At 52.1% G+C, this 67,895-nt stretch overlaps 4 protein-coding genes and 1 long non-coding RNA gene across 9 annotated transcripts; 2 read left to right on the forward strand and 3 right to left on the reverse strand.

Annotated features, from left to right (window-relative positions):
- Positions 1-568: 568 nt before the first annotated feature.
- ATG2A (autophagy related 2A) lies at positions 569-20,562 on the reverse strand. Of its 5 annotated transcripts, none has more exons than XM_049892418.1 (41): positions 20,276-20,562; positions 18,044-18,206; positions 17,784-17,936; positions 17,588-17,690; positions 17,108-17,243; positions 16,885-16,983; positions 16,513-16,609; positions 16,283-16,435; positions 16,057-16,197; positions 15,270-15,507; positions 15,040-15,187; positions 14,830-14,922; positions 14,219-14,374; positions 13,868-14,108; positions 13,483-13,579; positions 13,225-13,384; positions 12,448-12,590; positions 12,257-12,375; positions 12,007-12,167; positions 11,374-11,524; positions 11,060-11,259; positions 10,871-10,951; positions 10,514-10,620; positions 10,342-10,434; positions 8,863-8,933; positions 8,616-8,692; positions 7,921-8,085; positions 7,648-7,774; positions 7,370-7,566; positions 6,837-7,045; positions 6,465-6,600; positions 4,687-4,893; positions 4,380-4,481; positions 4,195-4,279; positions 3,953-4,088; positions 3,797-3,869; positions 3,518-3,600; positions 3,118-3,239; positions 2,830-2,984; positions 1,398-1,550; positions 570-1,316 (listed from the first exon to the last, which is right to left on the reverse strand). In XM_049892418.1, the coding sequence occupies exons 1-41, from the start codon at positions 20,444-20,446 to the stop codon at positions 1,080-1,082; spliced, it is 5,739 nt and encodes a 1,912-aa protein (XP_049748375.1). In that variant the 5' UTR covers positions 20,447-20,562; the 3' UTR covers positions 570-1,079. The 5 variants fall into 5 exon arrangements, with proteins under 5 accessions (XP_049748372.1, XP_049748375.1, XP_049748376.1 ...); XM_049892419.1 differs by having other exon boundaries at positions 7,370-7,518; positions 7,915-8,085; XM_049892417.1 differs by having other exon boundaries at positions 7,915-8,085.
- On the forward strand, positions 5,040-8,873 carry LOC126081018 (uncharacterized). Its single transcript, XR_007518276.1, has 3 exons — positions 5,040-5,088; positions 5,713-5,862; positions 8,443-8,873. It is a non-coding gene; the product is annotated as an uncharacterized LOC126081018 (long non-coding RNA).
- A 5,727-nt stretch (positions 20,563-26,289) lies between the features above and the next one.
- Positions 26,290-34,738, forward strand: PPP2R5B (protein phosphatase 2 regulatory subunit B'beta). The gene is made up of 14 exons (XM_049892420.1): positions 26,290-26,613; positions 27,065-27,535; positions 28,175-28,371; positions 28,975-29,076; positions 29,233-29,325; positions 29,454-29,584; positions 30,871-30,930; positions 31,028-31,136; positions 31,853-31,906; positions 31,978-32,028; positions 32,149-32,268; positions 33,097-33,224; positions 33,476-33,577; positions 33,956-34,738. The coding sequence occupies exons 2-14, from the start codon at positions 27,337-27,339 to the stop codon at positions 34,101-34,103; spliced, it is 1,494 nt and encodes a 497-aa protein (XP_049748377.1). The 5' UTR covers positions 26,290-26,613; positions 27,065-27,336; the 3' UTR covers positions 34,104-34,738.
- A 62-nt stretch (positions 34,739-34,800) lies between these two features.
- On the reverse strand, positions 34,801-37,414 carry GPHA2 (glycoprotein hormone subunit alpha 2). Its single transcript, XM_049891856.1, has 5 exons — positions 37,378-37,414; positions 36,152-36,228; positions 35,547-35,679; positions 35,216-35,400; positions 34,801-35,107 (listed from the first exon to the last, which is right to left on the reverse strand). The coding sequence occupies exons 1-5, from the start codon at positions 37,412-37,414 to the stop codon at positions 35,006-35,008; spliced, it is 534 nt and encodes a 177-aa protein (XP_049747813.1). The 3' UTR covers positions 34,801-35,005.
- A 967-nt stretch (positions 37,415-38,381) lies between these two features.
- Positions 38,382-58,439, reverse strand: MAJIN (membrane anchored junction protein). The gene is made up of 7 exons (XM_049892421.1): positions 57,850-58,439; positions 55,878-55,923; positions 45,408-45,499; positions 43,715-43,778; positions 39,939-40,011; positions 39,122-39,239; positions 38,382-38,500 (listed from the first exon to the last, which is right to left on the reverse strand). The coding sequence occupies exons 1-7, from the start codon at positions 57,984-57,986 to the stop codon at positions 38,455-38,457; spliced, it is 576 nt and encodes a 191-aa protein (XP_049748378.1). The 5' UTR covers positions 57,987-58,439; the 3' UTR covers positions 38,382-38,454.
- Positions 58,440-67,895: the final 9,456 nt, after the last annotated feature.

A 67,895-nucleotide genomic window follows, 5' to 3' on the forward strand; every position in this document is an offset into this window, starting at 1 on the left:
TTGTACATTTCTGTTCAAGCGCAGCTACCAGGTCCCCTTCTAGCCACAAGGACAGTGCTGTGCCCCTCCCACCTCCAATGGCCCAGTGCTGGCACCCCAGGGCAGAGTGGAAGCTGAGGGTCAGAGGCCCCAGCCACCCCAAAAGCCTTCTGCTAGAGACAGGGAGCAGCCTCTTAGGAGCTGCCTTGAGTGACCCTTGGGTCGCCAGTCAGCAGGGCCAGGCCACCAGGTGACCTGAGGCTCAGAGACCAGGCTCACATGGCCAGGGCCTGGGCCTCCCAGAAGTACCCCACAGACCAGCATTCCCTCAGTGCCCTGGGCAAGGCCAGACCCTGGGGGCTGACAGGAATGGGCCTTGGGCAAGGTGGGCTCCAAGGGCCAGTCCTCCTCCTGGGTTCACTTGGCTCCTGCCACATTGGAAGTAGGCCAGGGCGGCTGCACCCTGGGAGGGTGTGGAGAGCCCAGGGAAGCCACGGGAAAGGGTGCACCCTGCCCTGCCCTGCTGGGTGAACCGAGAGGGTGTGGTGCCCCCTGGTGGTAAGATGGGAGGTGCTGCGTGCAGATGTGGAGGCTGGGTGGGAGTCAGGCTGAAGCTGGGCAGAGGGGCCCACGCAGGTCCACAGGACAGGGTGCTGGCGGGGGGCACAGTTTATTCCACTTCATGCAGACACAGTGACCCATCCGCTCAAGGAGCTTAAAAATAATACACTGAATCACACTGCATCTGTCCCTCACCTCCCCCGAAGACACAGAAACACTTGGCTGCGTGCGGTCGAGTCTGAGTCCGAGGGTCTGAGAGCCTCTGTCTGGGAACAAGGCAGCAGTGTGGGCCTGTGGCGGTGAGGGACGTGTCCTTTCTCACCCAGAGGAAAGTGCAGAGACAGGGCCTGGGCCCCAGGGCGGGAGGCCCCGCCTCACAGCAATTGGCACCGGGCAGGCCGGGGAGAGGTGTCCTTCTGGCGGCCATCCCCTGAAGGGCCAGCCCGGCTGTGCCTCACTTCTCCGGAGGCACAGGAGCTGGTGGCACCCCATGGCTGGTGGGCGTGCTGGCCGGGGTTGGGGTGGTCAGCACCCCACGCTCAGTCTTGGGTCTCCTCGGAGCGCCACTTAAGAGCGTGGTCCTTGTGGGCGTCGGGGAGGATCTGGTTACGCATGCCCCCAAGCAGGTTAGATGTAGCCTCCGTGGCCAGGATGAGTGGCTTCACCACTGTGGGGGGCAGCTGGCGGATCACACCTCCCACGGCGCCTGTCAGCCCCTTCTGCTCGTGGCCCCGAGATGCCACATCGCAGATGGTCTGAGCTGTGTCCAGGATGCCCTGTGGGGGTCAGAGGTCAGCGTCTGAGTGAGGAGGTGGGGGAGAAGCTGGGGGTGGGAGTAGGCGCTGGGGCCTCGTTACCTCTCGAACCGTGTCGTAGGCCTTGGCCACACCCTCCCGGAGGTCAGCGGGCTGCTGGCCCCTGCGCAGCCTTCGTGCAGAGCGCTTGTCCTGCAGGGAGCGTGAGATGGGTGCAGCCGGGGACAGGATGTCGTACACTGTCTCGGCTGTGGCCTGGGGGGCACAGGGAGCGTCAGGTGAGGGGAGTCAGCTCCAGCAGTCACCTTGGCCTCTGGGCCCCACATCAGCCTCAGGGGACGGGGCCAGACCCTGGCCAGTCTCTCAGCCTCATCCAGAACCATCCAGAGCTGTGCTGTCCCTGGAGCCCCTACTCAGCCTCGCCCAAACCCCTCCCACTCGTCCTCCCCTTCAAGGCTCCGCCCCTCAGGTCAGAGATTTCAGAGGAAACAGGACTCCTGAGGAGACTGGTCAGAATAACGTACAAAGGAACATGGATTAGGAAAAAGGTTCAGAAAGCTCTAGAGGTTCAAGATCCCTGAATGTCTTCTCAGACCCAAGACTCCTCCTCCTGCTGAGTACCCCATCTATGTCCCCCCATGCAGATCCACATGGTGCCTCGTCGGGGCTGCAATGTAGCTTGCCTGAGCCCAACCACATGGCTGCCCCGAGCCGCTCCTCACCGGGCTCCAGGAGCAGCCCCAGCAGAGACCTGGGGTCCCCCTCACTCACCCCAGGGATCGTCAGCGAATCCATCACGTCTGCCCTTCCTTCTGGCCTATGCTCCTCTGTCTTCCCTGCCCACACACCACCCACCTAGCCTCCCCACGTGGCTGGGGCTGGCCAGGACCCTCCCACACCCCAGCTTTACACACTCGGGGGGCTCTCTGGTGCCTGCTCATCCTTCCACCTCTTCTCTGGTGACCCTGCACCGCACCTCCATGCTGAATTGCAGGTCCCATAATGCACTGTGCTGTCTCTTTGCTTGTCTGCACCCTCATCCCCCAGCTGCTGTGAGCACCCAGCAAACGCCATGTCCATTCTTCAGGACTTAGTGCAGGGTCCCCCCCCACGCCCCCCAGCACCATCTCTACACGGCACTCATCACCCAGCACTACAGCTGTTCTCATGACTGGGTCCGCAACAACACTCTGGGAACCCGTCTGGGCCTGAATGAACCAGGGTCAATCTCGGGGCCTCATTTTCTGTATCTGCAGCCGCCCACAAGCCTCGCCTGTGAGCAGGGAGCCACGTGGGCTCTAAAGGCCTGGAGGGAAGGAGCACCAACACTCACCCTCCCGCACCGGGGGCCACGCAGACCTCAGGAGCCTGGACCTTGCAGGCTCAGCCCTGGCCTGGCTCTGGGACCCACAAAGGCTGCCTGTTCTCTCCCCTCTATGTCAAATGAGGCCTGGACTGCCCACTCTCTGCAGAGCTTTGTGGACAGACTGGTGTACTGTGGAACAGGGGGTCCCAGGCCCTGGCACCCACTCACCTGGATTGCCTGCACCAGGCGGTTGCTAAGTTCCAGGGCAGCGGAGGCAGTGGACGAGCCGAAGGAGGCAGCCCCTCGCTGCAGCCCCCGAATGAGGCGCCCATCCTTCCGGTACTGCTCGATGGGCAGCCACAGCAGGTCCCGGAAGCCTTGGACTGGCAGGAAGAGGCCTGTCAGAGATGCCCTGCCCATCCACCCTGCCTCAGAATCCCCCACCGCCTCCCCACGGCAGTTTCTAGGCCACTGGAGAGCAGCGGCAGTTTCCAGAGCCCCCGATATGACACTCACAGAGCTGGACGACCGAGTGCATGGGTCCCACACCCCCCAGCAGGCCAGGCAGCTGGTTTTTGCGGATGTCCTGCAGCCATTCATGGAGGGCATAGCCCAGCACCTTGTCCACACCCAGGAGCCTAGAGGGAAGGGCAAAGGGGAGAGCCTCGCACAAGAGTCAGGGGCAGGAGGACTGACTACCCACTGTGTGGCCCTGGGGCATGTTCCATGGGCCCCATCCCCTGCAACTTACACGGCCCTACCTGGAGGGATGCTGGTGCTCAACTTACGGAGGACTGAGGCCCCATAACCCCACGAGGATGGTGACTTGGCCAAAGTCACACAGCCAGTCAGGAATAGCCAAGGGGGGGACTGGGGACCCTGAGGACAGGCTGGGGTGCTGAGGGTGGGGGCTCACCCGTGCCGGCAGCAGAGCCGCTTCAGCTTCAGCTCAGAGCAGTTGAGCTGGGCCAGGCCAATGAGGAGGCCAGCAAATGTGCCCTGGGGAAGGAGGGGCCAGGTTGGCGTGATGGGGGAACCATTGAAGGCAGGCTCAGTGGCCAGTGGTGCTTGGACGCAAGCCCTGGCCCCAAGTGCCCCTGCCATACTTGGACAGAACTGGCCCCACTCAGGGCCTTCCAGGGACCCCCAAGACGGCCTGGCCCACGCAGCCACCCTACCTGGTGGCCCCACTCACCACTTGGTCCACGGTGACGTGCTTGCCGTGGTAATCCAGCCAGATGGGCACCTCGGATGTGAAGCGGAACTCCCTGGTTGGGTGGTGAGGGAGAGGGGTCCCTGTCACCGACATAGCCCCCTGCCGCCTAGCACAGCCCCCAGCCCTCAGCCCTACCTGAAGTAGATGGGCTGCTGCTCCGACGAGGACGCCCTGTGGCTGCTGCCTGAGGTCTCCTGCAGACCAGGTGCCTCTGTGCCCTTGGGTTGCCCTTCCTGGGGGCTGCTGGGCTGGACGTGGGCTTCAGGGTGAGCTGGGGGGAGGTCACAGACCAGGGATGGGACCAGGATGGGTGGGGGGACCTGGCTGGGCGGGAGGTAGCAGGCCTGGGTTCCCCCGACCCTGGCCCGGCCTCTCACCCTCAGCCAAGGTTTCCGTTGGGATTATGGGGTTGATGCCGGCCGCCAGGCTGGTGAAAAAGTCCTTGAGGAAGAAGAGGGCATCCTGCAGGGGAGGGTGTGGCAACAGGTCAGGCTCAGGCCCCGAGACAGGGTCCCCTAAGGATGCCTGCACCAGCCCACTGAGCCCACCCTGACCCACTCACCTGGTCCACGTTGAGCCGCAGAGGCATCAGTGAGACACGGAGGCAGCACTCGGGGCCCCCCAGGCTGGTCGTGGGGGCCACATGCAGTGCTTTGATGGTGAGCTGGGGCAGAGGGCAAACTCTGGGTGTCTGCTGGCCTCCTGCGTCCCCTTCTGGCCCTGTTCTCCCAGTGTAGCCCACCCCGGCCGCCCTCCTCCCAGCTCAGGCCCAGGACGGCCAGTGCTGCCCAGCCAGGAGCAGCTTGGGTTCATGGACAACGCAACCGTTACCCCACCTGAGCCCTCAAGGACAGACCAGGCCACCATACCATGTTGGAGTGGGCGCGACGCGGCATGCGCTCGCTCGTGTGCAGGTACAGGAACTTGTTGATCTGGGAGGAGGCCAGGCGGTCGCGCACCTCCAGCTCCTGCACAATGAACACCTGGCGGGATAGTGGCTGCTCCTCCAGCTCCACGCCGGGGGCAATGGGGCCTGGGGGGTGCTCCACTGGATACACCTCGTGCTGGAAGCTCACCTGGGGGGATACGAAGGCCTGGGCCAGGGTGGCTGGGCCTGGTGGTGGGGGAAGAGGGGCCCTGGGGGCAGCCTGGGACCCCTTTCCTGTGCACATCCCCATCTGAGCCCCACCACTGCCTGAGTGCCCACAGCTGCATCCCCACAGGTATCTCAAATGTTGCCTGGCCCACAGAACTGGACCTCCTGCAGGCAGGTGAGCCTACTTGTCCCCATCCCTCACCTGCCCGACCACCTGCTATCCTGAGAACAAATCTTGTTTGCTCCCTCACCCTCCAACCACTCCAACCCATGTCCACCAGCTCTGCTTTCTCAAAATCTCTTTCAAACCCCTCCACGCTTCTTCCACCCCTCTCTCCCCAACTCGTCCCTGCCTATCCCTTCCAACCTGCTCCCCATACGCCAGAAGTGTGTCAAACATGAGCCCACCCACGGCACGCCCTGCTCACAGCCCCCAATGCTTCCTTGAGAATCAACACCAGGCCCCATGGCAGCCTCTCGGGGCCAGGCCTCTCCCTCTAGACACACGCTCTGCCCCTGGTTCCTGGCTTGGTGTCACATGGGCCCTCGAACAAGTGAAGCCTTTTCTCTTTCAGGCCTCTGCCCTGCAGCTCCCTCTCCTCGGGGCCAATTCCCTCTCCTCCTGCATGGCTGGCTCCTTCCTGAGTTTCTTCTCAGCTTGTGTGGCACCCAAAGAGCACAAGCCACAACTCCCAACAGCTATATTCTGTCACCTGCCACCCGAGCAGCAGGCAAACATGAGTCCAGCACAGGGCAGGGATCATGGCCAATAGGTGATCCCCATCTGCTCATTTCTCAGGTGGAAACCTCGGTGTCACCCTCGGCCGCTCTCCCCATTTCACACACAACTCTTCCCACCATCAGTCTCTCTAGAACCTGACCGTGTCCCCGCTGTGGCCACATCAGCCCTCGCCCCTGCAGCAGCCAGAGGGATCCTGTGAGAACCCAGGTCAGGTCATGTCTCACCTCTCACTTTCTCAAAACTCTGCGGGGCCCCCACCTCACTCAAGTCAAAGCCAAAATCATGTCTGTGGTCTGCAGGGCCCTGCCCAGCCTGGCCTGCCGCACCCCTCTCTCCCTCCAGGCCACCCCTTCCTCATTTAGCTCCGGCTCTGCAGGCTCCTGGCTGTTCCCGAGCCAGGAATGCTCCCAGCTCGCAGCCCCCAGCACACAGCCCACTGCGGGAAAACTCTCCCTGTCTCCCTTCCTCAGGTCCTTGCTCAAATGGCACCTTTTCCAGAGGTCTCCCCAGAACCTCCCCGGGCCGACTCTCCCCTTTTCTCTGCTTTCCTTCCCCTCACACGTTTGTCACTATTGGACATGTTAGATAGATCTCACTTATTTACGCTTTTATTCATCAGGCTTGCTCTACTAGACCATAAGCAACATGAAGGCAGGCCTTGGTACATTGAGGCCTGGCGCGTGGGGTACCAGAAGCTCCACAGACACGCGCTGACTTAGCGAGGGAACTCAAACATGCTGAGATGGGAGGAGAGCCCCGCGGCTTCCCTGTTCATGTGCCCACATGGGCTGGCCCCGACCCCCACTCACCTTGCTCAGCTGGATCTCCATGAGGACATGGTGCTGCCGCCCGCTGCCCCCCTGCGTGCGCCAGGAGCTCTGGGGCCGGCTGGGGCCGGAGCTGCGGGAAGGGGAGCCCCGGGGGCCAGAGAGGCCGACTTTTGCCCTGCGAAGGGAGACAGGGGACAAGCTGACAGAGGTGTATCCCTTCTGTCCTCCTTTTAGCCTGGGCAAGGGACTCAGCTCAGGCCTGGGAGGTGAGTGGGGCAAAGGTGGATGAAGAAACTCAGGCCACCAAGAGGTAGATCTGGGTCAGGTGTCCAGCTGCTGAAGGGCTGGGTTAGACCGAGCCCGGGCCCCATCTCTGCCACCGGTTGCCACCTGCACCCCCCTCCTCCTTACCTGTGGCCAGGGTGGGGGCCAAAGTCTCGGCCGCCATAGAGGTGCCAGACCAGGGAGACCTCACGAAGCACCACGCGGCTGCTGGGCACTGGGAAGTGGGCAGGTGCCCGCAGCAGGTCCGTATTGCCCAGAGGTCGGGAGAAGTGCCCGTCCCGTATGCTGATGGGGCCTGGATGCAGCTGCGTCACCACGGGCTCCCCATCTCGGGGCTGCAGTGGTGGGGGAGGGGCCTGAGTGAGCAGCTGTGGTGCAGACAGTCCCAAACCCAGGTCTGCCTTTCTTTCCTGCATTGTCACATCGTTCTCCCAGCTTCTGGCATGAGATGACCCTCTGGGCCACCATCCCCAGAGCCTGGGTCTGAATGGCTGTCTAGGAGGGCCTCCGTGTTCTTGTTCCTGCCCACCCTGGCTCCCTTGGACCTAGCTCTTGCTGGCAGGAGACAGAGTTCAGATGTTCCCCACTGGCACCTGGTGCCAGAGGTCAGCGCCCCTGCCCCTCCCCTGCCTCTGTCCCTACCCCCAGCCTCCACACACCGGGATGCCCAGGCCAGGGGCATCGAGGATGCAGAACTCATCACTGTCCAGGGTGTCTCCATCCACCTCCTCCTCCTTGTCCTCTGACCCGAAGCTGCCAGCGGGGGCCCCAGCAGATGGCGAAGGGGGCTGGGCTCCGCTCCGTTCACCTGGGAACAGATAGACTGACACAGGCGAGGGCTGAGGGAGGGGGCCGCCTGTGGGACAGAGATCACTGTTGGGGGAGGCTGGTCCGTTATCTGCCTGTGCCCTCTGGCCTCCAAGTCCCCGCCACCCACCTGATGGCTGGGCCAGCTCCCGCAGGCTGCGCCCTGTATCCAGGAGGGCATCGGCCAGGTCCCGCTGGTTGATGAGGGCTGTCTCCACAGGGAGGCAGGAGGGCAGGGAGGCAGGGCTCTCAGAGAGCTGGGCCAGGTTGGGAGGAGACTGCAGTGAGCGGCACGAGGCAAGGATAGCCCCAGGACTCCCCCAACCCCAGGCCCTGGGGGCTGTGGTAGGGGAGGGGGCCTGGCCAAGCTCTGGCAGCCCATGTGGCCAGGCCTCACCTGTACCTTCTGACCAGCGATCTCCGTGGGGCTGGGGGGCCGGGGTGGGGGGCGCAGATCGCCAGCGCTCACTGCGTACTGCAGCAGGTTGAGCAGCAGGGCGCAGGAGTCGGCACAGCTGTGCATATGTACCACGTTGCTGGAGCAGCGGAGCTCAAACAGCGGCTGGCTCTGTAGGGGCAGGGCAGGGTCAGCAAGGCAGGGGAACCATACTGCGAGTCTGCCCCCACTCTCCAGACTGGGCCTTTCCTGCAGGAGAGGTTGCTCAGATGCCCAGGAACCCCACTCAATAAGTGAGCAAATGGAGGCCGTTGAGTGAAGGGGACGTGGCCCAGGGCCACCTGAGGAAGCAGGAGCCACCCCCAGGGAAAGGGCTCCCCAGCAAGGCAGGGCCTGCTATCTTCCTGTCACAGACAAGGACACTGGGGACCCAGGGAGCGTTCTGACCCCCAAGACTTGCTTTTCCCTGGCTGCAGCTGCCCTCTGTGGTGGGGCCAAAATCCACCATTCATTTACTCATTCATTCAGCAAACACACAAGGACACCCTGGATGCACCAGGCTCTGCCCAGAAAAGGACAGGCATCTTCCTGATCGTAACCTGTGTCCAGGGCCAGGGAGCAGAAACAAGAAGGCACGTGGGGAAAGGGTGGCCCTGAAGCCTCCACCTGGCTCTGGGGACCTGAGGACAGGCTGTACTCACCAGTTTGCCCTCGGTGCTCCCCTTCCAGGTTTTGATCATGAGCTCCAGGAGGTCAACATCCAAGACACAGACATAATCTGGGGCAGAAGGCAGGAGAACGTTCGTGAGGCTTCCTCACACCTAGCCTCTGTCCACCACCAAAGGGAGAGCCCTGGGGCTTAGCTGGCCACAGCCCTCATGTGTGTGCCTGGCCGGCTGCTGAGTGAGGGCAGCTGGCTACTCTGGGTGTCACAGGGTTCCTGCCCACCTCGCCGGAGATCCAGGGCCTCCACCTCACACTTGTCGGACAGGTACAAGGCAGAGTTGTCGAGGATGAACCTGGTGGGGAACAGGGCTGAGAAGGACCTGGAGCCATGGTACGCTGGGGCTCCCAGAGGCAGCCAGGGCTGGCAAGGGACCCTTGGGGGTCCCAAGCCCACAAGAAACTGCAGTGGTCCTTCTCGGGCCTCGGTGAACGGGTTCAGTATCCCAAGACACAGGCCCATAAACAGTAGGTGCTCACTAAGTGCATGTGGGCTTGGCATGGGGCAGCACCTAGTAGTTCAAAAGTACTTCCAGCTCCGCCACCACGCTTGGGCGTCAAAACAGTCCGGGAGGCACATACTCTGTTTTTTCCTATGGTGTTCACTGTTCTTTTCAAATAAGGCTTTACTTCAACAGTTATATAATATGAGCTCCATTAAGATATTTTAGCAAAATAGTCTTATTAAAAAAAAAAAACCAAAATTATTCATAATCCCCAACCCCAAATCCTGAGGAAACCACTCTACACATCTCTTCCCAAACTTTTCTATGCAGCTACACACACAGATGTATAGGAACGCCGCCCCTCCCCACCCCGAAGCACGTTTTTTTTTAACACGTCATCTTGTAATTTTTTACTCAGCACGGCACTATGTGGCTTTCCCACATTTTTCGATGTTATCCTTCACTTGACTTTAACCGTATTCCAGTCATTGGGTGGCCTGTATGTATTTGCTCAGATTGCAATTTGGGGACATTTAGATAAACTGTTTACAAGAAGCCCTGGCAGTGCAGTGGTGAGGTGCTTGCCTGTTAACCGAAAGGTTGGCAGTTCAAACCCACCAGCTGCTTCACAGGAGAAAGATGTGGCAGTCTGCTTCCGTAAGAATTACAGCCTTGGAAGCCTCATGGGGCAGTTCTACTCTGACCTAAAGGGTCGCTATGAGACAGAATCGACTCAACATCAACGGGTCTGGGTTCAGGTTGTTTATAAGTTTTGGCTGTTTTAAATTATACCACCAATACCAGTTACCACCAAATGGACTTCAACTCATAGGGACACCATGTGTGTCAAAGTAGAACTGTGCTTGATTGGGTTTTCAACGGCTGGTTTTTTGGAAGTAGACTGCCAGGCCTTTCTTCTGAGGCACTTCTTAGCAGCTGAATGCATTAACCATGTGCACCACCCAAGGACACCAAATTATACTACAGAGGCATCGTAGTCCATCTCTCTTATCCTTGTATCCTTAGCACAGGCCCCAGAAGCGAGATACCAGGTCAGAGGGAGCAAATGCTTTTTCTGGCTCTGTTTCAAAGGGTCCAGTTGGCTTCCAGGAAGCTGGAACACATTTGTGTTCCTGGGGAGGGGCTATCACTTGGATGTACAGGAACACACAGCAGTGAGGCAGCAAGCCTGGGGCATTGGCTGCGGTAGCCTGGCTGGGGCCGGGCTAGGCCCAGAGCCTGGGGGCAGCCTGCCTACCTGAGCAGGAAGGTGGAGGTGTCCATGATGATATTGCTGGAGAGAGTGAAAGTCTCCGCGGTGATGAGGACACGCACAGGGAGGTAGAGAGGCCTGGGGGTCACACTCGGGCTGCAGCAGACTCCTTATATCTGAGAGCCTGCCCCTGGCCCCCAGCCCACCCCCCCGGTACCTGTAGTCCACAGCACAGGAGAACAGGTGTGTGTGCAGGACCGTGATGACCGTCGGGGGCAGGTAGCCAAGCACTGGGTCGTCCAGCACATCCAAGAACTCCAACAGCTTTGGGGGCCAGGGCAAGAGGGGCGTGAGGATAAGGCAGCCTCTTCCCCTTCTAACACCTGCCTGTCCCAGCCCAGCTGGGGCCCAACTGCCATGCAGCAACACAGCACAGCTGCCCACCACACCCCTGTCCAGGGCTCTAGACCAGCCCGTGCCCCTCCTGGCAGCCTCCTACCATCCAGGAGACCTGCCCCGCCATGCCAGGAGCCCAGGGCACCGGCTGGTGGCTCTCCATACCATCCATGCTCACCTGCGAGTACCAGCTCTGCTCGGGCGGGGCCATACAGTAGCGCAGGGTGGCTCTGTGCAATCGCAGTGTCACCAGGAACTCCTGGGTGGTGGGGGAAGGTATAGTCAGGGCAGTGGGGGCCCCCTGCCACACTCCAGGGAGGCAGTCACCCTTGCTGAGTGGGTGGGTGGTGAGTAGGGGCAGCTGTACCTTGACGTTCTTGTGGGGGTCCAGGTGGATGCGTACAGCGGTGGACAGCATATGGGGGGCCTGGCCATGGCCCTTGTGGCTGGAGGCGCCCCGCTCAACCAGCCCTTCCTCCGAGGGGTAGATGGTTGGGGCCAGCTGGGCTGGGGTCATGAAGCTGGGTAGCTCCAGGCGGCTGGGCAGCAGGTAGTCATCCACGGCCGCTGGGGAGGGACGTGGTGAGCCCCTCCCAGGCCAGCCAGCCCCACCAGCCAGGGCCGCCTCTCTCCTGAAAGCCCCCTGCCCGACCAGGGACCCTCAGTCCCGAGCCCGCACACCTCGGTGGTAGAGCGTAGCCTTCTCAGCTTCCAGGCAGAAGTAGCTGAGCCCTGGCTGGCCGCAGTGCTGGGAGACGCTGAAAAGGGTGCTGTGCTCCACGTCTAAGACCAGCTCCCCGTGAGTGGCCTCTAGCCGTTGCCCACCCTCACCCTGTGGATAGAGTACCGGGCCTGGCCAGCTGGCTCAGCAGCTCCCAGGCCCTCAGAATATGAGGGGCTTCCTTGAACCCTGGCCTGACTAGGGTCCACTTCAGTCTCAACCAGACTCCATGGGAGGTCCTAGGTAGTACCTGGCTCTTGACAAATGGATAGAACGACGCCTGCCCTGCCTGCCTCCTAGGGACCCGAGAACGTTCATTCTAACCCCAGAGTTAGCACAATGCTAACGCACAGTGGGTGCCAGTAAGTGGGTTACAGATGGAATGCGTGGGCCATTGGTGGGTGGGCTCTGCTGGCTGGACAGGCAGGCTGCCTGGGCCCGTGTTTCCACCCTCCCCACTAGGGCTGCTCACACCGTCTTACTCTCCTTTCAGTGGGGATGCTGGAGTTAGGGGCTCCCCACCCCAGGGCTGCTTCTCCTGCCTGCAGCTTGGGAGGCAGGCCCAGGCGTCTGTCGGCGGCATGCTCGCTCACCTTGCTCTCACAGAGGGCAGTAACCCGGCCCTTCAGCACCGTTACCAGTGTGGAGAAGGTGCTCTGGGGATGTGGGCTCAGGGGCTTTGGGGCGGGAGGCTGGGGGGTGCCCGACGTGCCAACTGAGAAGAAGTGGGCCTCCTCGTCGTCCGAGTCTGAGTCTGGGGGGAGATAAAAGCAGTGGAGTGGGAAGGAGATCTGGGGATCCCGGGGTCCCAAGCTCCGTGGCCCCACCGTGGCACCCCCATACCCATTTTGAAGGCCGACTTGCACATCTTGAAGGCACCTAGGAAGCCAGGGGGTTGCGCAGTGGGGCCAGTCGTGGGGAGCAGGTCTGCAGGTTCCCACATGAGCAGGTCGTTGTTGATCCTGAAATGGGGGAGGAGGTGAGCAAGGCCAGGGACAGCCCCCGCCCTGCCCCACCCGTGGCTGTGCTTCCACCTGTTGTAGATGCTCTCGTAGACCTCCTTGCTGGGTAGGAAGATGTGGACGCTGGGCAGGGTCACCTCCAGGCTGCACTGGGACAGTGCCAGCGTCCGGCTCTGGAATGCTCTCATCTCCTCAGGGTCTCCAGGAATCACCATCTGGACAGGGAGTAGGGAACCAGAGCCTCAGCGGGAGGAGATGCAGAGCTGACCTTGGGCTCCGGAACCAGAAAGGCCTGGGCTGGCATCCTGCCCCCCGGGCTGGGGACATGGACCAGCCTCCTCGTGTGCAGGGCTGACTACACACCACCCCCGCTCTAAGAATGTCAAGTTCACTGCTGCTTTAATTTACATGAGACCCCTAAGACACACATCATTATGCCCATTTTACAGACGAAGAAACTGAGCACCAAGAAGTTGGTAATGCCCAAGATGACACAGCCATAGAGTGGCAAAACCTGGGTCAAACGCTTCATGTGTCTCATGCAATCCAAAGCACCTTCGCAGAACAGGATCCTGAGGCTCCAGTATACACCGCCCACAAACGGCAAAGGTGCAATGGGGTCCTGAGAGTTCTGGCTGAGGACCCTGCTCTCCCAGGGACCTCCCCTCACCAATGTGCCTTACTCCTGGCCCTGTGAGCAGGGATTTCTGAAACCTACTGACCCGAGATCGTGGAAGGGAAAAAAATCCACCCTGCCCCTCCAGGTGGTCCTGCTCCCCACGCTACAGCCACACAAGTGGCTCCCAGAGCAGACCCGGAGGTCCGGGGATAAGGCAGGGCTGGTCTCACCTCCTCGGTCTCATACATGGTCCTCCTGGAGGAGAAGGGTGAGGGCTCAGGCTCCCGCAGCTCACAAGGGCTTTCGCATGACGCCTCCAGCTCCTCCCCCTTGTCCAGCGTCACCTCCCACTGCGTGCTGCTCTGCTGCGGGTTCAGGGTCACCACTACCCTGCCAGGACACAGGCCTGTCACTGGCCTGCAGGGCCTCCTGCTGCCCCCACTGCAGAGCACCCTCTCCTGCCCACTCCTCTGGGAGCAGCCACTTACTGGGGCAGGAAGTACTTGCGCCCAGGGCTCCTGGGATCCAGGGCTCTGGAGATGCGCAGGCAGGGGACGGGTGGCTTCCCTCCATCTTCGTAGGTGCCTGGGAGGGACAGGAAAGGGTGGCCATCGCCGCCTCCTTCCACCTCTTCCCAGGCCATGTCGGGCTGGTGTAAGGCTGGACCCCACTGTGGTGACACGCCCTAGCTCAGCCCACGGTCTGCAGTGGTCCAAGGACAAAGAGATGCACTGCTCACACCCAGAGACCAGGGAGAGGTGAGGCTGATGTCCACAGAGCTGGTGTGGACCCGGACCACAGTCTGCCCCGGTGGGACTCAGGACCCCAGGGGCCCGGCCCCTGGCCCAGGTGTTGTCCCCGGGGGGCTCTTACCATGCAGGTCGGAGCAGGTGAGTTCCAGGCGGATGGGGACGGGGGGGCCAGGCCCGCTGCTCAGCTCCGACCGGAACTGGGGCTCACTCAGCTCCAGCCGCAGCTGCTCAGCCCGCACGGCCCGGCCGGCCCAGGGGTCCCGCTCAGGCCGCAGGTCAGCGATGGGGAAGCGCAGCCGCAGCGTGGCCCGGGGTGCTGAGAGCCATACCACTGCCTGCTGTTCAGCTGGCAAGGGTTCCGCCTGCGGGAGAGCAGGGGTAGGGGTCAAAGCAGCCTGCCAGGGCTGCCCACTGTGGCCAAGAGCCAGAGGACCTGTACCCTACCATCGCCTGGCACTGCTGGGCACCTCACCATCAGGCCAGTGGGCGGCTCAGGGGGATTGGTGGCCAGGTGCAGCAGGGCAGCAAGCCGATCCAGGGCCCCCAGCTCCACATCAGCCTGGAAGTCGGCCAGTTCCAGGGCCAGCTCCGAGTGGCAGTGGCAGGCGGCCTGGCGCCGGAGTCGGCTCTGTGCACGAAGGTGCTCAGGTCAGTGAGGGTTGAGGGGTGGGAGAGGGCAGGGCCGGAAGGGGCCTCCCTGAGCAAACACAAAACACAGAGCCCTCCTAGATGGCAAGGCGAAGAGGGACCCAGGAAGGGGCTAAAGATCCTCAGTGCCCTGTCAGATGCAGACAACCACGCTAGTTTCTTTATTAAGAGGACTCTTCGCTCCCAGCCTTGGAGGGCAAGCAGGGGTTTGCCACATTGAGGGACGGAAGGGAGCAGCTAGACTAGGAGACCAGCATGGACCAGGGCACAGGGGTGCTACAGAGGTGTGCCAGGGCCAGGGATCGGACTGTGGTCTGGGTGGAGCACGGGTAAGGAGGGTAGGGGTGGGGAGCAGAGCAGGAGGCAGGGTCCTGGGTGGGGGCTGCCCAGGATATGAAGTGGCCAACAGATGCAAGGCCTAGAGTGGGGGATCACCTTGGGCACCCGGCGCAGGGTCTGTATGTGGCGCAGATGGGCACAGGGCCGAGCGGAAGCCTGGGAGCCCAGGCTGCTGGGGAAGCTCAGGACCTAGAACGGGCAGGGAGGTGAGCAAGGTCCTTGTGACGCCGCAGGCTGGTCCTGCCCTCCACTACCCCGCCCCCCCGCCTCCAGGCCCTGCTGCGTGCACCCTCACCCTGCCCTCACCTCCGTGTACTCGGGCTCCCAGGCACCCCTGGGCCACAGACACTCCAGCACCTCCAGCTGCCCAAAGCATACTTCTGTGCTGGTAGTTCGGTAGCCCCTGGCACCCACCCGAAGTTCCCAGGACAGCTGCACAGCCATACCCGTTAGCCTGTGGGAAAGAAGACAGGCATCAGAGGGCAGGCTCGGGGTGCTCGGGTATCTCTCCTCAGGCCCCAGCCTCGGGCTTGTACCGGACATGGCTACAGGGACAGGCCCTCTGGAAGCGCGGCCGGAGGTGGTGGAAGTCACGGGAGCTGAAGGGCCCATCCTTGGTGGCATCAAACTCGGCAAAAAAGCCGGTGGTGAGGTCAGGTGGTCTGGCATCCGGGGCAGACGTCTGAAGCAAGGTCAGTGTCACGCCCCCCAGGGTCATCTTCAGCAGCGAATCAGGGCGCAGGGTATCCGGGAGGGGTGTGGGGGTCGCCTTGCCTGAGGGAACAGAGGCTTCACCAGGGGCTCCCCAGAGCTCACAGGCACCCCAGAGAGGGTGATGGTTGAATGCTTGCCTGGGGAAGAGAAGCCCTGGCCCCCTGGACTGGGGCAGGCTCAGCTTGCCCCACTGTGTGGCTCTGGTGGGGGCGTGGCCAGGAAGGGTGGCTCCAAGAGCCTCATGCATGTACGGCAGGCCCTGTCGAGGGTCAATCTAACCCCTCAAGATTGCCGAAAGGACTGGATGTGACAAAGTAGAGAAGACCCTCAGCCCAGTTCCTAACACACAGCAAGCACTCAGCGGATGTGAAGCAGAATACACAACCCAGGAGGCTAGCACGCCTCATCATCCCCTTTACAGAAGGGGAAACTGAGCCTCGGAGTGTGTGATTGGCCCCCCAAGCACTCTGGCTCTGTCCACGGTGTCACCAGGGAGCCATGTCACCGGTGGTAGACTCCAGGCATTCCAGGAGGCCTCCGCCATAACACACTGCGAGGCCTCGTCCAGCCCTTCCTGCCCTAGACCACTGCCCCAGGGGCCCGACTCACCAGCTGGGCGGGCCTGGGCCGAGAGCCGGTGGGGGGCTGTGTTACTGTGCGCAGAACTGCTCAGGTCCACGTCGGAGAGCGAGAGCTCAGAGAGAGCAGAGGCTGCACTGCTTGTCAGGCCAGCCATAGAGAAGAAGAGGTCTGCAGGCGAGGGCAAGGGCCTCAGAGCACTGCACTCAGCGCCACTCTTGCCAACCACCACACCTGGGTCTGGTCCCACACCCACCAGTGCTGTCCAGGTTGACAAGGGGGTCCAGGCTGGGAGGCTCGGCCCCGGCCCCTGCCTGCAGCTGCTGGTTCAGGTCCTGCTCAATCAGCCACAGGTCCTCGACACCCAGCGGGCGGCTCTTGTTCAGCTTGTCAGCCAGGCCCTCGGGCTCTGCGGGGGGACGCTTCAATCTAGCTGGACCACCCCACCCCGGTCAGCCCCACCCCTGGAACACCCAGAAGCCTCACCTGCGAGGCTCATGGCGCCTAGCAGTTCCTGAAGCTGCTGGAGCTGCCGCGGGGTCAGGAGCAGGTGCAAGGAGCCCAGCTGTCCAGCCACCTCCAGCTGGGGGCATAGGGGGTGGCGATGGGGCCTGCACAGGCCACCTAGGCCCTTTGCAAGCCACCACCCACCTGCCCTTCCCCTAGGGAGGCTGGATGCCTATTGCCAGGCCAAGATATGCCACCAACTTGCTGTGTGACTCTGGCCATATAACTTGACCTCTCTGAGCCTCAGGTTCTCCAACTGCCAGGGGCAGTAATTCCCCCCACTCAGTGCCCTCCCCATCCCCTTCGAACTAGGCATGATCTGCACTGCTGAGGAGGAGCCTGGGGGCCCACCTTGGGGCCCGGAAAAGCCTCGTTCTGCTTCAACTTCACCGTCAGCTCCATGTACCCTGAGCAGCTGCCAATCTGCAAAGGGGGCTCTGGGGGCTCTTCCTGGGAGGCAAGAGGACATGGGGGATCAGAAGGGATAGGGGAGCCCAAGAGGTCAAGGGCCAGAGAGAAAGAGATTAGAAGGAGCTAAAGACTACATGAGCAGACAAGTTGGAGAGCCTCCCACCTGTGGGGGCAGCTCTTCAAAGTGCAGGCGGACCCCCGTCAGTTGCAGCAGCTTGTGGAGGAAGGCAGGCGGCTGGTGCACGTCCACTGGGGGCGCTTGGCTTGGGTCCCGCACAGCTTCGTCACAGTACTCCAGCCTGGAGAGGGAAACTCAACTCTGGCCCAGTGCCCCCAGCCCTGAAGCACTTCCTTCTAGGCACTGTTCTATCTGCGGGCGCAGGGTCAGGGTGCCTGCAGAGCCTGCCCCTCACACTTGCCCATCCCGGGCCACCTCATCCAGCTTGGGGCTCAGCCAGCCCTTGCTCCTCAGACTCTCAGTGTCTAACCCACTCCTGGGGCCCCAGCTACCACTCCAGGTTCACAACATAGCCACATGCCTCCACCCTGGAGTTCCACCCAGACCTGCCCTCCGCGTCCCAGGAGGCTGGGCTGGGGGCAGGGGCAGGGCCACCTGCAGCCCCCCAGCTCAGCCAGCACCCACCTCTGCACGAGGACCTCCACCGCCATGCCGTGCTCCTGGTCCCCCCGCATGTGCTCTACCCTCATGATGGTGTCCAGGAAAGTCACCTTGATCCTCCTCAGCACTGAGGGATAAGGGGGGTCTCAGGGTCAGAGGGAGCAGCAGCGGGGTGGGACTCGTCCGGTGGCCATGGGGGGCGGGAGGCAGGGCCACTCACCGGTCTCAATGGTCTGGGCAAACATCTCCAGCCCCTCTAGGGGCTGGGGCGACTCCGAGGGCTCAGGCAGCCCATCCCGAAGGCACTCATGGGCCAGCTGCAAGCTCGTGCTCATGCATGAAGCCCAGCTCTGGGAGTCGGCCGCCCCTGGGCCTGTGGGTGGGAAGAGGGGCTCAGGCACACAGGCCCATCTGCTCCAGGCAGTCCAGGCCCCTCCCGCTTGCTCCCCTCCAACTATGCCCTGTCCTCCCCACCCTGACCTGGGCCCTGGCGGGGCTTCAGGGTGAGCTGGAGGCCAGACACCAGCACGGTGCAGTGGTCAGTGAGCAGCGCGGCCCAAGGCACGGCCACCTCGATGGAGCCCACGAAGCCTTCCACCAGCTCCAGCGGTGATGCCATCGACTCCAGGACCTCGTTCACAGACTGGAAGCGGGAGGGGCAGAGCTGGCTCCGAGCAGCCCCAAAGCTGGCTGTCTCCCTGGCTGCTGCCCCCCTCCTCCTGGCTCCTCTTGCCACCTGAGCCCATGCTGACCCCTCAAGCCAGCTCATGTGTTGCCTCCTCCACTCATATCAGAAATACTGCCTGAGCACCTTCTGTGTGTTGGACACTGAGGTTACGTGAGTACTAAAATATTTGCATCCTCTCTCAGGGGTCAGAGTACATGTAGAGGGGAAAGGGTGCTCGGGAGGCCACATGGGGGTCCTAACCCAGCCTGGGTGATCTGAGCCGGGAACTGAAGGATGAAGGAGGAAGCCAGGCAGAGGAGCTGGATGGTGGTGTTCCAGGCCTGGCAGAGAGCGCAGGGGCACCCCCGCCTTTACTCTGGGCTAGGGCACCGAGCTCAAGAACCTGAGGCCAGAGAGGAGCCCCGACTCCAAACGCTTCGTGGGGCTGTACTCCTCTCTGGGGGACAAGGTTAAAATGTCTGTTGGAATTGGACCCCCTGCCTTCTATGTGTGACCCCAGTCGCACCACGACGTATCACCCAGAAGGGACCTCAGTGACCACCTGGTGGATCTGTGAATAAACAAACACATGCAGAGCCAGATGGTCCCTTGGGATCAAGTCCAAATTCCTTACCCGCAGATTCTGATTGGGAAATTGAGGCCTAGAGATGGGACAGGCCTAGGACTAGTCTAGTCACCAGTGTACTGAGAGAACTGAGACAGGGACCCAGGCCTTTCTCCTTGTCCCCTCCCAGACTCCCCTGACACTGGTTGTCAAGGTGGGGGCTGCAGGCCAAGCAGCTGGGGGATAGGACTGGTTATCAAGAAAGCTCCTGCGTTCCACCTGGGCCCATCTTCTCCCTAAAGGCTGGCAGGAAGGTGGCCTAGCTAGGAGCCAATTCAATCCCCAACTGGGCAGGGCAGGGCCGGGTGGGGGTGTTTCTGGAAGTAGAAAGGGGCAACCCAAAAGTCTTTCAGGCCAGTCTAAGAGACCGAGATCAGAGGTCAGAGAAGCACCCCCCTCCCCGAATTCATAGCTAAGAGGCTCCTGGGAGCTGCCCCCAACTCAGAGCCCACCGACCCACATTTGCTCAGGAAGACCTGGCCAACCCCCCAAGCCCAGCTTCTCCTGCCCAGAGTTGCAGGTCTCCTCACGCCCTGCCGCCATGTGACCCCTTCTGAATCCAGCATCTCTCCCCGTCTGGCCAGCCAGAAGACTGTGAAGCTCCTGACCCCAAGTCTACCTCAGCTGCTCTGACCAGGAGGATTGACCCATTGCCAGCCCCAGGCTGGGGCCTCTAATTGGCGGCTCCTTTGCGACTTGCCATTGAGTCACAGCCCCTCACCATCTCTCCAGCCTCAGGTCTCTGACCCAGACTTAAGCCTCCTAGCTGCCCGGACATCTCCTTCAGCCTGCCCCGGACCTAAGGCCAGGCATCTCTGCTTCCTGAGGGGTCCCCTCCAGGCCTGGGGGCTGATTCCCAATCCCTTCCCTCAACACCGCCTCTGGCCCACTCTCTCCAAAGCAGGAAGTAGACAGCCAGCATTCACCAGAGATGTTGATCAACATGGGAGATGACGCGTCTGTTGACATCCACATCCGGAGGGAACCCCACCCACCTGGGCTGGGATTGTGGGGTCAGAAGGTCAGGGCACCTTTTCCACAGGTGCCCCCCCCCCAGGCTCCAAACCCCTAACAGCTTGCCCAGGGCTGACTCCTCAGCTCCCTCCTTGCCCCCTCCTCAATCCAGCCCCCCAACTCGATGTGCCTTTCCTAACACTCTCCAGACAAATGATGTCCCACTCCCCAGCCTCGGTTTCTCCTCCTGTGAAGTGGGGACAAGGACCACCTTCCCACCCAGCTTCTGGCTCTCTGGGAAGGACCTGGGGAGGCCAACCGGGGTCCCTGACACCAGGAAAAGGCCGACTCCCTGGCCTCGAGGAGCCCGGAGCCTGATCCTCCTGCGTGACCCCAGTCGCCAGGGGCCTCAGGTCGCTGTACCTCCGCCCCTGGTACCCCCCGGGGCTCGGGCTTGGCTCCTCACCCAGGTCTCCAGGTGGATATCCCGCAGGGCCACGCTGCCCTTGTACAGATCGAGGCTCAGCTGATCCAGGCTGAGGTGCTCCTGGAAGAAATGACCCAAGTAGTGTTGCAGCAGGTAGCGGCAGACCCGTTCTTTGACACAGTTTGACCATGGCCACAGCCATCGTGACATCTCGTAGTCCGCCGGGCCCAGGCCGCCTCTGCTCCCCGCCAGCCCGCGAACCCTGGCCGGCTGCGCTGTTCACTAGAGCCCCCGGCTTGCCCCTCCGCTTCCCTAGGCGCCAGGCCGCGCCCCTGGTCGCTCAGCCACGCCCCCCACGCTCACTGTCATTGGCCATGGCAAAGGGAGAGGCCTACTGATTGGCCGCGTGGGGCGGAGCCTTCGAGCGCGAAAAAAGGACAGGACTCTCTGCAAGATATAGTGCTCGTAATCACGATATACGCTTGCGTAAAAGTACTGTGTGGGCGGACCTTTAACCTACGTTTACAAACTCTGGGAAGGCTGTTGCTCTGGGTGCCAGTCCTGCAAAGGAATGCGCATGTGCTGACTCGTCCCACTACTTTAGGTAGTTGGGGAGAATTTAAAGGGACAGGGTCCCGTCAAACTTGTAGAAAGCTTCCCAGAAGAATAAACGAGGGTGAGTTCCGCAGCCCGCAACTATGGAAATTATTCAGCCGATAAACATTTGCTTGTTACAAAACGCCTTCGCATCCTTTAACTCATCATTCAATCCTCATAACACCCCTTAGGGTAGGGCTTGTTGTCACCAGGTTTTACAGAGGTTGCCAAGAACCCATCACCTAGGAGGTCTGGAGCCCACTCCCTGCCAGGGAATCTCAACGGGAGATTAACCCTTCCTTCTCCCTGCCGTTGGTCAGGCCTGGGATAATAATACCAGCTTTTCATATCTCTAATCCTAAAATCAATAAAAAAAATGGGTTCCAATTCCCTTGAGCAGGGATCTGTTGTTTTCTGAACAGCCCTTGAGCTAAGAATGGCTTTAACGTCTTTAAATGGTCGGGAAAAAAAGATTTTGTGACACTTGAAAATCCTATGCAATTCACATGTCCATAAGTAAACTTTTGGTGGAACCCAGTAACACCCATTTAAGCATCATCTAGGTCAGCTGTCTTGCTGTACGGCAGAGTTGGGTACTTGAGACAGAGGCCCCACAAAGCCTAAAATACTTATTATCTGACCCTTTACAGAAAAAGTTTGCCGACTCCTGCTCTACAGGATTGGCCACACAAAAACCTTGGGCATCACGGGTGATTTACAGAAGATCTGCCATAACTGTGATTGTTTTAGCCTTGCTGAGAAGGTCGGCTGATCCATAGGCAACTGCCCTGGCACGGGGTCGGGGTGGGGCTTAGGGGACCTGGACTCCTCTGTGAGCCTCAGTGATATGCTCTGTGACCTGGGGCTGCAGGAGGAGCAGGAAGGAACTGAGGAAGAACCTCCATGGAAGTTTCAGGAAACACTGGGAAGGCCCCAGGCAGGGAGGCAGGCAGTTATGATGGCCACTCAGACAACGCTTGCAGAATGAATCCAGAGAGCTGTCTGTTACCCTGGACAAGCCGGGGGCAGTGGGTTCATCAAATGCTTATTAAATAAATAAAATAATTCCCAAACCAAACTGACTCATAGTAGCCCTGTAGGACACAGTAGAACTGCCCCACAGGGTTCCCAAGGCTGTAAATCTTTACGGAAGCAGACTGCCGCAACTTTCTCCTGTGGAGCGCCTGGTGGGTTCAAACTACCGACCTTTCAGCTGAAGCTGAGCGCTTTAACCACTGTGACACCAGGGCTCCTAGAATAAAAATCAAAGACACCATGAAGTGAGCACGCATGATGTCCAGGCCCCAGGGCCAGCACCTTCACGTGCATTATCTCATCTGCCCCTCAGCAGATCCTCAGGAGGAAGGCACTATTAATATCCCCATTTTGGGGAAGAGGAAAGGGTGAGGCCTCATGCCGACATGCCTGTGAGCAGGCGAATGAGCCAGCACTTTTCCTGCTCATCTCCTTCCAGAGAAAGACAGTGGGGACGGAAGGGTGTATTCTTCAGGGGTCCAGGAAAAGTCGTCCCCATGTGCAGTCCAGGAAAGGGTGACCATTCCCTGGGGTGGGAATGGTGTGCACTAGGCCCCCGATGCCCCCTCGGTGAGGTAGACTCCAGGGTCAGGCTGCACTCATGTCTGTCTCTCCTTGAAACTTGATGACTTGTCAGTACATCAGCCTCGTAGCAGTTGGTGCCTGTGAGTCCACTCCTGAGCCCTAATCTCTCTACTGACACAGTGTCTGCAACAAAGCAAAGGATTAAACTAGAGATGGGAGGGGCACCAGGGTCCTTCCTGCCTCCACCCCCAGACAATTCCTTCATCTTAGGAACCTTTATCACAAGCTGAACAGAAAACCAACTCCAAAGACATGGTCACTCCCCTGCCTAGCTCAGGGCTCGGAGTAGGAGCAGAATGAATGAATAAAACACACTGGTAAGGTACCCAGTGCTGTGAAGTCGATTCCGACTCATAGTGACTGGTAAGGTAAAGGGGGCAATATTCTCTTGGGAGGGAAGGTGGTGTTGGTAGCCTCACAGGGGTGTTTCTAGGATGATGTCTCACGTCCTGCTTTCAGCCCACACAGCTCTGCATCCAGCAGCTCCAACAAACAAACCAGTTCTGCACGCTGCTGCCCAGTCGGCCCCAACTCACAGTGACCTCGTGAACAACAGAAGGAAACACTGCCCAGTCCTGCACCATCCCCAAGACTGGTTGCAGATCAGACTGCTGTGATCCGTAGGGTTTTCATTGGCTAATTTTTGGAAAGGTGTGCATCAGGGTTGTATTCTCTTACCGCAATTATTCAATCTATATGCTAAGCAAATAATGGACTATATGAAGAAGAACAAGGCATCAGGATTGAAGGAAGATTCGTTAACAACCTGCGTTATGCAGATGACACCACCTTGCTTGCTGAAAGTGAAGAGGACTTGAAGCACTTATTGATGAAGATCAAAGACCACAGCCTTCAGTATGGATTGGACCTCAACATAAAGAAAACCAAAATTCTCACAACTGAAGCAATATGACGATAAACAGAGAAAAGACTAAAGTTGTCAAGGATTTCACCCACGGAAGGAGAAGTCAAGAAATCAAAAGACACATTGCATTGGGCAAATCTGCTGCAAAGGACCTCTTTAAAGTGTTAAAAAACAAAGATGTCAACTTGAAGACTAAAGGTGGGCCTGACCCAAGCCATGGTATTTTCAATCACCTCATATGAATGCGAAAGATGGACAATAGATAAGGAAGACCTGAAGAAGAATTGACACCTTCGAATTGTGGTGTTGGCGAAGAATATTGAATATACCATGGACTGCCAAAAGAACGAACAAATCTGTTTTGGAAGAAGTACAGCCAGAATACTCCTGAGAAGCAAGGATGGTGCGACTTCATCTCTCACACTTTGGACATGTTATCAGGAGGGATCAGTCCCTGGAGAAGGGCATCATGCTTGGTAAAGCAGAAGGTCAGTAAAAAAGAGGAAGACCCTCAAGGAGATGGACTAACACAGTGTCTAAGTGTCTACAACAATGGGCTCAAGCATAACAATGATTGTAAAGAAGGCACAGGACCTGGCAGCGTTTTGTTCTGTTTTACGTAGGGTTTCTATGAGTCGGAACTGACTCCAAGGTACCTAACAACAACAACAATTTTTGGAAGTAGATTGGCAGGCCTTTCTTCCTAGTCCGTCTTAGTATGGAAGCCTCCGCTGAAACCTGTTCAACATCATTGCAACACACACGCCTCCACTGACAGACAGGTGCCTGCACTCGATGTACATTGGGCCAGAATGGAGCCAGGGTCTCCCACATGGAAGGGGAGAATTCTACCACCTAACCACCTCTGCTGCAATGCCCACACCACCCGCTGGATGACTGGACCCTCAAATAACTTAAGGGGCCTGGCTGGCTAGGATGGGGGCCAGGATTCCTGCAGTAGAGAGGAAGAGGGAAAGCCAGGCTGTGCCCTGAGGGTGGACTCCTAGTGGGCCTCCCCACTTTAGATTGGCAGAAACTCATCAGGGCAAGAACAGCCTGCTTCAGGCCACAGGGGGCCTTGGAGAGGCTCTCCCTACCCCCATGGAGAAGCCGCCCTGCAGGGATGTCCTCAGAGGGATCAGGATGGGTGTGGAAGGGATCATGGAAGGTGGCCCGAGGGATATAAGGGGATCTGCCTGAGCAGAACTCCCTGGTGGTGAGCCTCATGACAGTCTTCCCGGCAGGTGACCCTCAGACTGGGTGAGGGCTGCAGGGAGGCTGACAAGAAACAGGGCACTCAGGCTTGAGCCGCCCACCAGGGTAGCTCAGGCAAAACTATGAGTATAGTGGGATCCAGACATGGGGGGTGGTGGAGAAATTTCATCTGCTGTATACAGAAAGCCACTGAATTATACATTTAAAAGGGGTGAAATTTATGGTATGTGAAGTATATCTCAATAAAGATGTTAAAAAGAAAAAAGAGATTTCAACCCTGCACCCCCCCGCCCAACCCCGTCCTGTGACCTTGATTCTATTTTGAAACCCAGTTCAAATGCAACTTCTTCCAGGAAGTCTTATATCTTTTCTCATGTTCCCATCCCATCCCTCAAGTCCTCAGTGGTGCACCTCCTTATACAAAGTACCAGCCATTCATGTTGACCTGGCCTTGAGACCCTCGGAGTCCAAGGCTCTGGCCCCTGAGGACTGAGATAGGGGGTGGAGCCGGTGCCCTCTTGAACCTAGGCTGGGCGGTGGGGACTTGACCCTCTCCCCTTTCGATGATAGGCTCCTCCCTGTCATCCTGGGCCTTGGGGTCCTCACCTGGTCATGGAAGGCCTGTACACCCCAGGGATGTGGGAGAGGCTTCCCCTCCTGAGCCTGGGAGATGGGCCAGGAGACAGAGCATGGGCTCCCATTTGACAGAGGAGTACACTGAGCCCAGATGGATGAAGCCTGCTGAAGATTCTGATTTAAGGGGTGGCTGGCAGGTACAGTGGCAGAGGGGGCAGACTCTGAAAAGGCCCCAGCCCCTCCCTGACCTCACTGCTCCATCTCGTTGCCCACTCCTGATGCTCAGCTGAGGCCTAGTTCTTCCAGGCAGAACTTCAGGGTGGAGATTTCACAGGTAGTGCAGAGGGCTGGCGCCCAGGCTCCTAGGACTGCAGTCCAGAACTTCTGGCTGGAATGCTAAACTCTTGGAGCCCCACCTGGACCTGGACCCCCCCACCTCCGCGCCTGCAGCAGGATTTTGAACCAGGAACCCCAGTAGCGCATTTTAGGGACTAGAGGGACTGGGAGATTCGTCCAAAGAGGCCTGCCTGCCTGGGGTGGCGTGGCAGCGCCAGGAGGACGCCTTCTCTCGTGCTTTACCACTCCAGGCCTGGCCCTTTAAACCTGAGACTATGATGTCACCGTAGCCAACAAGGGACGGGTGGGGGACTGCAGACTTGAGGATGGACTGCATCTCCCAGCAGCCTCTGGTGAACCACACCCCTCCCAGCAGGCCCTGACTCGCCGCAGACTATTAACCCGTCCAGTGCCGGTTCTCCACCGGCCTCTGAAGTGTCCAGCTATTCTGCGGTGAAGGTGCGGGCGGGGTTCCCATAGCGGTCGCGTGCGGGGGGGAGTGGATCAGCGCAATCCTTGGGCCTGGCATAGCACGCTGGCCCGTTTCCTGCCAGTGTGCTGGCATCTCCCCCAGCTTCCTGGTGCAAACTCTTGAGTCCTACTCATTCTCCATGCAGACTCCCTTCCAGAAGCCAGGGGTCCAGCCCCAGCGAGGCCTGCAGCCCACGCTGCTTTCCGGCTTCCAGAGTTGGAGCCAGCCTTCCTCCCGAGTCCGGAGTCCGCATGCAGGGTTTTCGCCCTGGCGTCTGGTCTCCCCCTTTAAGCGGCGCGGGGACTACATCTCCCAGAGGCCCCCGGGCCCGTCTGACGCAGCCCCCGCCCCCCGCCCGCGGGGCGGTGGGGGCCGGGCGGGGGGAGGTGACTTGATGTCATCCTGAGCAGCTGGGCGCGGGTGCCGGTGCGCACTGAGCTGGGCTTCGCTGCGCCGCGCCGGGTCCGAGTCCCGGACTCTAGATAGAGGTCCGCGCGCTGCTAGGGCAGCCAGGAGCCCGCCGTGAGCCCACGCCCCGGCCCGGGGCTGAGCTGGGAGGATGCTTCAGCCCCCTGAAGCCCGCGGGAGAACCTAGGAGCTCCGCCGCCTAGCCCCAGCGCCCTGAGCGGCGTCGCTGCCTCCCACCCCCACGGGCAGCCCCTGGAGGTTGGGGACCAAAGTCTGGGTTTCTGAGAAGTGAGTGTTCCTCCCCGCAAGGGGCCGACGAGGCTTTGGGGACAAGGAAGGAGGAGCTGAGGTGGGGAAGGGTGCCCGGGTTCCAGAGAGGGGTGGCATGGGGAAGAGGCCTCCACTCTGGGGAGTCAGTGGTGGCCCCATTAGAAGAGTTAGCTGCAGGGCCAGGGGTTCCATTCTGTAAGGAGCAGGGATGAGGATTGTGTGGCCATTCGGAAGAGGGTCTGGCTTCGGGTATCAGGGTTGTTTTGGAGCCAGGGGCCTTTGGTCTGGAAGGGAGACCATGGGAGAGCAGTGCACTCCTATTTTAGGGTCTCGGCCAGGGTAGGAGAGAAAAAGAGACTTGGCACTCAACTGCAGTCTCCCAACACTGTCTTTCCCAAAAGAAGAGACAGACTAGCTCTCTCTGTGTCTCTTTCTTGCCCACTTTTCTGCCTTGACTTCATTTCAAAAGAGCCAAGTGGAAACCCTAAGTGGACTCTGGGATTCCCAGGAAGGACCTGAGGTCTGAGACATCCTTGCCTCTAGCCTGCCTGCCCCCCAGGACTGGACAGCTGCCAGAGGCCCTGGGGGGGGGCCCAGGACTGTGGTCGTGTCCCCCCCCCCCCCCCCCGCCCCATGCTCCGACAGGATGGGCCCAAGTTAGTAAGCCCAGCCTCACTCAGTGATCTCCAGGCTCTGAAGCACCCCTCAGGGTTCTGAAGGCTTGACTGCTGCCTGGCCACCATGGAGACGAAGCTGCCCCCTGCGAGCACCCCCACCAGCCCCTCGTCCCCGGGGCTGTCGCCTGTGCCCCCACCCGACAAGGTGGATGGCTTCTCGCGCCGCTCCCTGCGCAGGGCCCGGCCCAGGCGCTCCCACAGCTCTTCTCAGTTCCGCTATCAGAGCAACCAGCAAGAGCTCACGCCACTGCCCCTGCTCAAAGGTGAGCTGGCCACTGTGCAGGTCCCCTGAGCCTCAAGGGGGGTGACCAAGGCTGCCAGGGCCCCTTCCAGCCCTGAGACTCCACTGACCCTGCAGTCCTCTTTGCTGACGCATGGCCTGACTGGCCTGTCATCCTTGGGGGTGGGGCATCTGCCTGTGGCACCACCCTGGGGGGCAGATCCAGGCCAAGGGTGGGGCTGCAGCCTGGGTTCTAGGAGGCTACTAGCAGCCCAGCCAGCTTCTGGGGCCCTGGAGCCTGTGTGTGACCTGGCCTCTTGCTGTCACTGTAGTCTCCGCATGCCAGGTCACAAGGTCCAACTGGCTGAGCCAGAGGGTATCCGAGGGATCCTCTGGCCTGAGCCCCCTTCCACTTCTGGCTGGTAGAACAGGGTGCCACATATGAGAGGAAGGCAGGCCCCCAGGTCTGTCTGTGGTCTTGCTCGGAAGCAGACCAGCATCTTGCCTGGGTTAGGAAGTTGTGAAGAGGAAGCTGCCCCTCACCTCCCCCACACCCTGGAGTGGAGGGTGAGACAAGGGCTGTTTGCTTTCTGCGGGGGTCAGAGTGGCCCTAGCGGTGGGAGGACCCCCTTACCCAGAGCTGCGCAGCTAGGGCCTTGGCTTAGCACCCCTCGCTCCCCAGATGTGCCGGCCTCGGAGCTGCACGAGTTGCTCAGCCGCAAGCTGGCCCAGTGCGGGGTGGTGTTTGACTTCCTGGACTGTGTGGCTGACCTGAAGGGAAAGGAGGTAAAGCGGGCGGCCCTCAACGAGCTGGTGGAGTGCGTGGGGAGCACACGGGGCGTCCTCATCGAGCCTGTGTACCCAGACATCATCCGCATGGTGAGCACGGGCATCAGGCTGCGGGGGGCATGCGCCACCCAGCCTCTGGGGGGCTCAGGGGCGTGGGAGTCCTGGTTCCCCGTGCAGGGAATAAACCCTACATTCTTCACTTGGCTGCACAGCCCCCATCTTCCGTCCCCTCCTGAGCCCCACTGCCACCCTGCACCTGGCCACTCAGTGCCTCCCAGGCCTGTCGCATCTCCACCCCTTTACTCTGTTCTCCCTGAGGCCTGGAGTGCCCTTCCCCACACCCCTTACCTTCAGTGGTCTGGCTCAGGTGCCCCGTCTTCCATGAAGCCCTCTCTTGGTGCCCCAGCTGGGGATCTTTTTCCTTGCCCAGGATGTCCATAGGTCCTGCTGCTTCTCTTCTCCTCTCCCCACTGGACTGCACCTGCCTGGAGGGCAGGGATGCTGTCACCCGCCGGGTCCCCAGTACTAGGCCAGAGTCTACTCATGCCAGGTGTCTAGTTAACAAGTGCTTGAGCAGTGAGTCACTGAGCAGTTGACAGGTGCTGAAGTTGATCCTTTAGGACTTTGGATGAGGAACCCCCTGGCTTCCACCTTCCCAACTCTTCCTTAAAGAACCCCGACTCTGCCCCTCAGATCTCAGTGAATATCTTCCGGACCTTGCCGCCCAGTGAAAACCCTGAATTTGACCCTGAAGAGGATGAGCCCAACCTCGAGCCTTCGTGGCCACATCTGCAGGTACGAAGGGCTGGAGAGGGCAGGGGTCTGAGCTTCAGAAGAGACCGAGGAGAAGGGGAGTGGCTTTTCAGGCCGTGGGGTGTTGTGTGAGGGCCCTGTGGGGGGAGAGTGTGGGAGGCTCTTGCTAAATGCACCTTATTTGTCTTCTGCCCCCAGCTGGTTTATGAGTTTTTCCTGCGTTTCCTGGAGAGCCCAGATTTTCAGCCCTCTGTGGCCAAGAGATATGTGGATCAGAAGTTTGTCCTGATGGTGAAGTGGGGAACCCAGGCTGGGGAGGGGGAGCGTGGGGCGCAGGGCCAGGCTCTCTGAGGGCTGGGAGATAAGATGGAAGAGTCTGGGGTTGGCCTCCTGCCTGACCCCTAACCTGGGTCCCCCAGCTCCTGGAGCTGTTTGATAGCGAGGACCCGCGGGAGCGTGAGTACCTGAAGACCATCCTGCACCGGGTCTATGGCAAGTTCCTGGGGCTGCGGGCCTACATCCGCAAACAATGCAACCACATCTTCCTGCGGTGAGTGCCCGCTGCCTGGCCGGCGGAGACCTGGGAGGGGCAGGGAGAAGATTGGCCAAGGCCCCTGAGCTGCTGGGCCAGCAGAGCGCTGGCTTACTACTGAGGTTTTTCTTGCATGTTGATTATACAAAGCTTTCGCAGCGTTTTGATTTTCATTTTACAGGTGAAGAAATTGAGGTTGACAGAGATGAAGTGGTTTACAGGGAGTAGGTCAATGCCAGGGCTTAAGATCTAAATTCTTTGAGCCTTTTCATGTCTGGTCCTAAGAACCCAAAGAAAGAGCTACTTTTGCAAATGTGTACTGAGCACCAACACGTGGACCACATGGCGCTGGAGCCAGATGGCCTGCATTTGAGTTCGGGTCCTGTATCTGGGTGAACTTGAGCAAGTCCCTTTCCCCCAGCTGGTCTGTGAGTTTTTGATGACGCTTTCTCTTAGTTCCCTCATCTTAAGTGGGAATAATGCTTGTGGTGAGTCAACCACAGCCATCAAAATGAAATGAGGGGAGGCCTGCACAGCACCCTGTATAGCTCCTGCACTGAGCCTGGGACTGTCACATCTGCTCGTGTTGCTCTTAGTTACAAAGTAGGTAAGCCATGAGCCCTGGCCTCCAGAAGCTTGGAGTCCATTCAGTTCTCCGCTTGTTAACTTTGGCGCAAGTTTCATTAAGGTGCAAACCATGTTCATTTAAGCTCTAAGCCTCGATTTTTTCATCTCTATAGCGGGGTCTATGAGTCCCTGAGTGATGGCAAATGGTTAACGTGCTTGATGCTAACCAAAAAGTTGTCAGTTCCTGTTCACCCAGAGGTGCCTCAGAAGAAGGGCCGGGTGATCTACTTCTAAAAAATCAACTACTGAAAACCCTATGGGGCACAGTTTTACCCTGACACACACGGGGTCACCCTGATTCAGAGTTGACTCAGAGGCAATTGTTTTCTTTTCATGGGTCTAATCTCCTGGGAGCTTTTTGAGAAGGCACAGTAGACAAGATGTACTAAGTGTTTGTCATGCTTTTGTTTGACCAGCATGAGGAGTGGAGGATGCAGGCTAAAGCCTGCTGACTGGGTGGGTACCAGGCGGTGAGGGGTGCTTCCTAGAAAAGAGGTTTGAGCTGGGGCTCCGAGTAGCAGAGGGCGGCAGAGAAGGGTGTTTCAGAGGCGGGTGTGCTGCTTAGTGCCTGGCTTGGGCATTGGGTGAGGGAGGGGCGGGTGGGCAGGGTGGCAGAGAGGGATGGGGCCACCCTGGTTGCTCAGATCCCTTTTCCAATCTTCTCTTGTCCTCTGCAGGTTTATCTACGAGATCGAGCACTTCAATGGTGTGGCTGAGCTGCTGGAGATCCTGGGAAGGTGATTTTCCGTGGGCCTGAGCTGATGCTTCTGGGAGGAGGGACTGGGGCCTCATCCCCTGAACCCACCTTCCCTTTTCTGTCCCCTTCCTCCTCAGCATCATCAATGGCTTTGCGCTGCCCCTGAAGACCGAGCACAAGCAGTTCCTGGTCCGGGTCCTGATCCCCCTGCACTCTGTCAAGTCGCTGTCTGTCTTTCACGCCCAGGTGAGGCCCAGGTCTGGCCTTGCCAGCAGGGAGCTCCCCACAGGGGCAGGCAGCTGTGTGGGGCCTGGCAGGCTAACCTGCCGCTCAGGCTCCTGCACACCCAGGCCCCAGCCACACTGAGTCACCGACTCACGGGATCATCTCCCACTGTCGATTTCTTTACTGATGCTGGTCCATCTCCCTTAGGGTGTTCCCATGACCCTTTAAGGCTGATCTCAGATAGCAGCTCTGTGAGGCCTCCCCAGCCCCTTTCTACCTGTCCTAGCAGCGTGAAACACTCCTGCTCTAGTCCCATTGACTGAGATATACGATTCTTCAACAGTCCTTTGTGCAAAGTTGGTGCAAGTTTGCTGTTGTATTCCCAGCACACTGAGCACATTGCTGGTCCATCTTAGGTGCTCAGAAAAGGCTGGTGCATTAGAGCACATGACACAGCACACGAGCCCTGGCCTAGGCCTGTCCTGAGTGGCCAGTCCCTGGCCCTGGTCCTCCCTGACCTGAGCCCTCGCCAGGGCCTATGCTGGGTGGCCAGTCCTGGCCCTGGTCCTCCCTGACCTGAGGCCTTGCCTGGGCCCATCCTGGGTAGCCAGTCCTTGGCTCCTGATCCTACCTGACCTGAGCCCTCTCCTGGACCTATGCTGGGTGGCCAGTCCATGGCCCTGGTCCTCCCTGACCCCAGTCTTCTCTCTCTCCGCCGCCGCCCCCCATCCCCGCAGCTGGCATACTGTGTGGTTCAGTTCCTAGAGAAGGATGCCACCCTGACAGAGCACGTGAGTACCTCTGGGGGGAAGGTGGGCTCCCACCTGTGCAGGTCTGACTCCTTTCTGCCTCAACACCACAGGTGATCCGGGGGTTGCTCAAGTATTGGCCCAAAACCTGCACCCAGAAGGAGGTACAACGGGGCAGGGCTCTGAAGCCCACCAGCGGGGGTGGGAGGGCTTAGCATCTGGAGGGTAGTCAGGTGTGTGTGGGGGGATGTGAGCGCTGCCCCCCTCTGCCCTCACCCCCTCAGGTGATGTTTCTGGGGGAGATGGAAGAGATTCTCGATGTCATTGAGCCCTCCCAGTTCGTGAAGATCCAGGAGCCCCTCTTCAAGCAGGTGGCTCGCTGTGTCTCCAGCCCCCATTTCCAGGTATGGGGCAAGGACAGGAGGGGATGGGAGCCAGTGTATGGCCAGGGAGGGGTGGCTGGTTCACCTAACACAGCTTCCTCAGTTCTCAGTTTTTCCCTGGCGGGCGTGACAATGGGGAGACACTGAACTGGGGGTCAGGAACCTAGGGTTGAGCTTCAGGTCTGCCACCCAGTGGCTGAGGGGACTCGGGCAAGTCACTTCACCCCTTGGGTGGTGGTGAGGGTGGAAGAGATCATGAGTGTAAGCATGTTTGATAAAATAAAACATCCCCCAGAATGGGATGGGCAGCGTTACCTCTTTTCCCTTTTTTTAACGGCCCTTAAATTTCACTCGTCCCACTTCAGGGCCGGCCAGGCTTCCTACACCACCCAGGCTGGCTGCCACTTATGGCCCCCTGCATGCTCTGGCTTCTGGGCAGGGTCAAGAGAGCGGGGAGGGGATGACAGAGCAAGAAGGTTACAGACTTTCTCCCATTTTTAGGAGCCCTAACTTGGTGGAGGTCAGCTCTTCCTCACAATTATTCTAGTGCAGTACTTCGGTTTAGTGCACACCACACTGGATTCTTGCAACAGCCTTGTGGAGCTAGGCATTGTTAGTCCCATTTTACAGATGAGAAAACTGAGACTGAGAGTTAAATGCCTTGCCCAAGGTTGCGTGGCCAGTCTGCAGTGGAGCTAGGATTTGCCATTGAGGGTTCCAGGGCTCAGATGAGTCCTGGGGATGGGGCAGTGGGTATAGGGAACCCTGGGTTTTGGGGTGAGGGGTGGACAGCAGGCCTTGTGTGCCCAGAGATGCCACCACCAGGCTCTGTTGTCTCGCTTGGCCCAGGTTGCAGAGCGGGCTCTGTACTTCTGGAACAACGAGTATATCCTGAGCCTCATTGAGGACAACTGCCACACTGTGCTGCCTGCTGTGTTTGGGACCCTCTACCAGGTCTCCAAGGAGCACTGGAATCAGTGAGTGCCAGGGCTTGACCTAAGTCCCAGAGACAGGGACCAGGAAAGGCCAAGATCCTGGGCTTACACCTAGGTGGAGAGGGTAGGGAAGGCATCCACCCGAAGGTGGGCGAGGTGTCGGCGAAAAGAGCAGAGAGACGGAAATGCTTATTGGGTTTAGGGCTAGCTGGCCAGAAGGCAGCCCAGATGGGTGGGGGCGTGGCAAACTGCAGTTGCTCTCATTCCCTCCTCCCTGTCTTGACCCTGCCCAGAACCATCGTCTCTCTGATCTACAATGTACTCAAGACCTTCATGGAAATGAATGGGAAATTATTCGATGAGCTCACAGCCTCCTACAAGCTGGAAAAGCAGCAGTGAGTGTCCCAGGCTGGGCAGGGGGAGAGGGGAGGAGCAGGAAGGTTGGAGGAAACCCGAGGGGACTCCCCTAGGCCCCACCTGACCAGATGTTTCAAGCTTCTCTCTCCTGTTCCTGACACTTCTTCAGATAATCCTTTCACATAGTTCTTCTGACCCCCTGTAGTAGTGGTGCCCCCCTCAGCCTGGGCCTCGCAGAGCCATGCCGAAGGCTGGGGTTCACCTCCCCTTGGCGTCCCCTACCTGCAGTGCAGGCCCCTCAGGAAACAGGGTTCCTGCCTGCCCCTCCTCAGCTGGGGGCTGGTGGTGAGGGAGGCTGGGCTGAACGCGCGGGGGGCCCAGGACAGGGCCTGCCTCACTCACCCTCTCCCCACCAGGGAGCAGCAGAAGGCCCGTGAGCGCCAGGAGCTGTGGCAAGGCCTGGAGGAGCTACGGCTACGCCGGTTACAGGGGACCCAGGGGGCTAAGGAGGCCCCCCTCCAGCGGCTTACGCCCCAGGTGGCTGCCAGTGGGGGTCAGAGCTAGAGATCCCCACAGAAGAGGAGCGCGAAGCCCTGAGTTACCAGTCCCTCCATCCCTTCTGCCCAGGGGCCCAGAGACACACACCTACCCCTGGTTTGGGCAGATGGGCTCTGAGGACACCCTGCCTGGCCCGAGAGGGCAGCTTTCACTGGGAGGAGAGGAGAAGAAATGATGGTCTTGGCAACAGAACTCTAAGGCCCTCGTGGCAGGATCTGACAAGGACAAGCTTGACCAGGAAGCTGCCATCAGGGATCTGCCCTGCCAGCAAAGTTGGGCTCCAGACAGCTGCAGGCAGGTTCCTGGTCCTGCTCCCAGCCTTGGGCAAGGGGGCTCCTCCCTGAGCCTGCCCCTACCTCGTGCCAGCGCGAGGTCCTCCTGACCCCACCGTGGAATCCATGGTCTATTTATTCTGTCCCACTTACCCCCACCACAGACGGGTCCTGGGCCTGGGGTGTCCTCTCTCCCTCCCCTCCCTCGCCCTGTATGTCCGCGTCCCCTTTTTATTTATTGGGCAGGGGGAGGGGTGAGGGCACAGATGGACAAGAAGAGATTCCCAGTGTCCTGGGGCAGGGAGTCACAGTAACCATGGTCTAGCCCCCTTCCCCTGGCTGGGGGTGGACTCAATAAAGAGAGAAACTCGGAACTGCTGGCTTTATTTAGCTGGGGCGGGGCAAAGGGGGAAGCGGGAAGACTGGGGAGAAGGGGCAGGCAGAGACCGGGAAGGGGCAAACCCCTGTTTTCTCAGGAGGTTAAGGAGTGACAGCTGCAAAAACCTCTCCTTTAGAAAAACCCCACAGCAAGTTCTTGGCAAGGTTGGGGCTCCTTGGAGCTTTCTGGACCCCAGAGCCTTTCCCACCGGAGTTCCCAGCCCGCTGCCCAAGAGGGGGAGGCAGGGAAAGAAAGGGCTAGTAGCGGGAGAGGCGGCACATGTCGCACTGACAGGCCCTGGCCGTGAAGATCTCGAAGCCCTCCTGTTGGCCACCTGCACACTGCAGCTGCACCTTCACCTGTGGGGGAGGGAGGCCAACTTCCAGTCCCATCGGGGCATCTCAGACCCTGTCTCCTCTCCTCCCCCCACCCCCAAACATGCTACCGTGGGGCCCGGGCCTCCTCACCTTCTTCAGGCCGCTGATGGTGCAGCACTGCGAGACAGAGGTGATGTTGTGGCGATAGCCACTGGCCACCAGCACGGAGTGCCGGGAGGGGAAGGCACTGGACTCACAGTGGCCGACACAGGCCTGCGCCACGTGGGAGCCCTGGCAGGTGCCTTGGTGATCACTTCGCACTGTCACATTGAAGGCTAGAAGGAGAGGCACACCCAACTGTGGTCTGTGCCCCCATGAGGCTCTGAATAGGGTGCTGCCTACCCCATGGTCCCGCCTATCAGCTCCTTTCTCCCACCCAGAACTCCTGCTCCTTCTAGCTGTCTGGTCCCAGGTTACTCACGGTGCAGGTGGCAGCCTGGGATGGAGGCTGCCCCAGCCCAGCCTTCAGTGACTGCCAGGACCAGCAGGCAGAGGAGTAGGGTTTGGGGAGACGCCATGGGCACCTGCAGCACAGTGGGGAGATCTGCCTGTACCTGGGTGTGCAGGTGGGAGAGGGGTCTTTAAACGCAGCAGGCTCCAGGTGAGGGCTGGTGAGGCGGGCCTGTGTGCGGCTGTCTCCCTTGTATCTGCCTGTGTGTGTCTGCCTGCAGTGTCACCAGTGGGTGTGACTGTGTGTCACGCACTGTGTAGTGATTCTCCCTTGGAACTGCCCTTACACCCTGGGGCGCCAGCATCTCCCTCCCTCCAGCCGCCCCATCTCACTGCAGGCCCTTCATCTGCAGTCCCGGCCTCCCCAGCTCCTCCTGCCTCCGCTTGCTCACCACTTCCGAAGTAGGACCAGAGTGGCTGTGGAATCTCTTTGTGCCTCCTGCTGGTCTCCAGACTGGTTCTGGCTCCCCTCTGGGCTTTTATTTGCAGCATTGGGGAGCCCCGCCCTCGCCCTCGTGGAGCTTGGCTTTCACTTCATGCCTGCCTCCCCAGCCAGAGGCGTCAGAGCAATCCCACCTGGGAGAGGCTGGCCTTCTCCCAGGTGTCCTCAGAGTGCTCTGCTGCCTGGACCTCCTTTCTGTCCAGGTGGCTGCCTGAGGTCAGGGGTGGGAGGAGAGGTCAAGACCCTGGGATGAGCTGGGGCCACCTGGGTCCTCTTCTGTGCTGTGTGATCTTGGGCAGGATGCTTCCCTCTTCAATGCCTTGCCGCCCCAACTACCAACTACCACACTCAGCCCCGAAGAGGAAAGGGACCAGGGAAGGAGACCCTTAGGGACATCACACTAGTGGGGTATCCTGAGATATGCCTGATGGCAGGCCAGGGGAGGTGGAGAGGGGTCCCCAAAGCCGTTCCAGGGTTTCACTTTTACAGTGTCAGCTGGGTGAGTACTCATCCTGTGTGTCAGCTACAAAGGGGCTCTAAGCTGGTGGGTCCCCCCCAGTCCCTGGAATAATAGGACCTGACTCCTGAAAGAGCCCAAAGCTGTCAATCCCTGTAAATTGGATCATTTTGTCTGGTTCCTGTGTCACAGGTGAGGCAACTAAGGCTCAGAGAAGGGAGTTACTAAAGGTCACACAGCTAGTTAGTGTCAGGGCTGATATCCAACACAGATGTCCTGTCACACTAGGGGAAAGGATGTGGACAATCGGGAGAAGCCCCCTCGTGAGCAGAAGCCGGAGGGGCAGGGGGAGCAGAGGGCTGGGGGAGCCTGTGGTGACTCTGGGCCTGACCTGCTTAGAAGGGGGAGAGCCTGCCAGAGCTGGAAGGCACTCCCATTAACTCCCACTCTCTCATGTTCCAGATGAGAAAGCAAAATCCAGAGAGAAAAGCGACTTCCCCAAGGCTTCACATAAACCGGTCAGAGTCATGGTGGGTGCTCCGCCCTGCTAGTCCTGGAGCTGTGCCTTCCAGCTGCTTTGTAAAGCAGGCCATGTTTGGGTCAACGGGGCAAAGAACATCAACAGTGTTCGGGAGGAGCTGGTGTTCCCATGAGGAGCCCTGGTGGTGCAGTGGTTAAGTGCTCGGCTGCTAACGGAAAGGCGGGTGGTTGGAACCCACCAGCTGCTCCCCTGGAGCAATGGGTTTTGTGTTGGGTTGGTGTTCCCATTGACCCTAATCCTCCAATCCTTACCCCCACGGGCCTCCCTTCAGTCTGTGTCTTCGTGAGCTGCAGCCCACCTCTTCTCCCCACCAAAGGGAAAGGCCCCAGATCAAGGGGCTCAGAGCGGCCTCAGAACCCCACCCACAGCCTCCCACTCATCCCGGGAGCCCTCCAGCATCCTGACGGCTCCCAGCTCAGTTAATAGACTTCTGGTGACAAGGGCTCCTTCCCTCACAAGGTAGCCTGTCCTAATATTGCACATCTCTCCCAATTAAAAAGTGATTCCTTACGTTAATGAGAGAGACGCAACTCAGAAAAAGAGGGTGAGAGGACTGTACAACTGAAAGGATATAATCACTGTTATTGAACTGTACATACAGAACCTGTTTGGGGCGTGTCTTGCTGTATGTATTCTCAACAACAACAAAATAAATTTAAAAAACTGAGTCCTTTTTTTTCTGAGCTAAAATTGGTTTTCCTGAATTTCCATCTCGTTTTAGTCCTCTGTGGCCACACAAGTCTAATCTGCCTGTCCCAGGTGAGCCCTCCAGTTACATGAAGACAAAGCTCAGACGTCTGGTCTTCTCTAGGAGCCCGGCCCTAAACTGCCTTCCAGTGCTGTCAAATAGCCGGAGGGTTAGGTGGGAAGCACTTTATCTACTGAGAGGCACCACTATAGGGTCAAACTGGGTGAAGTAGGGAAGGGATGGATTTCTCAAGGGTCAGCAGGGCTCAGGACAGTAAGTCTTGGAAGACCCCATTCCCTTCCCCTCAACAGGGAAGTTTAAAGTCTGAGGCCAGGTACCAGCCCCACCTACCCAGGTAGACCTAGGGGAGGTTTCATCCCGAGATTCCCTGTATCCTGAGACGTGAGTTTGCATTCTCTTACTCTCTCTACTTCACTAAATTCAATCAATAACTCTTCATAAATAATTTATTGTCAGTAGGAGCCTAAGTGCTGGAGACAAAAGACCTAAACTAGCCCTCAGGGCGGTAAAATTCCCAGACTAGAGCATTTTTTAAAGTACCGTTCTTTTTTTCAGTGTTTTAAATTGGGAAAAACACTGATGGTGAAGGCGCAGAGGACAGGGCAGCCCCACAGGAGGACTCAGCTGTTGGGGGCCTCGTCCTCCATGGCTGGTTGTCCTAAGAAGGGGTGGAGTTGAAGGAGGACCGGCTTGGGAAGCGGCCCTCTGTCCGTGGCTGCATTTGCAAGGCTCACTGGCTGTTCTTGCGGAAGAGATAGCTGAATGGGAAAAGAGCACTGCAGGAAGGAGAGCAGAGGACATTGAGGCTCTATGAGGCCCCCTCCCCTTCTCCCCAGCTCCCATTTAGTGCTTCAGTAGCCGGGGCTTTTTCGCTCTGGGGAACCACTGAATGGAAACTCAAGTCTGTACCCAAATTAGATTAAACTCAGGAGGGGGAGATAAAAAGAACTGCACGGGAATGGCCGAGCTCTAGATAGACAAAGAAAGAGTCGTGCTAACTGCTCTCTGCAAAGAGGACTCTGAAGACACAACCTAGATCCAGAGGGAAGAATGGAAACTTTCGGGCAACCAAATCATCCAAATGGCCCACATACGGTAAGTACGGTCTCTGTGCAAGCAACGCATACGGAATCCCGTGTTCTAGGCCCATGCTGGGCACTTTGGGGTGGGGGTGGGTTGTGAAAAAAATTCATAAGACACAATCTTTACTAAAGTCACATTTAGGGCCCATGCTGCCAACTTCCTTTCTGTTGTCTGTCTTGGACAGGATACAGAAACCTCTGTGGGGTAATCTGCTTTCTTCTCTACTCTAAGTTCCCTAAGAGACTCAATGAGGCAAGCCCTGGACCTAGAGCCTCCTGGGCCTCCGTTGGATGCAGGAGAACAGTCTGTCCTACCTTAGAAACCCAAAGAAGCCAGTCGTCCCCAGCTCTTTGGGTCCTTTAGGTGGAGGTGGATTGTTCCATTGCAGTGACGGAGCCATCTGCCCTGCCAGGCTGTCCCCCCACTTAGGACCTGCAAAGACACTCAGGCAGAGAAAAGGTATTAGTCTGTGGGCTGCTTAAACGTGAGTAGTAGGGACGTGAGCCAAGGGCAACCTCACACCAGCACTTGCCAGATCAGGAAGCTGCTAGTCTGACATCAGAGAATTAACAAAGTCAGGCCCTTGAGATTTTTACATAGCTGAAGACCATCATGGCTGGCAGGTCTTCACATGGAATAGCAGTTTGTTGAAGGCCTCACTTTCTTACAGCCCTGTTTCCATGATAACTGCAGTCCATACTGAATCCCCATGCTGGGAAAGAGATCAGCAAGTCCCAGCCTTATAGACCATCCATCTGTACCTTCAGTGAGTGCTAATGCCCGAGAACTTCCCAGAGACGACTCTCCAACAAGACAGAGAAGTCAGACACATCCCTCCCAACTTTCTCTGCAAAACCTCCCACCCCACTCTGAAATAGTCTGAAACTGTGGGCACACCAGTTTCACTATCAGAGGCAGAGGTATGCCATGCATTGCCACTTTCACTCCTTCTGGAAGCTGGGGGCTTTTATGACTCTAGGACATGACCCAGGACTGGAGCATGGCCACAGGCACCTCCATGGTACTGAGTGTGCTCAGACTCAGAGCTCTGTGTTGCTCTGCTCATCAGGGAGCAAAAGTGGACAGGTTAATTACGAAGGGAAAATGAATATGAATTTCCTAGAACTTTACCCTGTTCCTGGACATCAGTGGCATCAAACGCTGGGGTCTCCTGCTGTTCTTGCTCAGTTTTCCTTTCTCTGTCCTGATAAAATGAGGACCAAGAAAAGAAACTTTACTCCTGGATGGCTTGGTGGCGTGAGTGCTACGTGGTGGGGAACTGACTTGACATCAGCGCTGGGGCCTGGCTTTAGGTGGCCCAGGCAGGTACTATATTTCCTTCTCTAGAACTCCTCTTTCTCCACTTAAGCTTTCTAACCACTGTCCATCCCAAACCAGAAGAATTAAGAGCCAAGAACAAAAAAAGTTGGGCTTAAGTTATCATTCCATGTTACTGAGCGCCTGCTATTGCCAAGGACAGGATATTGAGGTTTTGGAAATTAGGAGATAAAGGAAAATAGCCTTACCTTGGAGAAATGTATAATCTATGGGGTAAAAGTGACATATAAACTAAACATTACGATATAGTGTGATAAGACTACAACACAGGTCTACATAAAGTGCTGTGGAGGCTGAGGAGGCAATTCATGGAGCAGGTGCGCTTGGTGAAGGGTCGTTGAATGGGGCCTTCATGAACGAACGGGGCTTTGCCATAATGGGGGTGAGGAGACAATCAGTGTTACAGGGCATTCTAGAACGGGACATGACGTACAAAGCACAATGCCACTAACAAGTATAATCAACACAGCCAGGGTAGGGGCAGCAGCAACAGGACCGTGGCCAAAGAAGCCAGCACGACGCAGTGCGATCTTATTATTTCTCCTCCTGCCACTGCTTGACGGAGCTCCCTTTGTACTTTGAAGGGGACATCCTACAACCTGCTTCCATGCCCAGAATATTCTCCAGTAAACACCCTGATAGTCAGAAACACGGTTCATATATTTTCTTTGAGAATCTGCCAACTGGCCACTCCCCTCACACAGCCAGCAACTGAGTGCCCAACTACCCAGCAGCCCTGCGGAGTTTTTTGAGATGTTTCACTGATGAAGAATTCTGTAGCAAGGGGCCAGAAACTGTCCAGGTGGGTCTGGGAGGTACAGGCATGGCAAGCCCCTGGGAAAGTAGTCCCCAGCCTGAGCATAAGCTTCAGGCCAGAAGGGCAGACAGTTCTGAGACGAGCTTCTCCACAAACCCCTTAAGTCAGACCACACAGGCAGCCACCCAAGTCATACTCTTATAAACGTCGCAGGAAACTGGGAAGCAAGGAGACCGTCTCTTACCTTTCCTAGACAGGGTAGAGATGGGATTTAGAGGGGCCTAGTCCAGCTCTGGTTTCTAGCTTGAGAGGAGGATTCCTACAAATTTAATGAAACTCTGGTTTGGGACTTAAATCTTGCTGCAAGGAGTGGCCCTATAAAAGCATCTGCTGAGGTTGGCAGTGGGAACCAGGAAGGCAAAAGCCCTAGGACAGAGGTGTAGCTACCTCTGAACCAGGGAAAACTGCCCTCACAAGATACTTCAGCTTTTATGTTCTACTGAAAAATCTTGAGAGAGGATTTCTCAGGCAAAAGTTACGAGAAGAAAAACTTTATAGCTTCTGATATAAGCCTGAGGGGACTCATCTGGAAAACCACCCTGATACAAGGTTGTCCTCTGCAGGTTCCGCGCCAGATCTGCCTAGAAGTGCAATTCAAGCAGAGATGGCCAAAGGGCTATGTGCATGACAGTCTATTCCACTTCTGGGCCATCTCTCTGCTTTCCCCCAGTTTCTATCCCCTCAAAGGCTGGATCTCTAAGTCTGGGACCTGGAATACCAGAGGGCATGGCTCTGCCCTTGCATCCCATTCTCCCCCTAGCACCTCTTACGAAAGACGCCTAATCAGATATGTGCTGTATTTTTCTCAGGTTTCCCTGCACAAGCTCCTAATGTGTTCAGACATGCATGAGCCACGTTGACTGTGATCCTACACCCAAACTTCCCCCAAAGGGCAGAAAAAATACTAGGCAATGGACCACAGGAGCAAATTCAATTTTTCCAGCTCAAGTGACTTACACTGAGAGTCACTGTGACTGCTTTAATTTAGGAGAAATCCGCTCTTTGGGAACAGGGTCTACAATGGGCTCTGAGTCAAAATCAATAAACATGTTCCTTTTGGTCGGGCCACATGTTGCTCAGTTTTTTTTCTAAATCCAGTATCAAGTTGAAAAGGTAATTATGTTGAGTAAGAAGCTGTGGGCACTGTTCGTGAAGGAGACGATGTGTCAAACTAAGAATAGGAAGGTACGAAGGATTGAGATGAGGAAAATGTTCCTTCAACAGTAATTATCTTGGTTGTATAAAGCGTCTTTGTTCTCTGGAGCTTCGTGTACTCCACTTGTGCTTTTGCATTTTGTCTTTTTACCTCTCTAAAGGTGGGAGATGGGACAGGGCAATCAGCTGCCTAAAATCACTCGGTGGGTCAGGGGGCCAGGGCATGACTGGAACCCCAAACTCTCGCCCTGCCCACAGAGCCAGCGGTCTAAGTCCCTAAGGGGGCACTCCTCTCCCAACTAAATGGTAAGCTCCTGGGAAGGAGAAACAAGTCTGACACGTTCGTGTGTGTCCCAGCACCCAACACAGGGCCCTGCAAAAAGAAGACAGTAATCTTTTAAAAATGAAAATCACTTCACTCCTCCACTTCAGAATGTTTTAGTCGATTCCTACGATCTTCTAGGTCAAGTTTAAATTCCTCAACATGGCCATGCTGACCTCTCCAGTAACGTTTCTCAGCACTGTACTCTGAGCTCCAGGTGACTGGCTTGTAGTCAGTCACCAAAAACATCACACTCTCTTACTCCTTGGCCTTAGCTCTTTAAGCTACTCTGAGTTATTCTGGGAACCCTTCCCTCACACCACTTGGTCTGGGCGAGGTTCTCCCCTTGGCACCTCTGTTCCCTTCGTGGTTCCTTCTATCCCCACACATATCACATCTCTCTGTACTTATCTGCCCAGCCTTACATGGCTGCAGTCTTTAGGGTAGAGAATGATATCCCTAGTACTTGGCACCTAGTAGATACTCAATAGAAGTTTGTTGAATGAATGCATGTGTAAATGTTTGCTCGATAATTTATTACCTTAATGGGTCCCGCAAAGGTGAGGGAGGTGAGTTGTTAGTGTTGGGATACTAGGGTCAGAGCTACTTTGGAGAGATGCAAAAAAAAAAAAAAAAAGGAAGGCTCTATAAGGCATGAATAACAGCCAATAGCTATTAGGAGAGAAGAAAAGAATAAGAGCACTATTTTAGAAACTATTATGAAAAAAAAGGAGCCCTTAAATAGAGGAATAGCAGATACCTGAATATCTAAGTGAGGAAGAGGCCCCATAAATGAAATCGAATGCCACTGGGGGCTAGTCTCCACTGCTCCGGCGATTACGTTTTCTTTCTTATCAGTTTCCTGTGCTTATACATGCCCATTTCATCTGCAAAAACTACACATTCTAGACCAGACCTCAGTGTAGATGAAGGCAAAAAGGTTTCTAGAGAGAAAATTCTATACTGGATCCCACCTCAACTCAGTACAGACCTATCTTCTTATCTCAACTGCACAGTACAAGCAGGAGCTTTTTCAGCTGAGTAGCAGAGAGGATCTTTTGGCAAAAGAATCCATCGCTGTGCATGTTACACAGCCAGTCTGGGGATGAGTCGTGGCAAGGGCGGGATAGTTGAACGATGTTCTGCAGTGAAGCCTGAGAATGAGTTCAGTTAATTCAACCTGCACTCAGGACCAAGAGGTGCTGGTAACAGGAATCCCAACTTGTAACCGAGCAGCAACAGCCAAAAGCCTAGAAGCTTCCATTTGGTGCTTACCCTCCTGGTTTCCATAGGGGGCTTCTTTTTGCTGGGGGCTTCACTGGAGGTCTCCACCTTGGCCCTGAGATGGGGGAAAAAGCCCAGGAAGTGTTATTGGCAGCGGCAAGACCACCACATTAAGGCAAATATGGCCCAAATGAATATTTCAGCAGGTTGGCTATTTTTATACCACTTCTGGCCTGCAGAATACATTGTATGGCCAGATTCTCTTTGGGTGCTGCTTTAAGTCACATTAAAATCCCAATCTGAGACAGTTAGGGACCTGAGGGTTGAGGAGGGCAAAATGTGAGTGACAACAAGTATCAGGTTTTGAAATACTTGATTACGCATCAGAACCCAGAGAAAGGGAAGATCTGAGGCCTCATCTCCATGGAAAATTCAGTCACACAGAACAGAGCAAAGCCTCACACCTCCAAGTACCCTCACAATCCACCTGGCTTCCACTCTTCGCTGACACATGCATCATGGTCTGCCCCTGCTGCTCCTGTACATCTAGGGGCCATGCAGGCCCAGGAAAAGAGCAGCTGCTCTCTGTGAACCTGGGGTGAACGCACATTGGGCCTGGGAGCAAACCACATCTTGGATCACGCCAGCAGCTCTCTCTGGGATGCTACTGGAAACAACAGATTTGTCTTGTTGAGTCTTTCTGTTCCTGACAGAGTCAAAAGGAGAATGTAAGTAACTTCCACCGCCGCAACCTCAACACGTTAGGGATGTGCTCAACACGCCTCCAATAGTGTGGCACCTCACTCAACAATTGATAGACACCCTCTGGCAAACATTTTACCCTGGACTACCTCTTGGAGTAGAATTCCAAAAACTTACTGGTCACAGGGTAAAAGAGAATTATATTTTATTTATTCTCACTCTTTCGAGGGCTTCCCTATGTTTTGTATAATATTCTGTGTTGTTGTTAGGTGCTGTCAAGCCAGTTCTGATTCATAGTGACCCTATATACAACAGAATGAAACAGTGCCCAGTCCTGCACTGTACCTGTAATCGTTGTTATGCTTGATCCTATTGTTGCTGCCACTGTGTCAGTCCATCTCATTGAGGGTCTTCCTCTTTTTCACTGACCCTGTACTATAATATTATGGGACTACATAAATTTGTGCCTTTTCACTGTGCCTTATGATGGTACTACATCTCACATATTTTGGACATGTTATCAGGAAGGACCAGTCCCTGGAGAAGGTCATCATGCTCGGTAAAGTAGAGGGTCAGTGAAAAAGAGGAAGACGCTTAATGAGACAGATTGACACAGTGGCCGCAACAATGGGCTCAAACATAGCAACAATTGTGAGGATGGCACAGGACCTGAAAGTGTTTCGTTTAGTTGTACATAGGGTCACTATAAGTAAGAACCAACTCAACAGCACCTAACAACAATAACAACAACAACCATAGTAGGTACTCATTAAATATGCCAGAAATTCAGCTGTACAGATCTGATTGTATTTCCTTTCAGCCTTCATCCTGAGGAATCCTACTTTGCTAAAGACGGACTGTGTTCAAATTACATTGCAAATATCAACTTGCTTCCTTTCCTTTGTCTACCAACTGGGATAGGCAAGTACGGATGAAGCCCTGAGAGAGAAACTGACTTACCCAAGGGCAGATCAACCAGCAGCAACAGCTGGTAAAGCCCAGCCAGGTTGCAGGATTTCGCCTGTTTCCCAATACCACTGACCTGTCCGGCCCTGACTTCCTGGGGGAGCTGGGCACTTCCGTGTGTCTTCGTTTCCTCATCATGGCTTCTGCTGATTTCTTCTCAGCTGATACCTTCAGAGAGAAACCAGTTTCCTGTGACTCCTCCTTTTCCAGAGTTGCTCACAGCTCATGAGTGCAAAGTGAAGAGAACTTTCCATCTTTAAATTGCCGAAGGCAACTTTTAACGCTAGCTTTGCGAGTAAGAAGAGGCATTCTGTTGCAGACAGGGTCTCAGAAATCTAGCCAAGGGGAGAAATGGTCTCACGTCTACAATTTTGAAAGGACTTGGGCAGCAACCAAGGGGCAACGACAGAGGAGGATCCAAGAGTAAGACTTTTTGTACAATAGGAGGTGATAACGGCAATTTTCATTTTGTACAGAAAAGGCAAACTTACCAATCCCAGAGGACTGTCATTTATCAGTTTACCTGCAATAGGAAATTTGAGTGTCTTAATGGGTCAAGACTCTGTTTCACCTGGATTTCTGGCCACTACTTTCTCTGAACTGGTCCTGGACAAACTGCCCTGTGTGCCTTTCTCCCTTCTGGGTACTTTTTCTCCTAGACTGTCTCCTAGAAAAGAGAACGTCTTCAAGCTTTCTTCCCTGTTTCAGAACTCTTGTCATGTACAAGCTGAAAAGGGTCTGATTCACACTAAACTGTCTAACAATATGCCACTTCAAAGGGGGATTGATCCTTACCACCACAGAAAAAAAGGAGAACTTCAGGCATCAGTGACAAATGAATTGCAGAGACATTTTAAGGCAAAGCCTTTTTCAAATCAAACTGGTAGGTGCCCACCTGTCCCTCTATGAGTAAAACATCCATGGCCCTCAGAGATTAAAAATCAGGAGTTATCTTTAAGATGCCACTGAGGCGACGGTCCTAAATACTCTAAAATGGGAGGAAGTATTTATATAATAGGTATCTTTCACTGATCACTCTAGGTCAGACTTTGTGCTTTCTGTCCCAGTACTTAAATGCTAAATCTTTTTAACAACTCAGTGAGATAGGCACTATTCTTCCTCTTCACCATTTTACAAAGGAGGCCCAAAAAGATTAAATGATTTATCTAAGGTCATACAGCTATTAGGTGACAAAAGCACCAGGATTTGCATGAGACAGTCTGGCTTAAAGCTCATGATCTTGACCTCTATACTGTGCAGGGTTGGGGCCCAGTTTGGCTGACCATTTTGTTATATTCAGCTTGTACTGCTAATACACAGACTGTCAACCTTCCCCCTCTTCTTCTCCACCACCCACACTTCCAGCTACTTACCAGGTGACAGGTTTTCATGAAACCATTTCATCTCCACGTACAGAGTGAAAACAAATGGGTAGGGGACCAAGACGACTTCCCCATGTTTGAATTTCAGGTGGGAAACTCTCTCCCATTTGCTTTTATCTGGAAAATGGTGCTAAGGAGTGAGAAAAGAAGCCAGTACTCAGCCATGAGTACTATTTTAGGGATAAGAAGCCCTCTCTTTTCCCTGACTTATCCTCCCAACTGCCCATTGTTTTGCTGCTCCCATTTGTATCTACAATGAGAGTTGTAGCTCATTTTCAGCGAGGGAAGAAAGGATACAGGGAAATATAATGAAGTGTTCTGTAGTAAATGGCTGCAGATTGTCCAAGTTTCCCAAGACCACACGAATAGAATCCTGAAAAAAAATTTTTTTTGAAATAACTATTTAATAGTGCCTCGGCTCAGCCAATCTTTCCATTTCTACTTGTCACTGCTCTTTACGTCCCCTATATTCTATTAAAACTGAACTATTTGCTGTTCCCTGAACATGCCTTCTGCTTCTCCATTTCTATGCTTCTGCACAGACTATTCCCTCTGCCTGAAATGCCCTTTCCACCCATCAGCACATGTCCAGATCCTATCTATCCTTTAAGGCACACTTCAAAGCCATCTCCTCCAGAAAGCTTTCCCTGATTCTCCAAGTTGTAATTAACTGTATTCTCAGACTTTACAGTAGTCAGCTTCTGGCCTTTACTACATTTCTTGTACATGTTTTATTTTCCTTGCTGGGTGTAAAAATGGCAGCCTGGAGTCGGACCTCCTTTAACGTCACGAGGGGGAAGAATCACCATCAATATGAGCCCAAGGCCAATTCCTATGAGGTGAAGGTCAAACATACCTTCACCCTCCAACCTTTTTTCCGATTCTAATACCAGCCATCCCTTCCATGGCACTCCACTTCTCTGCTGGGTTTGATAATTTGTTACAGTAGCCATACAGAACTCACAGACCATACTCACAGTTACAGGGTTTATTAGGGAGGTAAGAGAGGGCCCTAAAGGAGACGGATTGACACAGTGGCTACAATTGGCTCAAGCATTACAAAGATTGTGAAGATGGTGCAGGATCGGGCGCTGTTTTGTTCTGTAGTACCCAGAGTCACTATGAGTAGGAACCAAGTCGATGTCACCTAAAAACGACAATAATGAACAGGTGACAGCTCAGGATCAGGATCAACAGGCTGCAACTCAGGGTCAGGGTCAGGGTCAGGGTCAGGGTCAGGGTCAGGGTCAGGAAGCACGCAGGCAAAGTCTCCCTTCTTCAGTGCAGGGCAGCTTCCTCTGTCTCCTCTCGGCCATTCAGGACTCCTCGTGGCGACCTGAGGACAGGCTCCCTCCCTTGGCCCTCAGCCTGGCCTCTGGCCTCTGCCTGGCCTCTGGCCTCTGCCCTATTCAGGCAAGTATTACAAAGCTCTTTAGCTCCAGCAATAAGTGCCGAGAGGCACCCCACTCCACTTGTAAGCCTTGGCTCAAAGGTGCTCACCTCTCTTGCTCTGTGCGTTGGCAAGCCTAGATCTGCAGACAAGTGCCCAGAGGCACCCCACTCTGCCAGGGTGCCTTCTGCCCAAAGGAACTCAGCTCTCTTCCTCCATGGGTCGGCTCGCCGACTGTAGCCATCTTGCTCTGTGAGCCAGGAAGCATACCATGCCATCTCTTGAGGGTTTCCTAGTTCTGCTGCCACTGCTTCTCACTGTCTCACACCATCTCTGGTGTTACAGCTCTGTCTCCTGGGTCTACGGGATTTTCAGCACAGGGACCTGGGTCCAAAGGATGCACTCTGCTCCCAGCTCTTCTTCTTGGTGGTAGTGAGTTCCCCTCTCTTGTCTCTGGGATGGCTCATTTTAAGCCTAGTGGGATGGCAAAAATGACCAATCCCCTTGTTAGGGTTCCATACACCTTATTTGCACTAGCAGCAAGCCGTCCAATCCCCTTGGTGGGCCACAAGTACCTTATTTGCATAGTCCTACCCAATCATTTTGTGGGAGTTATAAGACCATGCGTAGCTAGAAGGGCATATTAAGGAATTCACTGCTCTGTACTGGGAGATCTCCTTGAGGTAGAATATGTACCCGATTTATCTTAGCATCCTTTCTATGGTGTTTACCATGGTAGATGATGCATAGCAAGTTCTTAATAAATATATATTGAGTGAATGAATAATACTGGTGTTTATTGGTAGTTATTTGCTTTTGCCTTTCTTCCACTGTTTTCAAATCTTAACTGATTAGTTACTAATTAACCGATGCTTATTGTTGTTGTTATTAGTTGCCATCAAGTTGGGTTCGACTTATGGTGACCTTGTGTGTAACAGAATGAAATGGTGCCCATTCTGGCACCACATTCATGGTCATTGGTATGTTTGAGTCCATTGCTGCAGCTACTGTATCAATCTATCTCACTGCTGGTTTCCCTCATTTTCACTGGCCCTCCACTTTACCAAACACAACGTCCTTTTCTAGCAACTGGTCTTTCCTGATGACATGTTTAAAGTAAAAAGCAAGTCAAAATTTCACCATCCTTGCTTCCAAGAAGCATCCTGCTTGCATTTCTTCTAAGACTGATTTGTTCATTCTTTGGCAGTCCATGGTATATTCAATATTCTTCACCAACATCACAATTTGAATGTATCAATTTCTCTTCTGTCTTCATTTTTCATTATCCAGATTACACGTGCATATGAGGTGACTGAAAAGACCACGGCTTGGGTCAGGCGCACCTTAGTCATCAAGGTGATATCTTTGCTTTCTCAAACTTTAAAGAGGTCTTTTGCCGAAGATTTGCCCAAACAATAAGTTGCTTGATTCCTTGACTGCTGCATCCATGGACATTGATTATTGATCCAAGAGGAATGAAATCACTGACAACTTCAACTTCTTCTCCATTCATCCTGACATTGTTTATAGATAAGCTGTAAGGATTTTCGGTTTCTTCATGTTTAGGTGTAATCCATATTGAAAGCAGGGTTTTACAGTATTCAATCTGTATGCCGAACAAATAATTTGAGAAACCAGGCTAGATGAAGAAGAACACATGAGGATTGGAGGAAAACTCATCGACAACCTGCGATATGCAGATGACACAAGCTCGGCTGCCAAAAATGAACATGACTTGAAGCAATTACTGATGAAGGTCAAAGAAGCTTATTTAAAAAAATTAGTCTGTACTGATTGAAAATTTGATATCATAAAAAGACTACTGGATTTCTATGGGAAAAATTTGAATTTCAGTCTCAGCTATGTCACTTTGCCTCTCCTAAGCCTCAGTTCCCTCATGTTTGATCTCATAGAAGGCAGAAATTGTGTCTCATTTATCTTTGTATTCTCTGTCCTAGCACAGGATCTGACTTACAACAGCTAATATTTATTGAGTAATTACTATGGAAAATGCTGGGTTTTTTCTTATTTAAAATTGTGGTAAAATATATGTAACAAAATTTACCATTTTAACCATTTTTAAGTGTATGATTCAATGGTACTGAGTACATTCACAATGTTGTGTAGTCATCACCACTTGCTATCTGCAAGACATTTTCACACCCCAGACAGAAACTCTGTACCCATTGATCAATATCCCATTTCCCCCTTCCCCCAGCCCCTGCTAACCGTTATTGTACTTTCTGTCTCTATGAACTTGCCTACTTCAAATACCTCATAGAAGTGGAATCACACAGTACCTGTCCTTTCGTTTCTAGCTTATTTCACTTAGCACGTTTTCAAGGCTCATTCATGTTGTAGCATGTATCAGAATTTAATTCCTTTTTATGACTGAATACTATTCCTCTGGGGGGAGGAAATATATATATACCCAAATTTTGTTTATCCACTTATTGTTGATGGACACTTGGGTTGTTTCTACCTTTTGGCTATTGTGAATGATACTGCTATGAACATTGGTGTACAAGTGTCTGTTTGAGTTCCTGTTTTGAATTCTTTGGAATATATACCTAGGAGTAGAATTGCCGGATCACATGGTAATTCTACGTTCAACTTCTTGAAGAACCACGAAACTGTTTCCCACAGCAACTGTACCATTTCATATTCCACCGGCAGTGCACGAGGGTTCCAATTTCTCCACATTCTCACCAACACTTGTTATTTTTCTTCTTCTTCTTCTTTTTTTTAATAGTAGCTATCCTAGTGGGGATGAAGTGGTAGCCCACTGTGGTTATGATTTGCATTTCCCTAATGACTAATGATGTTGAACGTCTTTTCATGTGCTTATGGCCATTCGTACATCTTTAGAGAAATGCCTATTCAAGTCCTTTGCCATTTTTTAAACCAGGTTATTTGCTTTTTTGTTGTTGAGCTGTAGGAGTTCTTTATATATTCTGGGCATTACTCCCTTATCAGATAGAAGATTTGCAAATATTTTCCTCTATTCTGTGGGCTGCCTTTTTATTCTCTTGATAGTGTTCTTTGATGTATAAACATTTTTAATTTTGATGAAGTCCAATTTATCTATTTTTTCCTTCTATTGCCTGTGCTTTTGGTGTCATCCTTAAGAAATTATGGCCTAATCCAGGGTCCTGAAGATTTTCACCTCATTTTCCTGTAAGAGTTTTGTGTTTTTGCTCTTAGATTTACGTCTTTGATACATTTTGAGTTAATTTTTGTACATGGTATAAAGTAAGGATCTAACTTCATTCTTTTCCATGTGTTGTTGTTGTTGTTAGGTGCTGTCCAGTTGGTTCCAACTCATAGCAACCCTATGTACGACAGAATGAAACACTGCCCAGTTCTTCGTTATCCTCACAATTGTTGTTATGCTTGAGCCCGCTGTTACAGCCACTGTGTCAATCCATCTTGTTGAGGGTCTTCTTCTTTTTCGTTAACCCTCTACTTTACCAAGCGTGATGTCCTTCTCTAGGGACTGATCCCTCCTGATAACATGTCCAAAATATCTGAGATGTAGTCTGCCATCCTTGCTTCTAAGGACCATTCTGGTCGTGCTTCTTCCAAGACAGATTTGTTTGTTCTTCTGGCAGTCCATGGTACAGTCAGTATTCGCCAACACCACAACTCAAAGGCATCAATTCTTCTTCTGTCTTCCTCGTTCATTGTCCAGCTTTCAGATGCATATGAGGCAATTGAAAACACCATGGCTTCAGTCAGGCGCACCGTAGTCCTAAAGGTGACATCTTTGCTTTGTAACACTTTGTTGTTGTTAGGTGCCATCGAGTTGGTTCCGACTCATGGTAACCCTATAGGACAGAGTAGAATTGCCCCATAGTGTTTCCAAGGAGTGGCTGGTGGATTTGAACTGCTAACATTTTGTTCAGCAGCCCTAGCACTTTAAAGATACCTTTTGTAGCAGATTTGCCCAGTGTAATGAGTCTTTTGATTTCTTGACTGCTGTTTCCATGGTTGTTGATTGCGGATCCAAGTGAAATAAAATTCTTGACAACTTCAATCTTTTTTCTGTTTATCATGATGTTGCTTATTGGTCCAGTTGTGAGGATTTCGGTTTTCTTTATATTGAGGTATAATCCATACTGCAGGCTGTGGTCTTTGATCTTCATCAGTAAGTACTTCAAGACCTCTTCACCTTCAGCAAGCAAGGCTGTGTCATCTCCATAACACAGGCTGTTAATGAGTCTTCCTCCAATCCTGATGCCGCATTCTTCTTCATATAGTCCAGCTTCTCGCATTATTTGCTCAGCATATAGAATGAATAAGTATGGTGAAAGGATACGACCCTGACACACACCTTTCCTGACTTTAAACCACGCAGTATGCACTCATTCTATTAGAATGACTGCATCTTGATCTATGTACAATTAAGTGTTCTGGAATTCCCATTCTCCGCAGTGTTATGCATAATTTGTTATGATCCACAGTCAAATGCTTTTGCACAGTCAACAAAACACAGGTAAACATCCTTCTGGTATTCTCTGCTTTCAGCCAGGGCCCATCTGTCATCAACAATGATATCCCTGGTTCCACGTCCTCTTCTGAAACTGGCCTGAATTTCTCGCAGTTCTCTGTAATATACCATTGCAGTCGCCTTTGAATGATCTTCGGCAAAATTTTACTTGCGTGTGATATTAATGATATTGTTCAGTAATTTCCACATTTGGTTGGATCATCTTTCTCAGAAAAAGGCATAAATATGATCTCTTCCAGTCAGTTAACCAGGTAGCTGTCTTCCAAATTTCTTGGCATAGATAAGTGAGTACTTTCAGTGCTGTATCCATTTGTTGAAACATCAAAGTAGATATTTCTTCAATTCCTGGAGCCTTCTGTGCAAATTGGACTTCTTCTTTCAGTACCATTGGTTCCTGATCATATGCTACCTCCTGAAATGCTTGAACATCAACCAATTCTTTTTGGTATACTGACTCTGTATATTCTTTCCATCTTCTTTTGATGCTTCCTGAGTCGTTTAATATCTTCCCTATAGAATCCTTTGATATTGTAACTCAAAGCCTGAACTTTTTCTTCAGTTCTTTCAGCTTGAGAAACACGGAGCGCGCTCTTCTCTTTTGGTTTTCTATCTCCAGGTCTTTGCACATGTCATTATAATACTTTGTCTTCTCGAGCTGCCGTTTGAAATCTTCTGTTCAGCCCCTTTACCTCATTGTTTCTTCCTTTTGCTTTAGCTACTCAACTTTCAACAGCAAGTTTCAGAGTCTCTTCTGACATCTATTTTGGTCTTTTCTTTCTTTTCTGTCTTTCTAATGACCTGTTTCTTTCTTCACATATGATATCCTTGATGTCATTCCACAACTCGTCTGGTCTTCAGTCATTAGCATTCAACATGTCAAATCTATACTTGAGATGGTCTCTACATTCAGGTAGGATATACTCAAGGTCATACTTTGGCTCTCATGGACTTGCTCTCAATTTTCTTCAGTTTCCACTTGAACTTGCATATGAGCAATTGACTGTACTGCGGTTGAACCTTGCCTTATTCTGACTGATGATACTGAGCTTTTCCATTGTCTCTTGACTCGACGGCACTGGGTTTTTTTTTTTTTTTTTTTTTCCACAGACATAGTTGATTTGACTCCTGTGTATTCCATCTGGCAAGGTCCATGTGTATAGTCGCTATTTATGCTGGTAAAAAAAGATATTTGCAATGAAGTCATTGGTCTTGCAAAATTCTATCATGGGATCTCTGGCATCTTTTCTATCACCAAGGCCATATTTGCCAACTACCAATCCTTCTTCTTTGTTTCCACCTTTTGCATTTCAATCACCAGTAATTATCGGTGCATCCCAATTGCATGTTGGATCAACTTCAGACTGCAAAAGTTGGTAAAAATCTTCAATTTCCTCATCTTTGGCCTTAGTGGTTGGTGTGTAATTTGAATAATAGCCATGTTAACTGGTCTTCCTTGTAGGTATGTGGATTTTATCCTATCACTGACAGTGTTGTAATTCAGGATAGATCCTGAAATGTTCTTTTTGATGATGAATGCAACGCCATTTCTCTGCAAGTTGTCATTCCCGGCATAGCAGGCCACAGTAGACCAAAACAACTACTTTTGCATGTGGATATGCAGTTTTGCCAACACCATTTGTTGGACGATGTCTTTCCCCCATTGAATGATGTTGGCATCCTTGTCGAAAATTAACTGACCTATTTTTATACATACTAATTTAACTCTCACAAAAACCTCATGAGATTAGGCACATCTATTATCCCCACTTGACAGATGAGGAAATTGACTCAGAGAGATTAAGTAATTTATTCAAAGTTACATAGCTAGTAATGGTACAGTCAAGATATGAATTCAAGCAGTGGGGTTTTTGAGCTTGCATTTAACCACTTGGCATACTGCTTCTCATTAAATGTTCTCTAGATGAATGAAAGAGGATGATAACATCTGCTTCAAAACTACAGAGAGAGAGAAGACATAAAAAGCACTTTGAAAACTTTAATATGATAAATAAATGTATAAAAATGCTTTCTAGCTACCATTTATTGAGTACCTACTATGTGGCAGGCATTGCACACATCAATTTCCAATCCTTAGCACAATCTTAAGAATAGGCATTACTTATTAGCCTTATTATTGACAGGTAAGGCAACAGACTCAGAGAGGGTAAACAACTTTCCCAACATCACACCGTGAATGGCAGAGTTGGAATTTAAATCCAGGTTTGATTGGCTCTAAAGTCTATACTCTCTCTACTATGCTGCCTTGAGCTTTTCTCTGTCCACCTTAACTGAAGCAAAGTAAAATAAATTCTGGTCTAGTCACACTTAAAAATAGGGAGAAAAATCTCATGGTCCTGTATTAAAATAATTGTTATTTAAATGATGCCCCTGAGGTCCTGCAAGATCCTAATGTATCTTTCAATACCTAGACAAGGAGTCAGAGGCTGTGACTCAAATTTTTGGTTTAGTAGAGTTTTGTGTTTAAGTGTATTTAATTGCATTCTAATTCTCTGAAATGTGGCAGCATATGTCTTTGTAAATCATAATATCCATAAATCACTGAGTTGTGGAGTTTGAAGAAGATAAACTAGTGTAAACCTCTCATTTTACAAATGAAGAAATTAAGATCCAAAGAGAGAAAGGCTTTGCCCAAGGTCACACGCTTAATTAATAGCTAAGCTAGGAATGGAATCCTGGGCCCTCCTCCAGAGCTCTAACTCCTGGACCAATGCTTTCACCAATTTACAAAGTTGTCCACCTGCTCAGTTTTCTTTTTGTGCCAGGACATAAAGCTAGGGGAGCTCGGTAGAAAAGGAATGAAAATGAAGTGGGAATAATGTAACTGCAAATGTTTCCAATTAAAATGAAGACACAGCTGCCTTGTCTGTGTGTTTACAGTTGAGTTTCCTGGACGTCAAACACCAGGCAGTGGTTGGGATGGTGAGGTTTCCCAGAGGCCTGCAAGGCACAGTCCTCCGGAAGCTGCCTCTGTGCCAGCTGCCACAAAAGAGCCGCGGATGGCTGGGAACTCCAGTGGAAACAAAATAACTCTTACTTCAACTAGGAGGACTGAGAAAGGTTACAGGCTTTCAATTTTCCTGGAAAAACATTAAGGTTGCTTTACAAAGGAAACATGGCAGGGAGAAGCCAAGTTATTGAGTGGAGGTTGTGACTCAGTTTGTAGGAAATAATTAAAACCCGGATGAGGGCACATCCTCAGCATATAGAGTAACTTTCCCAGAATTTGTCTGCTTCTTTCCCTACCTCCAGCTCCCGGACGATGACTTCCTTGTTTTCTACCTCTTCCCCTCTAGAAGGTAAAAAGACAAGAAATAAGTAAGCCAAGAAGGAAAGCTCCGGAGAAAGCAGACTAGCAGAGCAAAACTGACCCTTCCACCGAGCTAAAGAAACATGACATAAACAACAGTTGGGTGCTGACCCAGTGCTCATGGGGAAGAAGCAATCACCTCAATGGTGTGGTCTGAGCATTGGTACAAGGATGTATCAAAACGTCTTCTCCACTAACCTGCCAAGAACTAAAATTCCCACCGTGAAAGTTAACAGTTTGTTAGACAAGTTGTACTTGAAGTGTGGACTGCAGACCCCTAGGAGTCCTCAAGACCCTTTCGAGGGGTCTCCAAGGGCAAAGCTATTTTCATGGTGATACAAAAATGTTATTTGCCTTTTTCACTAAGCTGACATTTGTACCCATAATGCAAGAGCCATGGTAGGCAAAACTGTTGGTGCCTTAGCACAAATCTAGGCAGTTGTACTAAACTGTATGAGCCCCCATAATAATCTTTACTGCCACAAGGGAAAAAAAAAATTCTAGTTTCATTTAATACCCTTGAGGAAGCAGTAAAATATTATTAGTCTTATTAAATCTCAACCCTTGAATGCATGTCTTTTTAATACATTATGTGATGAAATGGGAAGTACTCATAAAGTACTTCTGCTGCGTACTGAGATACGATGGTTTTCTCAAGGAATAAAACTTGGGGACTATCTGTTGCAAACTGAACTAGCTGCCTTTTTCATGGAATGATATCTTACTTGAATAATCAGCTGACAGACTATGGTTGTTATTCAGACTTGGGAATTTGACAGACATTTTCACGAAACTGAACAAAGTGAGCTTGTCACTTGAAGGAAAACAACTGACAGTATTTGTTGCCAATGATAAATCTTGCATTTTCAAGCAAAAATTTGAATTTTGGAAAACTTCTACCCACCACTGTGAGCTCAACAGCTTTCAAATACTTAATGTCTTTTCTGATAAGAATGGCAGTGATATGAACAAATGTGATTTTTTTATAACGTATAACAAAATGTGTCAACATTTAGACGATCTGCTTAATTCAGTGAACCAATATTTTCCAAATGGTCAATGCAATGCTTGATGTTACAAAATCATCCTTGGTAAAAGAGGCATTCAAAGAACAAGACAGGCTAATGAATTTTAATGTAGTCAAATTAAAAAAGTTCATTGATGTAATTTCAGATTCCACATTGCAACTAATCTTTAACAACTACTTAAAAAATCCAAAAAACAACTAACACTTGTTGAGTGTTGATGTAGTGTCAAAGAAGAAAATCCACAATGACCTCAGAAGGTTATTAAAACCTTTCCCAACTACACATCTGTGTGAAGCTGGATTTTCTTCGTATACTTCAATCAAACAAACAAACAACCACTCACAACAGATTGAACACAGAAATAGATATGATAATTTACCATATCGGTCTCCTATTAAGCCAGACACTAATGAGAACTGCAAAAGTATAAAACGATGTCAATCTTCTCAATATTTTTTTTTTGTTCTGGACAACATGGTAATTTTTAATAAAAGATGTTATTTGTTAACATTTAATGCGCGTATTCTTATTTTAAATTCATATAACATTTTTAACTTTTCAATTTTAATTTTCATATGATAAATATTGATTGATATAATCTACATAATCAAAAGCTTTTTGGGGTCCTCAATAATTTTAAGAGTTCAAAGAGGCCCCAAAACCAGAAAAAATTGAGAACCACTGCTCTAAAGATATGCCATTCCTAATTCAGAAGCTTGTATGGATAATAAATATACTAAACACAGAATAGCTGTGGAGAGAGTCCTGCGAGGTGCTAATGCAGCCAGCCTCTTGGACTGGGCAGAGGCAGGGAAGGAATGACCTGCAGTGTCGCACTAACCTGTGTTTGCCGAGGTAACTCTCCTAGTTCTAAAATTACCTGATGCTGTTGCCGTATCTGATTTTGAATTTATACACATTGGGTCCTGCATGAAGAAACCTCGTCTCTGGGAACGGGTAGGTAAAGGGTTTTAAACTCATTGCTCCTAAATGACAGCCTAAATAAAGTAAAAACATTAGAGAGTTACTGAAACCGTAAAGGAAAGAGGACCTGCCCAATCTACAGATCTCTTCACACGTAAAATGTCCAACACTTAGCACCACTGTCTATGTCCCAGGCTCGGTTCTGTGCTGACCACCTGGACCATTCTCCGACCTGCATTCAGCTGTATTCAGCTGACCTCTATGCTTGAAGTCAGAAGACATGAGTTCAAATTTTCTCGTTTACTTTATGACCTGTGCTTATCACTTCTCTTCTGTGAGACCGATGATGCTAACAGCTGCCCTGATGACTTACAGGGTCTTTGTGAAATATAATCTCACCATTTTCTCTGGAATCTATTCTCCCCCTTCACTCCTATTTTCCCTAGAACGTAATCAGGTGACGAGGGCTCCAGTCAATAATGAGACCATCCAAAAGGTGCACCAATAAAAGGCACACTTAGGAGGACCTCTACTGTTAATGTTAGATGAAGTTAAAGGGTTAGCACAACTCCCAGCCACAGCCAATGCAGCGAATACGTTTCCCAGTGATGCCAGAGACTGCCTTATCTTCCCTACCTCTCAACTACTCTTCCTCTCCACAACTTGTGAGGCTACCCTGTGTCCCAAGAGTGCCTATGTCCCTGGCACTCACTAGTTTCACTTTTCCTATTTTAGAATCTCTGCCCATTTACAGGGCCCTCTGGGGGAAACTCAGGCGCATCTGGCAGGGGTAAGAAGCACACTGTGATTTTCTAAGTCACTAGGAATTTCCTCAATGAGACGGATTAACACAGTGGCTACAATGGGCTCATGCATAACAATTGTGAGGATGGCGCAGGACCAGGCAGTGTTTCATTCTATCGTACATAGGGTTGCTCTGAGTCAAAACTAACTCAAGGGCACCTAGTAACCACGGGACTTTCCTGTGCCTCTCTTTGTTTCTTCCCATGGAAGTTTAAATAATAAGTAATTTAAAAGAGAGGCTCAGAGTTTCTGAGGATCAGAGCTTCCTATATACAACACCAGATGGATTTCAGAGGCAGGCGAGATAGAGTAGAATGAGCATAAAGTACAAATCTGAGTTTGAATCTCAACTCCAATATCCTTACTTAGTTTCTTTGAATCTTGCTTTTCTTATTTATATAATAATAACAGTAATCACCACCAACAGCTTTTTGCCATGCCCTATTCTAAGTGCTTTGTATGTATCACCTCAATCCTGACAACAAGCTGTTATGGGTTGAATTGTGTCCCCCAAAACTATTTATCAACTTGCCTGGGCCATGACTCCCAGTATCATGTGATTGTTCACAATTTTGTCATTCGATGTGATTTCTCTATGTGTTGTAAATCCTATCTCTGTATGCTGATGAAATGGGATTAGAGGCAGTTATGTTAATGAGGCAGGACTCAATCTACAAGATCAGATTGTGTCTTAAGCCCATCTTTTTTGAGATATAAAAGAGAAAAGCAAGCAGAGAGACATGGGGACTTCATACCACTAAGAAGGCAACACCAGGAGCAGAACACACCCTTTGAACCTGAGGTTCCTATGTGGAGAAGCTCCTAGACCATGTGAAGATTGATGACAAGGACCTTCCTCTAGAGCTGAAAGAGAAAGCCTTCCCCTGGAGCTCGTGCCCTGAATTTGTACTTCTAGCCTACTAGACTGTGAGAGAGTAAATTTCTCTTTGTTAAAGCCATTTACTTGTGGTGTTTCTGTTATAGCAGCACTAGATGACTAAGACACAAGCCTATGAGGTAAGTAGCCTAAATCTGGTAGATAAGGAAACTGAGGTACTGAGAGATGAAGTAACCTGACCATAACTAGGAATACTGGAATTGGGATTCAAACTGAGGCAGCATAGATCTAGACTTGACACTCTTTAACTACTCCCCTAGTCAGCTTCCTGGGGTTATTATGAGGGAAAAACAAGATAAGGTATATAAAATCACTTTGTAAGTACTCAAACAGCATATATACATAAACCGTATGAACTATTTTAATTATTCTTTTCTCCATATTATCTTGACGCCATTTCACCTCAGTAGGGAAAAAAAAACCTTGTATGGTAGAGGTCAAAAGATCTTTGCACCCAACGAATGGAATTTCCCACAATTTCCAAAGTTCAAGTCCAGGGCTGCCAGTAAAGAGATACTCTTGTGTGTGATCTCGGCTGCTTGGGATTAGAAAGACAGGAGGTTGGAGCCAGAGCCCATGAGACTATTTAGACTAGAACTGCAGTCAAACGTGAAAAAAAATAGTTGGTGCCAACTACAAAGTCACCAGAGGAAATATATGTTCATAGCCTGAGAAAAACTTGCTGACGCCCCATGGCCAAGGCGTGGGGGAAACCAGGCTGGATTCGATGGAGGTTTTGGTGCCAGATGACTTTTCACAGAAGTCACTTGGTGAATGACTTTCAGCTGCTGCTACAGAACTTTAACTCCCCATTATTGAGAGGGGTCCTTTAAGATGCAGCCACCTCTCCCTACAGTCTGAGGGCTGGGGCATCAGAACAAAGGAAATGAAGGACGTTTGCTGGAAATGACAACCCGGAGGGGAAAGTTCACATGCTGTGTCACGACCGGCTGTCTGAAAGAAGAAAAACAACCCTCTTTTCTAGCTGAGGCCTGTTCCTGGTAATTGCTGGCTGCCCACTTCAGAAACAAACACCACACATTAATTACCTGATTTGAAAATAAAGATTAGACCCACAATCCAAAACAACCACATAGGAGTAGTGGTTCAAAGATTTCTCAGGGTTATTTTCCAACATGACTATTGTAGCCATGGTGACACTACGCTCCAGGAATTATTATTAAGTTGATGGGGTCTTACAGATGAAGGGTTAGACTCTTAACCCATTTTTTAGGTGGTTGCAAAGCATGATGACTTTAAAACAAAATAAGAAAATTTAGAGGCAGTATGGGAAAGACATAAGATTTGTAACCAGAGGACCAAGGCTTGAGTCTTAGTTCTGTCTCTTGTTAGCTCTTTAGACCCTGAGCAAGTTGCTTAGCCTCTTAATTTCTCAGTTTAATGAAATGGGGATTCCACCTATCTCTGGATTGTTTGGGGGAATAAATGAGATAATGCTGAAAACAGTACTTCATAAACTCTAGAGTATTACAGGAACTTTAGCTGTTATGATAGATTTGAAGAGTTTCTCTCTTCATTAGAAAAGCAAATTCAAGACAGCAAAATTGATTAGCTTTAATCTCAGGGCAAAATTTGGCAAGTCCCTACCAAGAACATTTTCTTGGGGAAAAAAAATATAGAGAGAGATATATAAATAGATTTAAAGGACCCATAGGCATTGATGTAAGGAAAAGAAAGACTTTTCAAGGTTTTCATAATTTGTTTCACATAAAGAAACATCTGGGCCAGTGCACAGAACCTGGAGCAGGGCTGAATGCTACATGAGGATAATGCTATTGACTACTGAGGTGGAAGGAGATGATAATAAGGAAGTGCTGTCACTACATATGCGACCCTGGTGGTGCAGTGGTTAAGTATTTGGCTGCTGTATGAATCTACCAGCTGCTCCTTGGGTACCCTATGGCGATAGTTCTATTCTGTCCTATATGGTCGCTATGAGTCCGAATCGACTCGACGGCAAAGGTTACGAGTCACTACAGATATCTGGTAATAGTTGATGGGAAAATCCTCCATTTGTTGGAGAATAAAAGAACTTCCATAAGCATTTATTCAAAATACATTTACTGAGCAGATCCAACATGACAAGCTCTGTAACCATTAACGAGAGTGGGCAACAAAATAGGGAAATCTCACTGATGCTAAGAATCCAATACTTAGGTTTTAGGGTTGAGGCTGAGTACAGGTGACCAGCTTCTCCCTCCACCTCCAGAAGTCCTCGGTTGGTCTCAGGGACCTGCCTAACTTTGCTGAAGTAGATTCAGACTCTCTGACAATCTCTATTTCCAACTAGAGATTCATGTACACCCACCTATAGCTAGAAGTGCCCTTCATTTTAGAAGGGAGGACGAGGAAGCGACTTTACCAAAGAAGCAAATGACTCCCACAAGGTCACATAATCCAGTATGGAACCAGGATTTGACCCCAAGATGGCTGATTCCTTGGCCCATATATTTTCTATTACCACATCTCCTGGTCAATGACTTTATCAAGCCGTAACTCTGGTCACTCTCATTACTCTTGATGACTCGAGTTAAGCTCAATCTGGGTACGGAGAAATCAAACCAAAATATATTTTTCTGATTAAAAGTTCTTAGAATTACATCATTCACATTTGCTTGTCTCCAAGCTCTGTTTTCAAAAGGAACTATTCTCATTTTCCTCACCCATAAAATGGGAATAATATCCACCTTGCACGGTGATTAGAATCATTAGCAAAATAATGCATACATACTTGTTTATTGTAATGCTCAGCATATAGTATACCTACTAAAAAGGAACTTTTTTTTTTTTTTAAACAATGTGCTAAGATACGGGACAAGAAGAGACTCACCCGAGGCCACCCAGAATACTTTAATGCTTAGTGATGATGCCATTTTGTTTTCTAATTAGGTTTCTTCCCACTCTTTCTGGTAAGACAATCTTTAAAATGCCATTGGGATATGGGCAGGAATAGATTCGCTCTTGGAATGGTGTTAGATTTTGTTTTGCTTTGTTTTGTTGGGAGGGGTGGGTAATAAAACCCTCTAACAGAGAGGTAAGAAGATGCCCTGAAATGAAAACCACATGTCTAGTGAAGACTCAATATACCAGAAAAGAGTGACCTTCTTAAGTTACTCTTTGCACCTAAGTGCCTTTTTCACTTCCACCTTGGCCATCCTAAACACTAAGGAAAACCTACCTTTGGTCAGCAGGCCCAGGACTGTGCTCCTTATTCTTGCAAAGCAATAGGAGAGCATCTCAACACCCTGCCCAGTAGTTGTGGTTTGGTACACAATGACCAAGCTGTCTATCGGCATTCACATCACACTGAATTCACTGCAGCACGCCTCAGCTTCCACCAACCCCAGGAACCCAAAAAGCATTTGGATGTAAAACTGCAGGCAATGAGGGACATTTATTTTTTGGTTACACCATTGGGTGAGCTGCCCTGAAGCAATACTTGGCAGGGAGGAAGATTAAAAGTGAAAAAAAAGCATCAGTAGTTTCACAAGGACAAATGGGGTTTTAATATTCTTTAAAAAAGTGGAGAGAATATCCCTAACTAGAGAGAAAGGAAATGACTTTGATGATTTTGAGCTGTAAACTGAGTCCCCGATATACATATCTCAAGGGCCTCTTTCCTCAGTGACAGAAAAAAGATACAGGGGAAGTGTGAAAAAAAAAACTTCCAAAATATACAGCTTTGTTCTGAAGACATTCAGTTACTAAGAAAACTAAGTGACTTTGTATATAAAGATTTCACTCAGGAAATCTGAACCATTTTCCTAACTTTAACCCAATTCTGGTGAGATATTGGGAAGATAAGAATTGTACTCACTAGGTTTACAAAAAGGTACACCTAACATGAGGAGATAAACTGATTTGGCCAAGGTTACACACAAAAGGCAAGACTGAAACTCAGATCTATTGCTAAAGCAAGGTGGTCCAGCTGAATCAGGGGTGTCAAGAATGTGGTTAACTTGTAAGCTGGCTCAGGCTCAGTAGTAGCCTCAATTCTTCATATTTTCTCACCTGAGCATAGCTCCAAAATAAGAGAATCAAGTGTTATTGCTAAGAAGCAGAAAGCTTTGCACTTTGTAATACCATCAGACCATGGGGATCTGATGACGAATACAGCTTTTAGCAAAAAAAAAAAAAAAAATATTAAGCACCTTCAGATTATGTAATGCTTTCCTATCTCTATCTCACATGATCTAAGAACTTCAGCTGAAGTAAGCAGGGCAGATTCAGCTAACTTACACTCCGTGCCAACTGCTTTCCTAATTATTACCTGATTTGATCCTCTCTATCTTGTATTCGTTTTTTTTTATTTATCTTGTATTCATTTAACATTCGTTCATTCAGTTCACAAATATTTGCATGCCTACTGTGTGCCAGAAACTACGTGCTAGAGAGGAAGTGGGAAATAAGATGGACTTGGACCCTGCCTGCACAGAGCTTACAAATAATTTTAAGTGTGATAATGGCTACAAAAAATGACAGGATGTTACAAAAAAAAATTACAGAGAAATCTAGCCTAGACTGGAAGTCAGGGAGGCCCTCCCTAAGTAAATGACTCATACCTGAAGGATGAGTATGAGTTATCGAGGCACAAATGAAGAGTGGGTGTAGGGTTTGGGGTGGACACGGAAAACAGCAGGTGCAAGCGTCTTCAGCTGAAAGAGAGCATGGGACTTAAAAAAAAAAAAAACAGATATAGAGGAACTTGGAACACAGTGGGCAAGAAGGAAAGAGCTATGAAATGAGGCTACATGGATTAGTAGTGAGTTAGCACACATTTCTTGAAAGCCCACCATGCATCAGGCACTGTTCTGGGCACTGTTACAGTAATCAACAAGAGAGACGTCTTTGTCTTTAAGGGCTTACATTTCTGGTGGGAGGGGGGAACACCAACAATAAACAAACAAATAAATAAAATTCGTGGTACTCTAAGTGCCATGAGGAGTCCCTGGGTGGTACAAATGGTTAATAAGCTTTGTTGCTGTTATGGATTGAATTGTGTCCCCAAAAATATCTGTCAACTTGGCTAGTCCGTGATTCCCAGTGTGATTGTCCACCATTTTGTCATTTGATGTGATTTTCCTATGTTGTAAATCCTACCTCTATGACGTTAATGAGGTGGGATTAATAGCAGTTATGTTAATGAGGCAGACTCAATCTACAAGATTGGATTGTGTCTTAAGTCAATCTCTTTTGAGATATGAAGGAAAGAAGCAAGCAAAGAGACATGGGGACCTCATACTACCAAGAAACAAACGCCAGGAGAATAGCGCGTCCTTTGGACCCAGAGTCCCTGTGCTGAGAAGCTCCTTGACTGGGAAGATTGATGACAAGGACATTCTCCCAAACGCAACACAGAAAGCAGAGAGAAAGCCTCCTCCTGGAGCTGGCACCCTGAATTTGGACTTCTACCCTCCTAAAGTGTGAGAGAATAAATTTCTCTTTGATAAAGCTATCCACTCGTGGTATTTCTGTTATAGCTGCAATAGATAACTAAGACAGTTGCTAAGTGAAAGACTGGATGTTTGAGTCTGTCCAGAGGTGCCTCAGAAGAAAGAACTGGCAATCTACTTCTGAAAAATCAGCTACTGGAAACCTTGTAGAACACAGTTCTATTCTGACACACATGGGGTCACCATGAGTCAGAGTCAACTCAATGGCAATTGGTTTTTAAGTATTATGAAGAAAATAAAATAGGGTTTTACACCGAAGAGTGACTGGGAGGCTGCTTTAGCTGGTGTCTTTGTCATCTAGTGCTGCTACAACAAATACCACAAGTGGATGGCTTTAACAAAGAGAAGTTTATTCTCTCACAGTCCAGTAGGCTAGAAGTCTAAATTCAGGGCGTCAGCTCCAGGAGAAGGCTTTCTCTCTCTGTCAGCTCTGGAGGAAAGTCCTTGTGATACATCAGCCTTCCCTTGGTCTGGGAGCATCTCAGCGCAGGAACCTCAGGTCCAAAGGACGTGCTCTGCTCCCAGTGCTGCTTTCTTGGTGGTATGAGGTTCCCATGTCTGTCTGCTTGCTTCTCTCTTTTATATCTGAAAAGAGATTGGCTTAAGACACTACCTAATCTTGTAGACCTCATCAATATAACTGCCACCAATCCATCTCATTTCATCATAGTGATAGGATTTACAACACATAGGGAAATCACATAAAATGGTAGACAATCACGCAGTACTGGGACTCATGGCCCAGCTAAGTTGACAGATATTTTGGGGGGACACAATTCAATCCATAACAGCTAGTGTGGCCAAGGAAGGCCTTTCTGAAGTCATCACAACTGGGTTGAGGCCTTAATGAAAGGCAAACAACCATACAGAGATCAGAGGGAAGAGCATTTGAAGCAGAAAAAAATGAAGCCCTGCTCGAGCAAGCACAGATGCCCCAGTGGACAGTTTAATAGAAAGGTCGCTACGGCTAGAACCCAGAGAATGGAGACAGAGTGGAAGGAGATCAGAGAGGTATACAGGGGCCAGATCATGTAAAAGATATTGTGGTGCAATGAATTACTTAATATGGCCCTCCTAGCCATGATCTTCTGACTCCCCCAAGATGACTGGGTAGTATATGCAAATGAGGTGCTTGTGACCAACCAAGGAGATTGAACAGCTTGCTAATAATGCAAATAAGGTGCATGGAACTCTTGCAGGGGTGGGACCATGCAGATAAGGTGTATGGAACCCTAACAAGGGGATTGGTAAGTTTTCCCATCCTGCTAGGCTTAAAAGGAGCCAATTCCAGAGGTGGAAGGGGGAGCTCACTACCATCAAGAAGAGCCAGGAGCCGAGTGCATCTTTTGGACCCAGGGACCCTGTGCTGAGAACTTCCTAGACCTGGGAGACAGAGAGCTGTAACACTGATGGTGCAAGGCAGTAAGAAGCAGTGACAGAGAAAAGGCAGCAACAGGACTAGGAGACTGGCACGAGACAGCCCAGTGGGCTTCCCGGCCCATGGAGCAAGGCAGCCACAGCGGGCATGTGAACCCCCAGAATAAGAGTTGAGTGCCTTTGGGCAGGAGGCTTGCTGGTGGAGTGGGGTGCCCCCAGCCACTTGGTGGAGCTAGGCACACCAACCCATAACTCACGGAGAGAAAGCTTAGCACCTGTGAGCAGAAGCCTTCCTGGCAGATTGCAGTGCCTCCAGTACTTACTGGCAGAGCTAAAGAGCTTTGTAACACTTGCAGGGCAGAGGCCAGGGCTGACAGAATCCTGTCCTGAAGGGAGTGAGAGAACTGGTTGATGTTAACCATTTCAGGACGCATATGATCAGGTATCGATGGTACTGAAGGCAGGGGCAAAAAACAAGGCTCCAGGAGCTGACGGAATCCCAACTGAGATGTTTTAGCAAACAGATGCAGGCTGGAAGTGCTCACTGGTCTATGCCAAGAAGTCTGGAAGACGGTTACCTGGCCAGCCAACTGGAAGAGATCCATATTTATGCCTATTTCCAAGAAAGGTGATCCAACCGAACACAGAAATTATCGAACGATATCATTGTCACACGCAAGTAAAATTTTGCGGAAGATCATTCAAAAGTGGCTGCAGCTGTATATCGACAGAGACCTGCCAGAAATTCAAGCCAGATTCAGAAGAGGAACCAGGGCTATCATTGCTGATGTCAGATGGATCCTGTCTAAAAGCAGAGAATACCAGAAAGATGTTCACCTGTGTTCTATTGACTATGCAAAAGCGTTCGACTGTGCAGATCATAACATCAGCAAATGAAGGTCCTGAAAGCTTGACTCCATACACTTCATTAAGGTTAACTCTGCTTTGAGGAGGCAGCTCTTCCCCAGTTATCTTTTGAGTGCCATCCAACCTGAGGGGCTCATCTTCCAGCACTATATCAGACAATGTTCCACTGCTATTCTGAAGATTTTCACTGGCTGATTCTTTTCAGAAGTAGACTGCCGGGTTCTTCTTCCTCATCTGTCTTAGTCTGGAAGCTCAGCTGAAACCTGTCCACTAGGGATGACCCTGCTGGTATTTGAATACTGGTGGCATAGCTTCCAGCATCACAGCAACACACAAGCCCCCACAGTACCACAAACTTACATATGGAAGGGGGTGGTGTGTGATTGTTAAAGTGTGATGGTGAAGGTTATGTGTAAACTTGGCTGGGCCATGATTCTCATGTGGCTCAGCAGATATGATGTAATCACTGTCTATGTTGTGAGCACCCGGTCAGTTGAAAGGGGTATTTCCTTGAGGGTGTGGCCTGCATCCTGGCAAAGCTCGCCCTCTCTCGATCCTACATCTGGCCCATCATTCTCTGAC

This window comes from Elephas maximus, chromosome 7, assembly GCF_024166365.1.
Source record: "Elephas maximus indicus isolate mEleMax1 chromosome 7, mEleMax1 primary haplotype, whole genome shotgun sequence".
Lineage (NCBI taxonomy): Eukaryota > Metazoa > Chordata > Mammalia > Proboscidea > Elephantidae > Elephas > Elephas maximus.

Coding starts and splice junctions, on each gene's coding strand:
- ATG2A (XM_049892415.1), bottom strand. CDS start 20,446: ATGTCACGATGGCTGTGGCCATGGTCAAACTGTGTCAAAGAACGGGTC. Junction 12,376..12,447: donor TACGAGAGCATCTACAACAG/GTGGAAGCACAG, acceptor CCCCCATTTCAG/GATCAACAACGACCTGCTCA. Junction 3,240..3,517: donor CGGCTCTGCTGCCGGCACGG/GTGAGCCCCCAC, acceptor CCTTCCCTCTAG/GCTCCTGGGTGTGGACAAGG.
- PPP2R5B (XM_049892420.1), top strand. CDS start 27,337: ATGGAGACGAAGCTGCCCCCTGCGAGCACCCCCACCAGCCCCTCGTCC. Junction 29,585..30,870: donor TGCAACCACATCTTCCTGCG/GTGAGTGCCCGC, acceptor TGTCCTCTGCAG/GTTTATCTACGAGATCGAGC. Junction 33,225..33,475: donor TCCAAGGAGCACTGGAATCA/GTGAGTGCCAGG, acceptor GACCCTGCCCAG/AACCATCGTCTCTCTGATCT.
- GPHA2 (XM_049891856.1), bottom strand. CDS start 37,414: ATGCTGGAGGGCTCCCGGGATGAGTGGGAGGCTGTGG. Junction 36,229..37,377: donor GGATGAGTGGGAGGCTGTGG/GTGGGGTTCTGA, acceptor CCCTGACCTCAG/GCAGCCACCTGGACAGAAAG. Junction 35,108..35,215: donor CCATCAGCGGCCTGAAGAAG/GTGAGGAGGCCC, acceptor CCTCCCCCACAG/GTGAAGGTGCAGCTGCAGTG.
- MAJIN (XM_049892421.1), bottom strand. CDS start 57,986: ATGTTTTTACTTTATTTAGGCTGTCATTTAGGAGCAATGAGTTTAAAA. Junction 55,924..57,849: donor AGATACGGCAACAGCATCAG/GTAATTTTAGAA, acceptor TTTACCTTCTAG/AGGGGAAGAGGTAGAAAACA. Junction 40,012..43,714: donor CCCCTATGGAAACCAGGAGG/GTAAGCACCAAA, acceptor TCATTTTATCAG/GACAGAGAAAGGAAAACTGA.